Below are 72,089 nucleotides of genomic sequence, written 5' to 3' on the forward strand. Positions count from 1 at the left end.
TCACTCCGGAACAAATTCATGATGCACCAAACCACAAATCAGATATAAAGAGATGTCCAACTCCTCTCTCACTGGAAGTGAGAGAACAATTGCTAAACGTCAAAACCACCTAAACTTTGACAGTTGACTGGATTGGGGAGGTTTTGACGTTTAGCAATTGGAAACAAGCGATGGCCAGATTAAAATCTTACCAAAAAAATATGTAAACGGAGGGATTTGTTGCATCGTTCAAAACCTCTTATAAAAAATGTAAAACAATGAAAATTAAATAAATTTGTAAAATTTAAAGGTATCTGATGAAACGTTTTATAATTTGAAGCATCATAGTATTGTTTTCAATGGAAAATGATTAAAAACATTTAATGATTGAGAGCTAACGAGCTTAAATCCTTTTATTTGGTATTGAGAGGTCAAAAGTCAGTTATTCTAATATACTTTAATAAGATTTAAATAGTTTCTCTATATAATAAATAATCACTATATAGTAATTTTTATTCATACTAAATGTTGGGTGTTGGGTTGATAAATGCCCAAAAATTGTAATTTTGTTCAATCTGGCCATAATGGAAAATGTTATAAAAAACGCTTATTTTTAGGCGCTCTCACACTGGAATAAGTTGGGCATCCCATTATCCCTGCCACAAATATCAAAAAAATAATGAGCATCACCTTGATTTTTGAGCGGCTTTGGCGTGGTTTTTTGGTTTTATGCTCATTTTCTTCCCTCCATTCTGATCATTTTGACTTGTTTGCATGTCAAACTCATAAACCCACGTCTCATCATTAATGTGGGATGAGAATCCGCTTGATCAAGCATGCCCGAAGAGATCTGCTTACGGCACTCTTTTTGCAAAAAAAATCAGCTTTATCGAGAAGACTCGAGCCAGAATGCGTTTCATTCCCAAAATATTCACCAAAATCATTCGAACGGACGCGCGAGAGATGTCGAGCGCGCTTGCCATCTCCCTGACACTTGCCTGACGATTCTCAAGCACCATATCATTTACATTTTTGATATTTTCTTCAGTTTTAGAAGTCGAAGATCGTCCAGAACGAGGCATGTCTTTAACGATCTCTCGAAAGTCTTTGAAGACTATATACCAACCGTAGACTTGTGTTTTTGATAAAACTGAATCACCATAAGCCCTTTTCTACACTCGCAATGATTCCGCAAACGAAATTTGGTTAGAAATACAAAATTTGAGACAAATTCTTTTTTCGATGTTTTTATCCATTCTAAAAATTGCAACGCTTTACTGAGGTGTACCGACTTAAACAGCTGCTGTAAGCAAACTGGTTGACAGATCGCGCTCATATTTGGCATACTAATTAATGATAGTCCTGCCAACTTAGCAAAATAAAGTTTTTGGAAATATCATTTACTCGGTGAATTTAATCTGCAATTTCCGGGTGCTTTTTTGTCACAATATATTTTAGCCAGCAGTTTTACTATTAGTCTTTTAGTCAGAAATTGAGCTCAATAGTGTGAAAAGTCATATAGAAAACTGGATTATGAGTGATCTCGTCCTATTATGCGAACAACATTTTTCCAAGACAACTTAATTGACAAATAATTGTATACTAAAGGGTTCTTCAGAAAATTTCACTCTTTCAGTAAAGCAATAATATATTCAATTTCGAGGAACTTGATTTGATTCACTACACTACGTCAAGCAAAAAGTAGATTAACGTATAATTACTTAACATATGTAGGCACATATCGTCTGATCAAAATTGACTCGGACTGGTTCATTTAACTGGATCGTGCAAATCGAATCGATAAAGACCTTTTTTTCCTATATTAGTAGAACCTTGTTTTATGTTCGAGTGACGTTTGACCTCCATATTTCATTTAGTGTGTGTTTAACAGGTATTTATTTACGCCTCGAAAGTTTTATCTGGCGATTTTTACCATGGAACAAAATTGAACAACGAGCTTTTTTGAAATTCTGTGAATAAGAAGTGTGTCAATGGTAAACTTGTACCAAAAGGCTTGAATCTTTTACAGAAACGATGTCGAGTAGTGGTCGCAAACGAGACGCTTGGGAACTGTCCAACAATGTAGCAAACGGAGCTTCGAAAATGAGCGAAAACCGAAAATCAGTAGCCAATTTTGAAGACGATGATAAGAATTTTTATTATAATACGTGACAAGTTTTTTATTGTCAGCCCGTGCCAATACTGATCAGATGATATACATGCATATCACTGAATGTTATGGTTAATAGATTTTGGCAGATACTTTGTATTCAGCTCGATCTAGCCAACTGAATTTATCAGCTGAATATTTTATTCCAAGTTATGACTATGTTAACTAAATAAAAAGTAAATCTCATGGTAATATGGTTCAAGAAATATTTCGAAGCTTGTTATTTTGGTCTCGTATATTTTATTTTGGGAGATGAAGATCTGAGTCTAAAACCATCGATTGTTTGTTGTTTAATTATTTATAGGAAGCAATTTTGATTATTCAAATTGTATCTCAACGTACAGCAAATATATTGCTTTAGTGAACTCTTTGAAGATGAATGTCCTGTGATTTCGATGAAACTTCGTTCTAAATCGTATATTTTCCTTTTAGGTAGAATTTTCGTTAATTTTTCTTTCAGTCGAATTTCAAAAACAGAACTATTTTATATACATACATACATAAGTCGCGATGTGTTCTTCGATCAAAATGCCCAAGCAATGGCGTTCTTCCAAGTTCCAAGTTTTCGAAATTCAAATAGATCAAACAGATTTAATCGTAACGAACTTAAGAACTCATTCACGAGCAGCTAAAAAATATTAAACCAAGAAAACTTCAACCTAAATATATGTTTAGAGTATAGAGCACACATAATGATGATTGCATTTCCTCCTAGTCTTCGTGCGGCGACATGTCAGTGACCTTAAACTGTAAAACAATGCAGTAATTGGAAGATACACCTTTGCATATTAAGCTGGGCTTTGGTTTTCAAAGCAACTTCAAATACTTTTAAATATGTGGACGAGTAAACCAATACACAGACACAAACCAGTACATATTGCTCGCACAATTTTGAATGGATCACATTAAGTACACTCTGAGCAAAAAGCTTTCGTATGTACATGCATATGTATGTAATTCCTAAAGTCGTTAATAAAGTTTCAGCAAGCTAAAAAAACATAATATTTTTGAGCTTAGTTTGGGTTCATATCCAAAATTACTGGCTGATAGTTATTAATATATTAATGTTGGAGATGACATTCTTATTCTTTCTTCATTAAACTTAGTCTACTGTACTTTTTGTACCCACTTTAAGATACCAAGCTGTTAGCTGCAGATATGCTTATTATTTTCAGATTCAAAAATCTCAAATTTCAAGCATTTAACTTTGGTTTAACTGGAAAAAATGTGCAAGTGCATATGTACATATATTCAATAAGTATTCAAATGATTTTCATTGCCTTCATCTCTTTCAAAATAAAGCAGTAGTTGCCGTTCAATACAATTGTTACCATCAGTGACCGCAGGGAAGCTTCGTTGTTCTTAAAGACTTATTGTTCTAAGATAGAAAATATATTCAAATACTTAGTATTAAGACCCCGTAGTTTGATCAAATCAGAAACCGATCTAGGCTTTCAGTTTCTTTAAATAACAATCTTAAGACGTATAAGCATGCCTTTGTGACCGAAAAATTAATACTTGCTGAAAGAGATGAGGAGGAGCCACTCTTCTAAACTGTGTAGCAAAGGGGTATTCACCCTGTCAAGAAAGTATCGGGAATTTATAAATAAAACGAAAAAGATACAAACTTTTCTTAAGGGGGTTTTCGGTGGAAACGCCCGTCTGGGTGTACGTTTACAGCCTTTAAAGTCCATATAACGGGTGCTCCAAGTATAGGTACTTTTTTCAATAGGCTATTTTTGACAGATTACCCGTAAGTCGTGTCAAGTTGTTATGTTATTTTTCAGTTCAGTACTGTTTGACATTTCATCATGGAAAGACTTACGCCTAAACAACGTTTACATTTCGTTCAACTTTATTTCGAAAATTCACGTTCTGTAAAGAAAGTGTTTCGAGCGCTTCGCTCAACTTATGGTTAACATAATCGGCATACTGGACGTACTATTTATTCTCAACACCATCACCCATCTTCATTATTGGATAATATTCGGTCGAATAGACCACGCCCGACATGCAGTGAAGAAAATATAGCAGCCATAGCTGAGAGTGTGCACGAAGACCGTGGAGTGTCGATTCGACACCGTTCGCAGCAATACGGACTGACGTACGACTTGGCGCATTTACGTCATGATCTTAAATTGTAAACGTACAAAATACAGCTTGTGCAAGAACTGAAGCCACTCGAGCTTCCCCAGCGACGTCGCTTCGCTCCATGGGCTTCTGAAAAGTTCCAAGAAGATCCGATGTTTTCGAGCCAAATTGTGTTCAATGATGAGGCCAATTTCTGGCTCAATGGGTATGTAAACAAGAAAGATTGCCGCATTTGGGACGAAGAGCAACGTGAATTGATTCAAAAGCTGCCATTTCATTCAGAAAAAACATTGTTTTGGTACGGTTTGTGGTCCGGTGGAATCATCGGTCCATATTTCTTAAAAAATTATACCGGTGAGAACGTAACCGTCAATGGCGACATTTTATGCTTGAAATTGAAGCTCATGATCATTGTATTGGAACAAAACATCACGCATGTCATTCACCAGTTACCAGTCGAAATGCTCGAACGAGTCATCGAAAATTGGACTAAACGGATGGATTATTTGTGACGTAGCTGCGACCAACATTTGAAAGAGATAATTTTCAAAAAATAAATGTAAAAGAATGTTCATTTGAATAATAATAAAAATGTATCATTAAATTTGAAGTTTATGTGCTTTTTCTCTAAATAAGTAAGAAACCTCGATATGGATCACCCGATAGTTCGAGCTTACTCGCAATTTAAATCGAGTCCATACGAAAAATGCGTGACGAAAGACTGGGATAAGAATAAAAAAATCAGTAGATCTTCGTGTATGATCGAAAATATATATTTATTTCTATTCATAACTATTTTATATACATACATACATAAGTCGCAATGTGTTCTTCGATCAAAATGCCCAAGAGCAATGGCGTTCTTCCAAGTTCCAAGTTTTCGAAATTCAAATAACCAAGAATATAGTGAAATTTCGAAGCAGTTTTAATCGTAACAAACTTAAGAACTCATTCACGAGCAGCTAAAAAATATTAAACCAAGAAAACTTCAACCTAAATATCTGTTTAGAATATAGAGCACACATAATGATGATTGCATTTCCTCCTAGTCTTCGTGCGGCGACATGTCAGTGACCTTAAACTGTAAAACAATGCAGTAATTGGAAGATACACCTTTGCATATTAAGCTGGGCTTTTGTTTTCAAAGCAACTTCAAATGCTTTTAAATATGTGGACGAGTAAACCAATACACAGACACAAACCAGTACATATTGCTCGCACAATTTTGAATGGATCACATTAAGTACACTCTGAGCAAAAAGCTTTCGTATGTACATGCATATGTATGTAATTCCTAAAGTCGTTAATAAAGTTTCAGATCAAGAGCTAAAAAACACAATATATTTTTGAGCTTAGTTTTAGTTCATTATCCAAAATTACTGGCTGATATGTTATTAATATATTAATGCTGGAGATGACATTCTTATTCTTTCTTCATTAAACTTGGTCTACTTTACTTTTTGTACCCACTTTAAGATACCAAGCTGTTAGCTGCAGATATACTTATTATTTCCAGATTCAAAAATCTCAAATTTCAAGCATTTAACTTTGGTTTAACTGGAAAAAATGTGCACGTACATATGTATATTCAATAAGTATTCAAATGATTTTCATTGCCTTCATCTCTTTCAAAATAAAGCAGTAATTGTCGTTCAATACAATTGTTACCATCAGTGACCGCAGGGAAGCTTCGTTGTTCTGAAAGACTTATTGTTCTAAGATAGAAAATATATTCAAATACTATTAAGACCCTTGTCGGATCAAATCAGAAACCGATCTAGGCTTTCAGTTTCTTTAAATAACACCCTTAAGACGTATACATGCCTTTGGCCGAAAAATTAATACTTGCTGAAAGAGAGAGGAGGAGCTACTCTTTTAAACTGTGTAGCAAAGGGGTATTCACCCTGTGAAGAAAGTATCGGGAATTTATAAATAAAACGAAAAAGATACAAACTTTTCTTAAGGGGGTTTTCGGTGGAAACGCCCGTCTGGGTGTACGATTATAGTCTTTAAAGTCCATATAACGGGTGATCCAAGTAGAGGTACATTTTTCAATAGGCTTTTTTGACAGATTACGCATGAATCGTGTCAAAATGTTATGTTATTTTTCAGTTCAGTACTGTGTGATATTTCATCATGGAAAGACTTACGCCTAAACAACGTTTACATTTCGTTCAACTTTATTTCGAAAATTTACGTTCTGTAAAGAAAGTGTGTCGAGTAACATACTGGGCGTACTATTTATTCGCAAAACCCTCACCCATCTTCATTATTGGATAATAATCAGTCGAATATACCACGTCCAGCACTTACTTAATTGGCGTAGAAACCGCTTAAGCGATTATAGCCGAGTTAACAACAGCGCGCCAGTCGTTTCTTCTTCTCGCTACGTGGCGCCAATTGGATATTCCAAGCGAAGCCAGGTCCTTCTCCACTTGGTCCTTCCAACGGAGTGGAGGTCTTCTTCTCTTCCTCTGCTTCCCCGGCGGTACCGCGTCGAATATTTTCAGAGCTGGAGTGTTTTCGTCCATCCGGACAACATGACCTAGCCAGCGTAGCCGCTGTCTTTAATTCGCTGAACTATGTCGATGTCGTCGCATATCTCGTACAGCTCATCGTTCCATCGAATGCGGTATTCATGCCGTGGCTAACGCGCAAGCGACCATAAATCTTTCGCAGAACTTTTCTCTCGAAACTCGCAACGTCGACTCATCCGTTGTTGACATCGTCCAAGACTCTGCACCATACAGCAGGACGGGAATTATGAGTGACTTATAGAGTTTGGTTTTTGTTTGTCGAGAGAGGACTTTGCTTCTCAATTGCTCATACTCAGTCCGAAGTAGCACCTGTTGGCAAGAGAGTTATCCTGCTGGATTTCTAGCTTGACATTGTTGGTGGTGTTTATGCTGGTTCCAAGATAGACGAAATTATCTACGACTTCAAAGTTATGACTGTCAACAGTGACGTGAGTGCCAAGTCGCGAATGCGACGACTGTTTGTTTGATGACAGGAGATACTTCGTCTTGCCCTCGTTCACTGCCAGACCCATTTTCTGTGCTTCCTTGTCCAGCCTGGAGAAAGCAGAACTAACGGCGCGGGTGTTGAGGCCGATGATATCAATATCATCGGCATACGCCAACAGCTGTACACTCTTATAGAAGATGGTACCTTCTCTATTTAGTTCTGCGGCTCGAACTATTTTCTCCAAGAAAGAAAATATAGCAGCCGTAGCTGAGAGTGTACACGAATACCGTGGAGAGTCGATTCGGCGCCGTTCGCAACAACTCGGACTGACATGTGGAACGACTTAACGCATTTTACGTCAAGATCTTAAATTGAAAGCGTACAAAATACAGCTTGTGCAAGAACTAAAGCCCTTCCGATGCGACATCGCTTCCCTCTATGCGCTCCTGAAAAGTTCCAAGAAGATCCAACGTTTTCGGACAAATTTTGTTCAGCGATGAGGCTCATTTCTATCTCAATAGATATGTAAACAAGCAAAACTGTCGCATTTCGGACAAAGAGCAACCTAAAGAGATTCAAGAGCTGCCATTTCATCTAGGAAAAACCAGGGTCTGATGTGGTTTGTGGGCCAGTGGAATCATCGACTCATATTTCTTCAAAAATGATACCAGTGAGAACGTAACCATCAATGACGACCGCTATCGCCCCATGATAACCGACTATTTGACGCCTGAAATTGAAGCACGTGATCTCGGAGACATTTAGTTTCAACAAGACGGCGCCACTTTCCACATATCACATCAATCAATGGATTTATTGAGAGAACACTTCGGTGACCAGCTAATTTCACATTTTGGGCCGCTCGATTGGCCATCAAGATCGTGTGATATCGCACTGTTAGACTTTTTCCTGTGGGGATAAGTAAAGTCTAAAGTCTATGCGGATAATCCCGCTTCAATTCAGGCATTGGAGCAGAACATCACGCGTGTCCCTCGCCAGTTACCAGTCGAAATGTTCGACCGAGTCATCAAAAATTGGACTCAACAGATGAACCAACTGAGACGTCGCCGAGACCAAAATAAATACGATAATCTTCAAAAAGTAATTACCAAAGAATGTTCTTTCGGATGATAATAAAAATTTTCCATTAGATTTGAAGTTTCTGTGTTATTTCTTTAAAAAAGTAGGACCTCGAAATGGATCACCCCATAGTTTGAGCTTCAGTTTAAATCGAGAATCTTTCGTAGTTTAAATAGAGTCCATGCGAAAAATGGGCGACGAAGAACTGAGATAAGAATAAAAAAAAGCAGTAGATCTTCGTATATGATCGAAAATATATAAGTAAATAATCAGCGTGACGAACTCACAAACTAATCTCTCAGTTTTTTATAGTAATCTATAGTTTTACGCATGACCTATTCCCCATACGAAGCTGTTGATTTGCTATAATCTCTGATCAAATTGTTCAGATCGGACCACCAGCTTCAGGTCCAGCTATCATTCAAACCGATTGAACGAAATCAAGATAAAGATATTCATCAAATATAGCACATACTTGTATGTTTGCCATAGGAAGCAAGCCTTTGATAGGTTACGTTTTCTGATTTAGATATATATGCATATAGTTGCTATAAGAAATGCGCTTGTGAAATGTTGTTGTTGTTAGCGTTGTTGTAGCGGTAGAAAACATAACTAAATTAATTTCGAGGCATGATGCCAAGTTGATAGTCCTTAGCCAGATAAAAACCTGGATGCGTTCCGGTCAGACCCGACTGTCGTGGGAACGACATGTGAAAGGTATTATAGCTGCGGTCCAACCGTACTTAACGCTTTTTCAACATATAGGAATATTAAACACCCTGGTGTACAAATAAATATCGAGGTGTAAACATATATTTTCCACTTCACAAAACAACTAAAGTACCACCCTAATGTAAGTAGTGATGGCCAGTCAGCCTTGGCAACACTTTACAAGTGTATGAGTGAATAATGCAAGAATAGTGCTGTGACTGATGTGTGTGTTGTTGTTGTTGTAGTACCCACCCCATGAAATCGTGCAGCGACACACTCTGAACACGATCTTACGGCGAGTATATGAGTGGATGTACATATGTATGTATCTGCTAAATAGGTAGTGCGCTCAAATACGCCGCTTTTTTGAGCTATACGACAGACAGATATGTATGTATGTAAATAGCTGTGGCTGTGCATATATTTATGTGTGTGTCTGTATGTGCCGCCCAAGTACACGTACTGCTTAGCATGCAAAGGTAGCTTCGTAGCTTTGGAGCTTCACAGCTTTGTCGCTGTCACTTAAATTCTCAATGAGCTAGTCTGCTTACACTTCATGTTGCACTGATCGCGTCTCGGCGCTGCCAATGTTCTTTACGATAAAGCGGTAACTCGACATGCCATATGCCACTGCGTATGTGTGTACGTATGCATGAGTGAGTGTGTGTGCGCGTGTGTGTGCCTAAAAAGTATCTATGTGTGAAGCGAGTAATTGCTTCTAGCAAACGAGCGGCGGGAACTCGTCGAATAGTTACAGTATTTTATGGTCTCGGAGCCGTTGTCTTTTCCAGTCTTCGAGTGGCTCTTAATGAGTGTAGTCTTCTGGTGCGGAAAAATTCGAAAATTCGAAAATTCAAACATTTCATTTTGAGCGTAGTAAACAAACACAAAAACAACATAGAAATTTGTGGAAATTTATAAGACGAAAATGAAGAAGTCAAACTGTTAAAGTTTAAAGAAAAAAGTTAATAAATAAAAAATATTTTCGAGCGCCAAAAAATGTAAATATTGGATAATATAAAAATAATTGTTATGCAAAATAAAAAATATATATTTATATACATGATTGTGCAGCTGTTCTCTCGCCAAGCTTCAGTTACAAACCAAAGTTACACAAGAGATATTATATTATTCTTGCTTTTTTGCTTTTTTCTAATGCGAAAGCCAACTAAATAATATAAACAAATATTCACGCGATCCGACAGTGTTTTATGGGCTTGATATCACGTTTTATTGTCGTAATCGCTTGCAAAAGTTTTTTGTTGTTGTGGTTTTGCTTGTGTTGTGTGTGCGCGTGTCCTGGCTGGCATCCGCTTTTGCTGGCGTGTGCGTGAGTTAATATGCGGATATGAGTGCATGGTGGTGCCTATGTGTGTGTGTTTAAAATGTCACTCTTTACTACAGTGGAAAGTTTTGATATTTCTGTGGGCAAAGATTGCTTATCCTTCTGCGCCGTTTAAATTGATAAAGTGTTTGTGAAAGAAGGATTGATAAGTATGTATACGTTTTATGTGTAATACTGATTAATATGCTTAGGAAATTATTAAAAAAATAATAATAATTAAAAAAAAATTGTAAATATACATATATGTATATTAAAAATATATCTATGAATGAGTGCAAATAGAAAATAATTTCTGCAGGATATGCCGTCTAACAGTGCATAATGCAGCAAGTTTCATGAATGAAAAAATAATGAAATTTTTTTTATATCAAAATGTGTATATATTTTTTTATAGTGAAGTACAGTTAATTTAATTTAAATATATAAAATATTCCAATTATTTTGTTAAAAAAATATGTACATACATACATACATATACAAAAATTAAAATATTTTATTTAATTCACAAATTGTAAACAAATTTCGGAACAAAAATTAAAGTGAATTTGTAGAGATTAATTGTGTGATTATAATTTAAATTGATATTATAACTATGTTATTAAAAAATATAAAAAAATAAAATTATTTAAATAAATAAAAAATATAAAAAAATTTTAATTGCTTTTTTTTAATATTTTAAATTAAAATATTTTAATTCTAAATATATAAAAATATTGAAATAAATTAAAAGTAATGAATATTTTTTTGTTCTGAAATTTATTTACAATTTTGTAATTTAAATAAAATATTTTATATAATATATAATATATAATATAAGAAAATATTTAGATTTTTTTTACTTTTTAAAATAATTAAAATTTTAAAAGTGAAACACAATTAATCTCTACAAAAAACTTTAATTAATTATTTCCATGGTTTTATAACAAACTCTTGCAAAACTTTACTATTATATTTTATAATAAAAAATTAAACAAAGAATAAACACTAGCAATTGTAATAATTATTAACAATAACAACAACAACAAAAAATAAATACAAAGTTTTAATTCAAAATATTTATAATTTACAGTTTTGAGAAAATTTGTTTCCATAACTAAAAAAAAACAAGCAAAAAATAGTCTCTAACAAAAATTAAATTGCAAAGTACAAATTTTTTAAATATATTACTGTGAAAATAAATCAAAATAAAATTTATAAAAATAGTTTATATAAAAATTTAATAAAGTTAAATAAAATGAAAATAAATCAAATTCAAACATCTGAAAACTTAAAAAAATTAAAAAAAAATTGATTTTTTTATTTATGAAAACAGGAAGAATCAAAATTTTTATAAAATAAAGTGAAACAATTAAGAAATTTGAATTAAATTTGATTTAAAATTTAATAATTATAAATAAATATAATTTTAATCAGAAATTTTGCATTTAAGACTAAAAGAAAAAATATTTAAAAAATAGAGTTTCTGTAAAAAGAAAACGAGAAAAATCGTTAATAATAAAATCCTATATACGACCTTGCTTTTAACGTTTAGTTTGAATGGCAGCTATATCCAGTATGGGTCCGATCTGAACAAGTTTTTCGGAGATTAGACAAATTTCGTGAAGACATCTCGTCAATTAAAAACAAGAAAAAACGTTAACTTTGGTTGCACCGAGGCTAAATATCCTTCACAGGTGCATTTCTGTTAGTAACTATGTGTTCAGTTTGTATGGAAGCTATATGCTATAGTCAACCGATCTTATCAATTTCTTCTGAGATTACATTGTTGCTTTAGGAAATAATATGTATATACCAAATTTCGTGAATATATCTTGTCAAATGTGAAAGTTGTCCATACAAGATCTTGATTCCGATCGTTCAGTTTGTATGGCAGCTATATGCTATAGTCAACCGATCTGAACATTTTCTTCGGAGATTACATAGTTGCTTTAGGAAATAATATGTATATACCAAATTTCGTGAATATATCTTGTCAAATGTGAAAGTTTTCCATACAAGCATTTGATTCCGATCGTTCAGTTTGTATGGCAGCTATAGGTTATAGTTGTCCGATATCGGCCGTTCCGACAAATGAGCAGTTTCTTGAAGAGAAAATGACGTTTACAAAATTTCAAAACGATATCTTAAAAACTGAGGGACTAGGTCGCATATATACAGACAGACAGATAGACGGACAGACAGACGGATATGGCTAAATCGACTCAGCTCGACATACTGATCATTTATATATATATACTTTATAGGGTCTCCGACGATTCCTTCTGAGTCTTACAAACTTCGTGACAAACTTAATATACCCTGTCCAGGGTATAAAAATCCATCAAGAATTTGACTCCGATCGTTCAGTTTGTATGGCAGCTGGTCCGATATCGGCAAATGTGCTGCTACTTGGGAAAAAAGGATCGTGTGCAAAATTTCAGATCGATATCTCAAAAACCGAGGGACTAGTTTGCATATACATTTGTAGATATGTAGGTATACAGACAGTTAGGCGGACATGGTTACTTAGCCCGTCACGCTGATCATTTACATACTAAATATGAACATACATATGTATGTATGTATGTATTTTCTTATTATTCTTTTGTGTGTTACAAACTTCGTGGCAACTTAATGTATACTATTCAAGATATAAGAATACTTTTAAAGCGAAAATTAAAAAAAAATACATAAATAGAAAACTTTAAAACTTTTTTTTTTTAATTATGTATAAAAATTAATTATGACGATTGACAGCGGTTTTTAATATCACATTCATTAAAAATATATGTATATACACATAATTTTAGAATTAGAATATAATATTACTTTTATCGCCGAAAGTACAAAGTTAATTACCTCAAAATAATACATTGTTTAAATTAAAAACAATTTTATTTAAAAATTAAATTTCAAAAATTCTGAATAGTAAATGAAATTAAAAAACATATACATATATATATTTCTTTAATTTATTAAGTTAGGTGATTCAAAGAAACTAAATTCACACATGATAATATGAAAAATTAAAAAAAAAATTCTTCAAAAATTAAATTTAAATTGTTCTAAATATTAAATTAAATTAAATGTAAAAAAATATTAAATGAAATTAGATAAAAAATATACTTAATTTTTTAAATCTATTAATTGTGGCTACAAAGAAACTATTTTAATCTCATATGATATTTAAAATATTAAAACCACACCGCCTATTTATACCTATAGAGCTTGTTATAGTGCCGAAATTTTTTGCAAAGATCTTTTATTTATTTGTTTGTTGGTATTTATTTTCTTTTTTCGCTATTTTTAATTTGCGCACGTTTTGAACTAAAAAAGAATAAATTTTTTAGCAAATAGCTACGTGGGAATTTAAAGTTTCGTTACAAATACATGTGTAAAGAATGTATTTGTATTAGGTTTGGTAAATTCACAAGTTGTCGTAAATTTAGAGATTTACAAACATGAACAGAATGTGGCTGTTTGTGGATTTTTTTATAATTGAATGAACTGTGACGCCTTATCGTAATATATTCAAATAAATCAAAAGAAAAAAAGTTAAAAATAAATATCAGCGCCTAGTTCAACCCCAAAAGGCAATGTCGGTGACTTTATAAAATATGATCGGCATGATGAACTGAATCGATTTAGCTTTGTTCGTTTATCTGTCTGTATATACACGAACTAGTCTCTCAGTGTCTGAGATATCGTTTCGAAATTTTGCATACGTCTGTTTTAAGGGCTTGTATGGAAAACGCTTTTATTTGACAAGATATCTTCACGAAGTTTTATGACAGATTATGGTCTAAGGTACTGCTACAATCTTCAAACAAATTGTTCAGGTCAGACCACTATAATATATAGCTGCCATACAAACCAATCGTTCAAAATCAAGATAAAAATATTTTTATACCCTTTTATGCTATCAGAAATGTACGAAATTAACGGTTTTTTTTAAATTAAGCCGCAAATGAATTTATAAATGTTAGTACATGTTAGCATAGATCGTGAATCCCGCCATTATGCACGCACAGTAAAAGCATTTTGTTTCTTATGCATAGTATTCTCCGTGTTTTTTAACATACTCTTTTTGTATTCTTTATTTTTTTAATCGTTTTGGTAACAAAAAACAGGCATTTTCTCAGCACTAACAATCTATTTGTGTACATACACAACCTGTCATAGAAATGTATACAGTAAAGTGGTAAAATTTGTTTGCTGTTTTAAAAATGATAACTTTTGATATAAAAAATGATACTGCAACGACCGTGAGGTTTTTGGCAGTATTCCAAATCAAACTTCTTAAGCTCTTATTGGAATGTGTCAGCTCTTACTTTGTATTTTGACATTTTCTCTTTACAAGGAGACTTTAATTAACAAAATATACATATGTATATCGTCACCTAATATGCAAAATAACATAACATCACTTTTCATAAGTTTACAAGTGAAGGAAAACGATATAATAGAAATCACTCTTATGGAAACAAAATATGTGTTTTGGTTATAAATTGGTTATAATTGGATATATTGGTCAGCGGAAGGTTAAAAGTTTATAATACATACATATGTGCAATATGATGTAGGAATCATAAGCAATAAAAAACTCGAATTTCGAATTTTTTGGTGATACGTGGTTTTGCTATTTAAGCGACGATATGTGTATAAGATACAATATCTAGACTATTCCCCTTGATATACATTATTAATAAATATGTTTAAGCCATTAACTAGAATCTAAAAGGTCAATAAAAGGTCAAATAAAGGTAATTTAAAGGTCACTTATACAAAGGTAAACTCAAAACTATACTCTAATATTTCTTGATTTTTTTGGAAGTTTATTTTTTGTGATCTTGAAAATTGATTAAACAAACAATAGAATAATGTATAGTAAAATTATTAGCTGCTACTTATCAATTGCCAGAAAACGCTCGATATTCCGGTCTCTAGATTAGAGTACCCCTCTTAGTATACATTAGTTAAGGTAACAATACAGAAAGGGTTGTAATAATAATTAGAATTGCTTTTGGAAGAATTTAAGTCAAAGACTAATCTCTCTACTTAATCCATTCTTGGGGGTATGAAAATGGTTACGGGTTTCATATCATTTGTTCAATTCAAAACGAAATTTAATGAAATTTGATTGAGTTCGTACACAATTTCTTTATGTATTGCACGATTTCGATGTTCTCTTGTGTAAGTATGCTTTAAGAGCATGTGCCGGCATAAGTTGATGAGTACAAGTGTGTTTACTATGTATATATTTACATATGAACGTGTTTTCCACGAAAATGCTTCCAAAAAATCGAATTTCAAAGTCATTCACGTGCCACGCCACAAACAACTTTCTTCTGTGAAATTTTTTCTATTTAATATTATTATGCGCCCTATGGACTATCTTATAATAACAACGTGCGGTTATTGGATATATTTCTGTGTATACACGTTTTTTATTAATAAAAAGATATTGTCATATCTTATATTAACCTAATTAAGTAGGTGAGGCGATGGTTCGAAAATCTGCAAAAATGTGAGGTATACTAATTTCTTCATGAGAAAATTATATGTATTAGGTGAAAGAAGTATTTAGTAACGATGAATGGTCTCAACTTGGTACATATTTATATGTTATATATGTATGTATGTATCGCTCTGATAAAAAGGTGAAACTATTTGCCGAATAGATGGGGATAAGTATTGATTTTACGGCTACAGGATTTTATAAGAAGCATTCTCATGGTAGAAATTCTCTCAGAATGAACACTTTAATGTTAATCGTAACTCATTGACTGACTACACAGAATCGTGGAGCTGCACAGCTCTAACCAAGTCCTTCAGTAGCGACTGCATCAGGTACAAAAGTAGGGTGAGTGATGAATGGTTAATATGTAGTTTTTTGTCAATAAATCAGTGACAAGCGTCGACCGATGACACGGCGTATTATCGGGCACCAGGACCCTGCCTCACGGTATTGTGGTCGAGCACGACGAATGCGTGACAAAAGACGCTTCATAAAACCAAGGTAAAACACAGCATTAATCGTTTGGCCAGGTGGGACGAACTATCGGTGTACAATACCCTCGGAATCGTAAAAACAAATCAGCATTGTCTTTATTTTTGACTTCTGAAGACGATCGACTTCTGATCGTCACAGAGGTGCTCACGAATTTCTTGGAATCGGCTAAACCACTCATGCACATTACTACGGGATAGGCACTGATCACCATAAACTTTTTTCATCATTTGAAATGTTTCAGCAAACGTTTTCCCAAGTTTAAAACAAAATTTAATATTTGCTCTTTGTTCAAAATGCATTTTACGAATAATGACCAAAAGCTGCTGTCACTTTTTAATCATAACATCAATTGTAGGTATCCAATTGTCTTAAAATTTTTACGAAATGTCAAGAAGAGATCAAACTTTTTATTTCATATACCCACCAATAGGTAGCGCCACCAGAAACAGTTATATTTAAAAAGTTCTGTTTCTTTTGCGATAACCTTGTATAATAAATGACCTTCCGGTTAAGCATTTTGTTAGAAGCCTTTTCATGGTAGAAATTCACTCAGAATGAATCCTTTATTCATTGAGTGAGTGAGTATTAATCGTAACTCATTGACTTACAGCACAGAATAGTGGAGCTTCACAGCTTTAACCAACTCCCTCACTATCGTCATCAAATCGATTGCATCAGATGCAAAATACGAGTATTAACAGAATGACTTGGTTATCTTTACATCTTTGAAATAAAGCCGACGTATTACTGCAGAAAGTAGATCTGTTCGATGTTTAGGAAACCATAAAGTAGACATTTAGGGTAGGGGTTATAGATAATATGTTTGATCTGCTAGAACCTTTGTAGAGGTTTAATAACCTTATACCTCTTACTTCGCTCTTTTCTAGAGTTCGAAACGATGATGTCCATTTATGTGATCCAAAAAAAGTTTCTTTCAGACCTAGATAAATCATTTCTTTGCTAATTCATCTGTGGACTCATTTCATTTGTTTCTGATGTTCCCTGGGCGTCAGAACAGTTTCTTAGTTGTGCGAAGATAAATTCTACAAATTTTAAGCTGAAAGTCCGGTTTAAGGGGTTACATGGGTTTCCTCGGGTAAACAGCCATTTTTCACCAATATTTTTCTCATATAAAAAATTAAACGTTTTATTAGAATTTTTGATTGTTACAAGCATACACTATTAATAAAGAAATGCGATGCCATTTCCGGTGACCACTCGGAAAAGAGTTGGATCATCTAAAGTGAAAAATACATTCGTGTTTTAGTTTAAACCTTAACTCAGAACTTGGACGAAGGAAAAAGAAATGAAAATTGGATTTTGGTCAGACCTTTTTTAAAAAAATAGTTGTAGAATTTAATGAAACAATAAAAAATTTTTTTTTTTTGATACCCGTAAATCCATGTAACTCCTTATTGAAGTTCTAATGTTATCCTAACTATATCCGAAATATCTGTATCATTTGCTTTTTATGGCAATAATAGGCATAACTAAATCTAAAAACGTAACCGGCCAAAGATTTGAATCCGTCTTGTCGAGTTAAGGCTATAGAATAAGTAATTTATGCCAAATTTCGTGAAGGTATATTTTCAAATAATATGTAAAGTGCTCCATAAAGGACAATCGGCCAGTTTATATGGCAGCTATATACTATAATGGTCCGATTTCAGCGGATTTGGTAAATGACCAGCTTCTTGGAGTAAATAACGTCTGGAAATAAGGAACTAATTTTCATTTATATAGATAGACAGACGGATATGACTAAACCGGTACAGATTCTCACGATAATCATTTACCATATTTGTATACTTTATAAGGTCTCCTTCTGGGTGCTATACACTTCAGTGTATAGTTCAGAGTATACGAAAACGATTAAATTGTAATGAAATATGACTCCTCTCTAGTGCTTTGTTAGGTGATAATGTATTTTTAGTCAATTCTAATATTTAAATAAGCTGTTACAATATTGACTATGATCAATATTAATCTAAGACTTCCTCGGCACATATGCACATTAGAGTGGGTCGGTTTTTTTTCTATGAAATCGAGGTTGCGGAAATATTCTAGGGATCATTCTAAATAACTTTGCCTAAGAGAATATGAGTCTAAAACTGGTTTCGAGTCAGCGGTTTTTAGGGCGAGTTTTATCTTTTATGGATTATAAAAAAATTGTCGGCAGTTTTTGAATTTTTTGAAGTTCCGCACTCCGGCTTTTGAAGCTTCCGCTTCCCCCCACTTTCAAAAAAAATCCATTTTGGCATTCCATTGATCATTTGTCGGAATCGGCCATATGGAACAACTACATCTATCACATATGACCGATACAACGGATTATTTAGAAAAAACAAATACAGGAGTTTATAGAAAAAAAACGAGCCCCTCTAATGTATGTACACGTAAATATGAGTACATAAAAATATACATAAATCAAAATAAACAAAGCCGGGCGCGTTTCCTCCGAATATCAAAATGAAAATCACCTATGACATTGGCATTGGCTTAAGTGCAGACAACGCTACATGTATGTGTGTGTGCATGCACATACATATATGCATTTACGATTAATATTTACATATACGGACACTCAGTTGCTCACATATATACAGACATTTAACTTATATGCACCTATGTACATATGTATATGTTTCTCAAACGAAAACTTTGTCGGAAATGAAAGAAAAAATACGAAATCCGCCTACGCATATGCACAAGCAACAACTATTTAATAACGGTAGCACGAGTATTGCCGTCAAGCTTAAAATAAACTGCGCTCTCTCAGCGCTTGATCTTAGACTGCGCTCGTGCAAGGTGCAAAATGATAGTCTGCAGACTCTTGAATGAGTCTACTTATGAGTATATATACAAACACATGTATATGTATATGCATTTCTATCTATGTATAATATACTTGGGTGTAGAGTCTTCCTGTCGTGCTCATCAACGGAACACCAGCACATCCATACGCACTCATATTTTCTTAAGTACCAGCTAATCTTTATACACACACACATATGTACATAACATACTTAAGCACATACTTACGTACTTAAGTTTAGTTGCTCGAGCGCAATGGGTCACTAGAAGAGTTCGCCTTTTATTAGTGCTGTTGCTGTTTCTGTGTGTTGGCTTGTGTCGCAGTCAAAAAGTTTGATAATGTAAACCTTATGGGGGTCATACATACATACAGACACATGAGTATGGAAAAAATAATGCGCTAAGACCTATTGTGTATAATTATTAAACATCTTGTATAATATGAAACAAATTTTTGGATATTCGGCTGCTGATGTTTTCTAAGAAATTTTAAATCAGATAACTTTTGTGTGTCACAGATTGACTAATCACTACATTAATAATGAGATGATTCTCAGGAGAGGCTCAGTTAGAAGTGGTCTGGTCTACGATGAACAATAAAGAAGCGAAGCAAGAAGAGTCAGCTTAATTCATCACGAGTCTACTTTAAATACGAAACAAAACACAAAAGTTTCCAGGAAATACTTTTGCTAATTATAGAAAGTACCATTGCTAATGCAATACGAAGGGTATTTTTTAGAAAGGAATAAAGAAAAAACGTTAACTTCGGCTGCACCGAAGCTTTAATACTATACTCTTCCCATATACAAAAATTATTTACAGAAACCTTGATCGATCTGTTTATATGGGAGATGTATGCTAAAGTGATCCGATATTGGATGTTCCGCCAAATGAGCAGCTTGTTAGTGTGAAAAGGTTGGATGCGAAATTACAGTGCGATTTCTTCAATCTACTCTTGAAGAAAATAATTGGAGCTGCAGAACTAAATAGAGAAGGTACCATCTTCTGTAAGACTGTGCGTACGCCCATGATATTATCCTCAATAACCGCGCTGTTAGTTCTGCTTTTTGCAGAATGGTTACGGAAGCGAAGCAAAAGGGTCTGGCAGCGAACGAAGGCAAGACGAAATATCTCCCACGGAGTCGTAACTTCGAAGTCGAAGATAATTTCGTCTATCTTGGAACCAGTATTAACAGTAACCACTATGTCAGCCTCAAAATCCAACGCTGAATAACTCTTGCCAACAGGTGCTACTTCGGACTGAGTAGGCAATTGAGAAGTAAAGTCCTCCCTCGACGAACAAAGACCAAACTCTATAAGTCACTCATTATTCCCGTCCTGCTATTTGGTGCGTAGGCATGGACGCCTGCACCTACGGTGGCTTGCTCATGTACTCACTTGGAATCTCCAATTGGCGCCAAACAGCGAAAAGGAAGAACGACTGGCGTGCTGGTAAGGGATGTCTACGCCCATAAGAAGAAGAATATAGAATAAGAAGAAAATTGTTACGATATACCACAAATATTAAAATACTTAGACTATCGTCAAAGCAAGATTTGTAAAACCATCGATAGCATTTCTCACACAAATGTGCTGTTCATAAGATTCTATCAATTCGAAAGTAGTGTAAACCACAGCTAATATATAGGCGCCAAACTAATTATAATTATAAATTTAATATGCAGTAATAATAATAATAATTAGTGAAACTATGTGGGAGACATATGAGACGATCGTAAAATTCACATTGCGTCACAGAATGTTCATCATAAACCTATCACAATTTATCCGTTTAAATTTATTACACTATTATTTTTACAAAGTATTGAAGAAGTTTATAAAAACAGTTGAAGTACGATCGTATTGTGAAATATGGCAGGAGCGAAGCTTTAAAATGCACAAATGCATTTACTTAGATGTGATTCCACCTAGTGAAATATTATCAGTTTATCAAAATTATGTTACGGGAGTCGTTCGATGTCTCGATGATCTAAAAATAATTTGATTTCCACACACTATTTAATATAGCAACTCAGATCAGTAGAAACGTTATAGTCTCGAGATACCTTTTCAGTTCTTCGGAAAGGAATATAATTTTATTGGAGTAAAGCTGGATTCACCTAACTTTTTCTTTATTTCAAACACTCTTGAGTTGAAGCTCATAAATAGGCCTTTGTTGTTATGTGTGCCTATGTTTATGACATTTTGTTGAATGTTATTATAAGATCTTTATGCATAATTTCTAACCGAGTGATCTCATTAGGTTGACTAGAAGCTTATTAACCTATGTATGTCTTAACACTCAAATGACGATTCAGAGTTCCTATGCTAAACCTATGTTTAGTTTCAGTGTTACTGATTGACAGTTGCAGAGTTGCATTTCAGTTTATTTATGGTCACTAAAAACCTCACTTTAGTGACCAACTAGCCTTGTACCTTGGTCAAGTTCATAAGCATGGTAAGACTCCTCCATTAACAGCAAAATGCTTACGAAGTATCTTTGAAGATAAATATGTCTATATACAATATACATATACAAGATAAATATGTATATGTATGCATATGAAAATGTGAGTATGTAAGTTTCTAGATACCAAAGTGTTATTGCCTTTTCGGACGCTATCTCCAATGTCAAGTTAGATACTGGCAAACATAAACTCATATACAAACATACTTACATTCTTACATACATACTTATGTATATGTATTTATTCAATAAAGAAGACGCTACCTTTCAAATACCAATTTAGTACGCACAATTTTTAATTATTTCCTAACTGATAAATATTTATCAGCATATTTTTGAATGCCATCGAACTACCGATGGTTGTATGTACATATATATTATATATGTGGCAGTCTTCGTGGATAGTTACAGCCGACTTTTTACATCATTATGCATTAAGTACGTACATATGTACATACATACTAGGGTGTCCGTTATTTTCAAAGTTTATTTATTTATTTATTTTTTTTTTTTGTTTTTGCGCTAGAATATTAATGAATCTAGTGTAAACTCTTTATTTAGACCGTACCTAAATCATTCTACTTTCCCCTTATATTTAACTTAGGATATTTTGATTTTTACACTACATTTTTTGACTCCAAAGAAAAAACCTACAACTTGGAAAATATTATATTCTAATAAAAAAATTGTTCGCTCTACAAAAAAGGCGAGTTCCATTCCGATGATCATCGATTTGTTTGCATGTCAAACTCATAAACCTAGGTCTCATCGGCAGTTTTAATGCTATCCATGAATGTGGGATCCGAATTCGCACGATCAAGCATGTCCATAGAGACCTGTTTACGGTACTCTTTTTGAAAAAGTTCAGGACGAGTCGGGCAAGAACGCATTTTATACCCAAAATACCCACCAAAATTGTTCGAACGATTTCGCGAGAGATGAGGAACTCTCTTGCAATCTCTCTAACCTTGCCTAACGATCATCATATCTTTCACTTTTTTAATATTTTCATCAGTTGAAGAGATCGAAGGTCGCCCAGAAAGAGGCATGAAGGCTTAGTACTACTCGTAGGCTTGTGTAAGCCTTCTCCAATATTCGCAATGAATCCGCACTAGGAATTTGGTTAGAAATACACAATTTTAGAAAAATTTTTTGTTCGATATTTTTATCCATTGTAAAAATAACGGACACCCTTAAATATGCATACAAACATACAATACGTATTTGCTTTTTTTATATGCACGATCGTCAGTAATAATGAAAAGATCAGTATATTTATCGTATTAATTAAATTAATTATTTAATTTTCATTAGTATTATATGTGCATGCATACATACAACTATTATAATCAATGCGTAATTTTATGATCAAGACATTTGCGTCGTACCTTCGAGTTATCGACATATGTATGTACGTATGTATATGTAAATTCACACATCTTCTTCTTCTTGATTGGCGTAGACACCGCTTACGCGATTATAGCCGAGTTAACAACAGCGCGCCAGTCGTTTCTTTTTTTCGCTACGTGACGCCACTTGGATATTCCAAGCGAAGCCAGGTCCTTCTCCATTTGGTCCTTCCAACCGAGTGGAGGCCTTCCTCTCCCTCTGCTACCCCCGGCAGGTATTGCGTCGAATACTTTCAGAGCTGGAGTGTTTTCATCCATCCGGACAACATGACCTAGCCAGCGTAGCCGCTGTCTTTTAATTGGCTGAACTATGTCAATGTCGTCGTATATCTCACATAATTCACACATACTCACTATTAAATGGCGAAAATGAAGTTGACGAGAGGCAACATATCTTGTAATCAATAGATAGTTTAGAGAACATTAGTTCAACAAAGCTAAAAGCACCTCCTCATTCGTATGTTGCTCCAGAATTTTATTTGTATTGATAGCTAAGGAATGGGGACGTCCTTATCACCATCCTTAGACTAGGTAGAAAGTCCAAGATGTATATTGTTGAGCATCATATGCGGATGAAGTTTTTTTTATACATATCGTCTCGTGATTCACGTAAACACGGGATACCCTTTTCAAATTAATTGCTAATTTTATGTTCATCAGTTAGACAATCCTTATAACATACCCAACAGATTCATGATTGGGCTGTAAAATAAATTAACGCCCAATTAGTCTCAATACACCTTAATGTTTAACCGATTTCAATTAACTAATTGATCAAAGTGGATTTTAATAGGCATTCAAGTGATGTAAAAGTTCCCATGCAACCCGTGGATAGCAGATATTTATTAATCGTGTTAATTTAATTAATTAAGTGTGAAAATCAAATGCATTATTAGCTTAATTGCTTCAGACCTTTGATTTATTCAAATATTGTTTTAAGTAGTCCCCAGTTCATGCTTGGAGGATTTTACTGCTTTGTTATGGCATTTTATAAGTTTTTGGTTAATGGGGTTTCGTGGGCGTGGTATTGGTGCGATTACACCCATCTACGAACTCGTCCTTACTTTCTTGCCAAGGAACACACTCAGATGCCTATGTTATAAGCTACTACTGGAGATCTGAACTATCAGACTTGGTACAGGTGATAATAAAATTCGTTTAAAAGACTCAAAAAAGATAGACGATATAAAACGTAAACCTCTTACATCGGGGCAACCTATAGTACTCCGTGTCTGCTACTAAAGAATAAAAAATTATATTATATTGTCTGCTGTAGTTGACTTCTAGTAGTGTTAATTAGGAGGCTACGGTTGATCCAATGTGCTAAAAAGCGTTAAATCCAATTATAAGTACTTCTTTATTATGTATGGTGAGTTAGAGACCGAATAGTCGAGAGGATGCAGTCATGTGTAGAAGCTCACGCAAGTGAGCAAAGTTCTCTGAGCGCCATTCACTTGGTAGTGGCCAGAAACGATTCTTTTACATATGGCTCAAACAGTTCACGACTTTCGGTCTTAGACCAAGAATCTTCTGCATAGCCAAAAAGCATCCGTTTGAAGGTGAGCTAAAGTGAGAAGGCAAAACATCGCTTCCCAGGGTTGTGCACTGCGTTTAGGACAGGCCACGTAAAAAACACCCACAATGAAAAGAAGAAAACAGTCTCGGTTGAAATGTCTACAACAATAGAGAATAAGAAGAAGATATACATATGTAGATCGAATAAGGTGGTATACTCTTCTTGAAAATATTTGTTTTTCTCGAATCCTTTACTTTTTTGCCAGCAGTTAAAGTAAATTTAAATAGTCGTTTGTGACTTTTGCACTCAACAATTGAAATACTAGATAATTTTCCAGTAAAAACTGACGTTTTCTGACTGCTACGAGAACGTAGTAATTATGCATAACTGTCTCTATGTATTACTGTATATAAGTATATTGTTAAGGTAAAGGCGCCGAGTTTCTAAACTTGAGTAATCTATTCTAAAATTATCACACTCAATTTGTCTTAGCTGCCTTATGTTCAAATTTTCCATATGTCTAGTAAATAATATATATGTAGATATATAAGCTTAGTATATCCCTAATGGCGTATTGCACGTGAGTAGTCATATTTGCACTGAATGCATGCTCTTGGCACATTTCCCATAGGATGCGTACACACAGTTGTAGATATATACATATAGATATGTATATATATATCATATTTGATATCCGCGCGACAATTGATCGTGGATATTACAGTTATCTACTATAAAATGGGTTAATGCCTTCACTATGGTCGCTAAGCAGTTAAAAGCTTAAGTTGCTAGCAAAAATTATTGGTATGATGAATGATGACGGAATGTCTCAAATGCCGGCAAAGTCCGCGTGACAAGCGTGTAGCTTTCTTCATAGCGTCGGCTGACGCATGCCACATGTCAGCGCGTAAATTAAAACGAAGGGTTTCACACATATACCATACTTTCATATATGAGTGTGTGTGTGTGTAATATAATAGGTAAATAATACTCGTAAATATATAGCCATAATAAACGGTTTAATGGACAGAGTGAAAAAGTTAAGAGCGCAAGCAACATGATATTTCCTTATGGCTTGTAAAATTACTTGCAATTAGTTTATTCAAATGTCATATTAGTGGACTTGAGTACACAGTGAGTTGAAGTGGTGTTGTGCTAAGTTAAGGTGGCTGCAGTTCTTTGGAGACACGACATTTTTCCATTAGTTAATTAGCTGTTTAAAGTCTACAGGTAATCAAAAATATAACTTATTTCTTATGACTATTTACTCAAACCATTGCTCGTGAGAGAGAATCTATCTCTTTCTTTGAATTTGAAAATAACTCCGAAGTTTCAAGCCTTCTATATTCCTACTGGGTAACTTTTACGCGCCAAATCACACACGAGTGGCCATATTGGGTTTAATGGGTTACCAATTTTAGGCAAAGCTATCGGAAACGATTTTTAAATTTACATTGTTGATTTGTAAAAGCTTTACTCACAGATAGCTTTGTGATGGATAAAAAAATAAAATAGTATATATGTATGTACATATGTATATACTATAGCAAGCTATACCAAGCTAACACTATGGACGAATATGGTAATTACCGGACAACGAACTTCTGAATCTTGTAATAGTCTGACAAAATTTTCGATAATTTCTAATACTACCTGCGATTATCGTGGGCTCCATCAGAGTATATCTAAATGAATTTCAGATGAAGCTTCGAAAAGTTTTGAAGTTTTGTGTGGTTTTTGCGAACTGCGGAGAGTTCTTGAATGAAGATTTAACTTGAACACTGGAAAAAAGTTAAAAATTCACATCTGTCCAGTTTACTATCGGCTCTGATAAGTTCCTATACTTCATTATATTGCGTTTATAAAAACCGCTTCTAATTTGTATCAAATATTCATTATGACCAACTTTTAGAGCGACCTCTTTAGCTAACCATACTGAAAAAGCGCTGAGTGTCAAAGCGCCTGGAAATCCTGATACAGGGTTGTAAACTAAGCAACCCATTATTGAATTATATTCCGTCTTCTTCTTTACTGTTGTGGAAACCGCTTACGTGATTATAGCCGAGTTAACAGCCCGCCAGTCGTTTCTTCTTTTCGCTACTTGGCGCCAATGGGATATTCCAAGCGAAGCTAAGTCCCTCTCCATTTGGTCCTTCCAACGGAGTGAAGGTCTTCCTCTGTTTCCCACGGTGGGTACTGCGTCGAATACTTTCAGAGCTTGAGTTTTTTCATCCATTCGGACAACATAACCTAGCCAGCGTAGCCGCTGTTTTTTTAATTCGCTAAACTATGTCAATGGCGTCGTATATCTCATACAGCTCATCGTTCCATTGAATGCGATATTCGCCGTGACCAACGCGCAAAGGACCATAAATCTTTCGCAGAACCTTTCTCTCAAAAACTCGCAACGTCGACTCATCGGTTGTTGACATCCTCCAAGCCTCTGCACCATATAGCAGGACGGGAATAATGCGTGACTTATAGAGTTTGGTTTTTGTTCGCCGAGAGAGGACTTTACTTCTCAATTGCCTACTCAGTCCGAAGTAGCACCTGTTGGCAAGAGTTATTCTGCGTTGGATTTCCAGGCTGACATTGTTGGTGGTGTTTATACTGGTTCCTAAATAGACGAAACTGTCTACAACATCAAAGTTATGACCGTCAGCAGTGACGTGAGAGCCAAGTCGCGACGACTGTTTGCTTGATGAAAAGGAGATATTTCGTCTTGCCGTCGTTCACCACCAGACCCATTTGCTTTGCTTCCTTATCCAGTCTGAAGAGAGCAGAATTAACGGAGCTGGTGTTGAGGCCGACAATATCATTATATTCCTTACCTGACCAAAAAATTTACAGTCAAAAATAAGAAATTGTCGAAATAAAGTATTAAGTACACAATTTGATCAAAAATAATCACTATTTAGCGACCCGGGACACCCCTTGTACCAACGAGTGTGGAAAAACGGAAAAAACCAAACGGTAGCATCACCAGATACAGATGCTGATAACAATAACTATATTAAACATACATACGCTTTCATATATGTATATGACTACGAGGGTGGTACATTAAATACCCGACAGTCGGACGTGCCTTCCGTCTATCACAACATGATCGATCTGGTTGTTGGCTTTTCGATCCGGAGACAGCCAGGTAGTTTGATGAATTTTCCTATGCTGGAATCCTGTACTACAGATAACCGTATTTCGAGCCCCAGGACTCGGCAACGGAGTATCCCTTCCACCACGAATCCTACACCTATTTTGTGTGTAGTAAATACCACAAGGACCTACTCGACTCAGTCCTTGTCCCATCTACTGAACTTCTTAGACGGTGGTGATGTCAGCCTATACTCTTGCGAGGACATCAATCAGCTGGCCAGCGTTCCAATTAAGGGGTCCCAATTAAGGGACTGGACATTCCAGGTGCATGCCTTTAAATCGTAATCACTTGCAAAGGTCGTCATCAAAAGGGGGGTCTCTCAATCGATGCTGTTTTCTTCTTTTCGCCTTCAAATGGATGTTTTTTGGCTACCCAGAAGATACTTGGTCTAAGACCAGAAGTCGTCAGCTGTTTGAGCCATATATAAAAGAATCGTTTCTGGCCACTCACCAGTGAATGACGCTAAGAAATCTTTCCTCACTGGCTTGAACTTCTACGCATGACTCCATCCTCCAACAAATACTGCTTGCTTTATTTTTCAGAAGGGTTAAAAAATTCGGAGCATCACTGGGGCATGTTAATCAAATAAAAAGCAGACTACATTGTGAAATTAATCTCAATTTTTCTCCAAAAATTTCGTTTTCCTTTTGTTAGCTAAGTAGTTATCGAACCGTCCTCTTATATACAATGTATAGTACATAGCTTTGTGTACATTGCATTTCTATTACCACATTTAACCGTCTATTGTTTACTTTCCGGTCTGGAAAATTTATAGAATCGTTTAATTTATCTAATTTCCATTTTATTTTATTTTTTTTTTTGAGTTTACAGAATCGTGTTCGAAAATGTAAATACTTACTTGGCTATATGGCTTTTATTCCCGCCAAATTCTGCTGTGTGCCTCTTTCCATTCGAGATTAATTGTTTTCTTTGGATAATATTGTTGCAAACATGTTGGACAATGAAAGTGCACTTCCACTTCTACATATTCGTTAATTGTACTCGTATGTAAATATCAATATACCTATGTCAATACGGATAAAGCAAGCGTTCGTATTTGTAAACGAAAAACAACAAAAAGCTTGTCAACACGAACTTATAGCTAAAATACTTTATTGCACAATGCATATTTCAAGTTGAATTGTGACTCGAGAAAAAACGGGCAACAAAACAAAAAACTTGGTGTTCCGGTTTTTCGTATATTTTTCCGCATTTATACCCGCTGTCATACTAACTGGTATGAATTGGTTATATTATAGTTATGAATTTTTAATTTACTTATGCAACTAACAGTAAAATAGAAGTTAGATTTTTGCTTTTAACTTCCACTGCGCCTCTAAAAGTATGAAATTGTTGTTAACAAACCCCATTTTGGGTACATAAATTTCGTTTTTATGAAGTAATATAGTCACACCCACAAACCCTTATTGTTCGAAAAAGTAAAAAGTGTGATAATTTAGTAATCAGTAAATCAATTATAAGCGAACGTAAACTCATTTACTATGAGAGCCACAACTGTCCATTAAATTACGATAGAAACTAATTTTACTCTGAGAAACTTGACCCAGACTGGTCCATTTAAACGGCGACCGCAAAACGAACCAATTAAAGATTTTTCCTTAAATTAGTACATTTTACACAAAGGACGACGGCTCGAAAACAACGAAAGGCATTTGAGCTGGTATTGCGGGACCGCATACCAAACTATCTACACCAATTGGACGTTTTCCGAGAATGAAATGTTCAACCTTCCCCGAGACAAATTTAGCTTCCTTGTCGCGGTCTATACAAGGCACTGCAGGTTCAGGAAGCACTTGTCCAACATGGACTTACATGGGCATAGCCTCTTGCCGGCTTTGCGACACGGAACAGGAAGCTCCAGAACACCTGATTCTAGATTGCCTAGCAATTTGTAGATGCAGGCTCAACGCCCTAGGTTCCAACTACTTGGACAAGACTGACGTCGCCTCAGTCACGCCCAACTAGATCCTGCAATTCTTCAGAATACTGGACCTTTGTGACCATATGTGATATAGGAGCGGGCGCAATAGACCATAGGACGCAGTGCAAAGCTTCAATTCTACACAAGCACTGAACGCTCTTCCAGTCGAGGTTTAAAACAAGCGAATGGAATTGGTGTATGTATTGGATTAAGCGTGGCATTCTTGTATTGACTCAGAAGCCTACGTGTCTTTTGAATGCTATAATTAAGATTTTTACTAATAATATACGTTAAAATGTAGTTTTTTGTTAGTCCAGGTCAAATTTGATCAGAACATAGTAGGCTTGACTACATAACTAGATTTTAGCGTGCTCGGAAAACAATTTCTACGACAAGGAATGTTACAAAGAGCAACAGAAAGACATTAAACAACAAAACAAAATTATGAAACGAGCATTTTGGAAAGCAGAAAAGGAAAGAAGTGTACATATATTGGACGAACGAGCCTCGAGGAAGCTGTCAAAAGTAAACTGACGACTTCATTAGCCCAGCCCTGGCTGTCGCTTCTCTTCTCACATACGCTTGAGTGATATAGTCATGGTATAGAAAGACTCGCTGGAGTAGAGGGGCGGTGAGCTTTATGGTTGGAGGAGTACACTGTCGGGAACTCTCAACCAACCGCAGTTTTAGACTTCCTGACTACTGCAGTTTTTTTCAAACAGTGATGCTCCGGATAGCATTCTGCTTCAAAGTGGTGACTATCCTCTCCGAGAGAAGCATAGCGATATTAGGCTTGAGTTCTGTGACTGTGTACTCAAGACTAGTGATAGAATGTCTAGACACCTTATTTCTGGTACCGAGTTTTTTTTATGGTTAAACTGATTTGGTTGTCTGGCCACAGCAGTATTGGAGGAAACTGTAAGGTTGATGAGCTTGCTAGGACAGTTACTTTAGCCTCAATAACTGCAAATTGGAAACGTCTAGCCTCTTATGGTTCACTACTGGACTGTTTGGCCTCAAACCAAATCAGCAAACGCTGGTCGGCTACCAGCAGCTGTGCAATCGCAAGATTCTTCTGGCTCAGGGTAAATCGAAAGAGATCTAGGGAAATCTTTGCTAACAGCACAGTCCACTTTTCAGTGGAAGTTCTAACTGGACACTGTCTGATCGAAATTCATGCAATAAGTTTGAATACCTTACTGGTAGAGTCGATTCGGCGCCGTTCGCAGCAACTCGGACTGACGTATGGAACGACTTGGTGCATTTTACCTCGAGATCTTAAATTTAAAACGTACAAAATAGAGCTTATGCAAGAACTGAAGCCGCTCGACCTTCCCAAGCAAAATCGCTTCGCTCTATGGGCTCTTGAAAAGTTCCAAGAAGATTCGACGTTTTCAAGACAAATTTTGTTCAGCAATGAGACCCATTTCTGGCACAATGGGTATGTAAACATAAAAAATTTGGGACGAAGAAGAACATGAAGGGATTCAAGAGCTGACATTTCATCCAGAAAAAAACGGCTTGGTGAGGTTTGTAGTCCGGTGGTATCATCAATCCATATTTCTTCAAAAATAATGCCTGTGAGAACGTAACCGTAAATGGCAACCGTTATCGCGCCGTGATAACCGACTATTTGATGCCTGAAATTGAAGCTCGTGATCTCGGCGGCAATTGGCTACAATAAAACGGCTTAACTTCCCACACATCGCATCAATCAAAGGATTTATTGAGAGAGCACTTCGATGAGCAGATAATTTTCGGTCGATTCGTCACCAAGATCGTGTGATTTCACACCATTAAACTTTTTCCTGTAGGGATATGTAAAGTCTTTGCGAACAATCGACAAAGACATCACGCATGTCATTCGCTAGTTACCAGTTGAAAAGCTCGAAAGATTTATCGAAAATTAGACTCAACGAATGGACCATCTGAAACGTAGCCGCGGCCAACATTTAAAAGAGATAATCTTCGAAAAATAAATGGAAAAGAATGAAAGGCTCTTGTGTTTTGCTCTAAAAAGTAATGAACCTCGATATGGATCGCCATTTAGTTCGTTAATTTTTTGGGCAAACCGCATATTTGTCCAACTTTGGACTCAACGTCCAGAGTGATCAGATCATTTTCTTCTGAATTGTCGTCTAAGTAATCAATCGTTTTGCAGCTTAGAGTATTTTCAGATCCAATTTTATAAGAATTTGCTCTCCACCAGTACTATTAGTATATCTCCAAGTTATCAAACTTAATCAGCGCGCTAGTGGGTCAAGTGCATGGCGTTGGTTGTAAACCCGGTTGTTAATTTGTCTCGCTCATTAAAAAACGTCTCATAAAAACCCATCAGCAGCTCATTGAGTTTATTAGCGGAAAATTGTGGAAGTATTCATAATATGGGTGGAAGCTCTACTGAAACTTCAATGTGTTATTGTTGTTATTACGAACTCATTGTACATACATACATATGTATATGTATAGGAATAGCCGAAGTGTAAGCACGGCTTAGTGAAGTTAAATAATTTTTAAGTTGTTTTTTTGTTTTCTTTTTTATTGTTTTTGTTTCTAAGTGCCACAAGTGAAACGTGATAATGCAAAATTTAAGACAAAGCGCAACTATTCAGGTATTCATGTTAAACGGCAAATAGTTGTAAGTTAAAAACGTGAGTGCAATGGCGCTTGAATGCAGTTTTTAATGATGATGAGGGGTTTAAGTACTTTTCACTACAACTACCATATATGTACATACTTACAAACGTAACAAAATGTTTATATAATTCAATATTTCAATATTTCTCCTTTGCCATTGTACAACATACATACATTTTATATGATATACTATGCATGTACATATGTATGTTCCATATCTGTATTTTATTTAATCTTTTTCATTTCCCTTTTTTTGCAGACAAATTATAATACCGTTAACATTTAAGCCATTAAGTAGCAAAAATTTACTTTTAAGGAAAATATGTCTGATCAGTCATCCATCGAAATGAGTTCAGTCGATCGTCCGGTAAACCGTTTCCAGGTGAATCCTGTGAATCATAAAGTGAACAGTGAGACAGTGAAATTGGAAGTGCCACAAGAGGTCTATCGTCGTTTACTCAATAGTGATGGTGAGCCATTGGAGGATGATACTTTCAATGAGGACGCTACAGAAATTTTAAATAAACAGAATTTACAACGAACGCAAAGGTACGTGCTTTGTTAGACATTTAAGGTAGTAGTCTGGTAACTTATGCCTATTTTCATGACTTCTTTAGAGGGTGGTTTCTTATAGGAAAATAAAAATGAATTATCTTGAATATTTAGAGTGTTTTTATTTACATATTGAAAATATGAAAAAAAATTTAGTACTTTATTACTATTATTATTGTCTCTCGAAGTCGGAACCTCAAAAACAATGCATGTGGGTGGCCCGGGTGATTTTGGCTCTTGATGTTATCTGAAACCAAATATTCTTAATTATTCTTAATTTATAGACATGCCATTCTGTTCGGAAGTACTGAAGTTAAATTTGAAGGATAAATAACAAAATGACGGACTTTGAAAAAAAAGTCCTTTTATTTTAGCAAAGAAAGGTTTGTAAAATAAAAAGTTAGGGGGAAAAAAAATTCTCGTTAGTACAGACGAGAACTATAAGTGTGTAGAACAGCCTGATTTGAAAGAAATCGGTTCAGTAGAAAAAAAGTTAGGACCCGGGCCGACCAGAAAAACAATGTTTTGAGAAAAATGCGTTTAAAGTTCAACAACTCCGAGAGAGAGAACTCCGAGGCGCTCTAGGAAACTCGTTATAACTCCCGAAATATTTCGAATTTCACAGTATATTCTTAAGTCTACATAACCGCAATGGACCCAGTTCTAGAGCCGATCTCCATTCCTTAGCATTTCTTAACAATATTTAGAGAGTATTCTAAGTAGCCACAGTAACAACAATCACAACAACATGAAAAGCGTATGATCCTTGTCTCTTAGAGACCTTATCTTCCAGTTTGCATTGCTTCTATAACAACGAATTCACGTAGAGAATCAAGTAAGTTCAAGAAATTTCCCTCGATGACGCAGGTGTTTGGCACTCAGCTTAACGCAAGTCAGGAGGTTAAGTTTATACCAAAAGTTTTTGGGGAACTTGGAACTAAACATCTCATTATAGATTACGTGGATTACATTGATGGTTATTGAATTGTTTGCTTGTTTCAAAGTATATTGGGGCGTATTATCTACATCTATGTTCTATACTACCCTAGAACCAGCTTTTTAATCGTGAATACATCTTTTGTTATGAAAACATTTTACGAGTAAATCATTCCCATTTTTACGTTTACTATCCAACGGGATTTATTTTTGTATTGGAACTTAGAGGTCAGAGTGTACTAACCCAAAAACCTTTTTAAAAAAATCTTGACAAAAAACTGAACTGTCATCCTATTTAAAGGGATCGACAAAATTGTGATTAGTCAACCTTTCAAGTTTTTTAATTTAAGGTTTCGAAAGTCCGTTTGAAAGCACTTATATGGGGCATCATGCCTTAGGTATATAACAGAAAATCGGAAAAACAATTTAAAGTGGCTACAAAAGACCCACGGATCCGAGTTATTTTTCTACAATTTTTGGTCAAGTACCAGAACGAAGGGTACTACCTAATTATTTGACGTCATAGGAGTATTTGAATATCATTCTCCTAAGGGCTAAGCTGAAACTAGTACAAATCATCACTGGATAATCCTTATTTGCTTAAAGAATATATTATATAATATATTATGTTATATATCAATAATAAATAAATTTCTTGATTTTCAACCAAAGTCTAATTATTTTCCTCCAAAATAGGCAGTCTATCAAAAGCAGTTTTCGTGATAAAGACAAACCCTCGAGATTCAAGGATTCACAATCGCAAACAACGCGATTTCAAGTCGCGCCACCAAATGAGGACGACTCTGACGACTCCAGTGGCAGCAAGGAGGATCGTGAGTTATTGGACAACGAATATGACACGAAATATGGCAAAAGTTTTCGGTGAGTTCTTATACATATATATAATTGCATTCATATTTGATATAAATATATATAATATTTGCATTTTCTTGCAGACACTTCACACGCGAAGCTTTGCCACGTTTGGATAACTATCGAAACATTATGTCCATACAAGCCGCCTATCGGCCCACACTTGATGAATTGCACAACGCAACGCTTACCGGAAAGGTAAATTTTCGAATTCGAAATAATTCGTACTAAAATATCCGCATTTTAGTGATGTGCTGACACACTTTATAACTTACATAAGCAACTAATTGAATTCATCTATAATTGTGTGCATCTTTTGAAGTGCTCGATAGTCTTGTTATATTCTTATTGTTGTTGCTGTTCCTTTACTATTTCTAATTGGTTTAGTGGGTTCAGAATTGTTGCATTTCTCACTGTAACCCCTGTAATTCAATTATATGACAAATAAGATTCCCTAGACATATCTTCGCATATACAGTTATGCATATGTATAGGGCAGAAATATACTATGTACATTTACATACATTCCGTTGCCATGCGATTGAATATGAACTGGGGCAATTACGCCCAGCACAAAAGCCACTCATAATTTAATTAAGGCCAATTTTTAATTGATGCGTCATTTAGTGAATTTCAATGCGCCATTTTGGCCTTTGGGCGAATGCTTTTTAAATGCTAAGACAAATCAAAAGCTCTAATGTGATCAGTAGCCGTTTGCATATGTAAAGGGTGTTCTTTTTTTGGAGGTATAGAGCTTTTTTGTACCCTGAACAGGGTTGCTGCGAAGTTTGTAAAATCCAAAAGGCAACGTTGGCATCCTAGGTTAGGTTAAATTAGATGGTTTATCAAAGGTCGCACGAGGACTGCTATACTTATGTACTCCGTGGGACAGTCAGGAAGAAAGTGTTGAGTTCTTTCCACCTCATCTTCCTTCATACAGCTTCTGCAAATGGCATCTGCTAAAATTTCGAACCTTACAGCATAGACGCCAATAGGACAATGACCTGTTAAAAGCCCCTTTGCTACCTCATCAGCTTTGCAATTTCCTGCGATCCCGCTTTGGCCCGGCATCCATACTAGTCTTATCACAAAGACTCTCGACGCTTCTGATAGCGAGTTTAAGCACTCCTCGACCAACTCTGATCGTTCTGTAAATGAGTTCAAGGCTAATATCGCAGCTCTGCTATCTGAGTGAATGGTCATTTCTCTGAAGAAGGCTGCACTCCGGAGCAGCAGACCTACTGCTACCTTAACCCTATGAAATATAAAAATATAAATGATCGAGTTGAGACGATTTAGAAATTTCCGTCTATCTGTATATACGCGCACTAGTCCCCCAGTTTTTAAGATATCGTTCTGAAATTTGGACACATTCCTATTCTCCTCAAGAAGCTGCGCATTTGCTGAGACCGCTGATTGCGTGGTCAAAATCAACTTCTTGTAGGGAAACTTCTTTATTTGTGAAGGGTATTTTAGCTTCCGTGCAGTCGAAATTAACGTTTTTTTCTTATTTTTAATAAATTCCGCAAAATTATTGAAATGACAAGATTTTGGCTTATTAGTTCGGACTTAAAGCCACCCGACTGCCTTTGAAGATCTCCTTAGAGGAGTTCAAAGAAATTGCGCTTTCTGTGGCTAAAGACAGGTTTTAAATTGGATTTTAACTGATTCTTCTTAGCCGGTTTTTGTGTAAACTAGTCTAACGGAGTATATTCCAGGATCTGTAGATGTATATGATTAGGTGCCCTGTTGATTTATGTATATGCCTCGATCGCCAAACATTTTCTTCAACCAATTGATAGTTTCGGACGCTCCATAACTTGATCCACCGTGCTTATGGAATATTTTATCACTTAGATGACTGTAAAATGTCGTGTGGATCTGAAATGTAACGAGGAGTTTACCTGTCGAGATCACCACTAACAGTCAAAAAAGTATATCCATCAATGACGATTTTTGGAATTTATTTTTCATAATTTTTAGAGCTTGTAACGCTGAAAACCTTTGCAAAATAACTTATCAAAGCCTACTGAATATAATGTCAAATATATGGAATTACTTTGACAGCTCTATGCACTCTATGATATTCCACACGTCTAAACACACCCTATGTTTACTCTCCTCTTTATAAAGCATGATAAAACATTTAAGTAAACCTAGTTTAATTATTAATTAATAAATTAAATTATATATAACATTTAGTTAATGAATTCATATTTCCATCCCACAGAGTGCCAGCTTAAATCGCAATCAGGATCCGGAAGCGGGCAATATGAATGGTGCGCTTAAATTCGGTTGGATTAAGGGCGTTTTAGTCCGTTGTCTACTAAACATTTGGGGTGTTATGCTCTTTCTGCGTCTCAGCTGGGTCGTGGGCCAAGCTGGTGTAATTGAGGGCTTCATTTTAATTTTGACGACCACAGTGGTTACCTGTGTAACGTCATTATCAATGTCGGCGATTAGTACAAATGGTGTTATCAAAGGGGGTAAGTGAGAGTTTATGGAGATACTTGAAATATGTGTTAGGTTGCCTGAAAGCTAAAATATTGATCTGATTTAAACTTTTTTTGTATTGGATGTATGATTTATAAAAAAACGTTAGAGGGTTGCCACATTTGGAAATATTTAAATTTAAATAAAATATAGCGGAAAAAATTGCTACTAATTGACTTATCATAGACGGTTTAAAATTAATAATATTTTGGCAGTGTTGCCACCTGTTAAAAAATTTCAATCGGCAAAATTGAAAAAATAAACGAATGATTACAATATTACTATAAAAACAACGAGATTTGAAGAACAAATATTTTCGCGTTGCCACCTGTTTGCTAATATTTATTTTATTATTTGATAAAATAAATTCAATAGTAAATTATTGGTATCAAGCTAAATATATTTAAGAAAGATTTCTAATTTTTCTAAAAAGTATTTTTTATAACAGATGCCAAATAAAAAAAAAAATTAGTAAACAAAATTAAATTATAATAAAACTCGGCACCTAAGAGGTGTAATACAGCTACCAGTTGTAAGTAAAAAAAAAAACCTGATTTAAATTTTTATTTTTTTTGTGTTGAATGTATGATTTATAAAAAAACGTTAGAGGGTTGCCACATTTGGAAAATTTTAAATGAAAGAAATATATAGCGCAAAAAATTACTACTAATTAACGATGTTAAGATGATTTAAAATTAATAATATTTTGGCAGTGTTGCCACCTGTTAAAAAATTTCCATTCAGCAAAATTGAAAAGATAAACGAATTATTACAAAATGAGTATAAAAAAACGAGATTTGAAGAACAAATATTTTTGCGTTGCCACCTGTTTGCTATTATTAATTTTATTATTTAATAAATACGTATTAATTCCTCAAATTATTCTCAGGTGGGACATATTATATGATATCCCGTTCGTTGGGTCCGGAATTTGGCGGTTCCATTGGTCTTATTTTTTCACTGGCCAATGCCGTGGCCTGTGCCATGTACGTGGTGGGCTTCTGTGAATCTATGTTAGATCTGTTGCGCAGTTTTGGCCTCAGCATTGTTGATGGCGGTATTCAAGATGTGCGCATCATTGGTTGCATAACCATAACCATACTACTTGTTATTGTTGTCGTTGGTATGGAATGGGAGGCGAAGGTGACAATTGTTGACAAAATTATTCTAAGCATAAACCGTAATGATATTTTGTATTTTTCAATTACTTCAGGCACAAATCGGTTTACTTGTCATATTATTGGTAGCTATAGGCGATTTCCTGATCGGTTCGTTGATTGGCCCTAAGAGTGACGTTGAAAAGGCTGAGGGTTTTGTCGGCTATAACTGTGAGTGTAAAGTTTTGTTGTTTTTGTATAATTTATTCTTCATTGTTTGTGCTTCATTGCTGTTGTTGTCGTTTAGTTACAATCTTCAAAGAAAATCTTTTTCCCGACTATCGAAAGGAAGATGGCGTGCAACATGATTTCTTCTCTGTCATTGCTATTTTCTTCCCGGCAGCTACGGGCATTTTGGCTGGTGCTAATATATCTGGTGATTTAAAGGTTAGTTTATCTTTAAGTAATACTTTATGAGTAGTTACTGCGTTAATAATAGGATGGTTTTTAAATAAATAAGTGGGTTGCCACATTTTGAAAATTTTTAAACAAAAAGGTATGTACATATTGAGCTAAAAAATACAAATGGATAAGTTTACGTCGCTTTATAGTTGAAATTTTTTAAAGGGTTGCCACATGTTTCAAAAATTAAATTCAGAAAAAAATTTACAATATAAGCGAGTTATGATGATACGAATATATATAAAACTAAAGAGGTTTAAGTAGACATATAATGAATCGAGGTGAGCTGCCACCTGTTAACAATTTTGTATTATCTAATTGCTAAATTTAATGATATATGACATTACGGATATCAAAACATACATTTTTAATTAAGATTTTTGGCCAATATATATTTTTAGCGTTGCCATATCTTTAAAAAATTATAAGCAAACTTAATTTTTATTAAACCAGAAATTGTTAAGTCGGGCCATTGACGGTTAAGTTCTCACCGGCATCATTTTTGTAGAGCCGACAATTCCAAATTCTTGTTATTTTTATGGATGAAATGGCATTTCTTGAATCTCTTCAGGTTGCTCTTCGTTCCAAATGCGACAATTTTGCTTGTTTACATTCCCATTCAGCCAGAATGAGACCTCAATGCTCGAAAACATCGGATCTTCTTGGAACTTTCCAAGAGCCCATAGAGCGAAGCGATGTCGCTTGGGAATGCCGAGCGGCTTCAATTCTTAAACAAGCTGTATTTTGTACGCTTTCAATTTAAGATCTCGACGTAAAGTGGACCTAGTCGTTCCTAACGTGAGTGGGAATTGCTGCGAACGGCGCCGAGTGGACAATCCACGGTCTTCGTACTAAGGCTATCGAAAAAAAGTACCTCAACTTGGATCACCCGTTGGAATATTTTCATAATGAATTAGGTTGGAATCCAAAATTGGAGTTCGGAAACATTTTTTTAATATTGATCATTTATATTTATGTTGTTGTTGTTATTGTAATATTATTTTTATTTTATTTGACTTATTTTTTAATTTAATTTTGTATTCATTTTTTTATATTAATTTTTTTAATTTTATTTTTTTATTTAGGACCCACAAAAATCAATACCCAAGGGAACTCTCTTGGCCATTTTAATTTCAACCGCCACCTATCTCTTAATGGTACTCGTTTGTGCTGCCACAGTGGCTAGGGATGCCACCGGATATTTGGGTGACATGGCAAATGGCTCCTTTGCGTTTTTGAACTGCACGCCAGGTTAGTGCAAAATTAAATTAAGAAAATTTAAAATTTTTATATATGAATATTTTTAATGTTTTTTTTTAATATATTCAATTCAATATTTTTTTAATATTTTCAATATTTCTTTAATATATTCAATAGTTTTTAACAATATTACTGCTTAATTCCAGGTGAATGCAATTACGGTTTACAGAACTCATTTCAAGTTATTGAACTTGTTTCCGGCTTTGGACCACTGATCTATGCCGGCTGTTTTGCCGCAGCCATTTCATCCGCTTTGGCCAGTTTGGTCTCTGCCCCAAAAGTATTCCAGGTAGTTGGGGAGCATTTTATATAATTCATATGACAATAGTTTAATTTGAGTTATGTCATTCTATGTAGGCGCTGTGCAAAGATGAGCTCTATCCGAAAATCGCGTGGTTCGCCAAAGGATACGGCAAAAACAATGAACCCTTCCGTGGCTATGTGCTGACATTCATCATTGCTGTTGCGTGAGTCTTATTTTCGTTTTATTAATATTTATTATACTAATATTTATTAAAATATTTATATGGTTCTCTTGTTCGTTTCTCTCCTTTCAGTTTCATTTTAATCGGCGAACTCAACTTGATTGCGCCGCTCATTTCGAACTTCTTCCTTGGCGCCTATACGCTCATCAATTTTAGCACCTTTCACGCCAGCTTAGCTAAGCCGGTTGGCTGGCGTCCAACTTTTAAGGTACTCACATACATTTTTTCTCCAAATATTATAACTCCAAATTATTCCTATACTCTCTTTTTGACTCTCTCTTTCTCCCTTCAGTACTACAACATGTGGCTCAGTTTAATAGGTTCAATACTCTGTGTGGCCGTTATGTTCCTTATCTCATGGGTAACGGCACTCATCACTTTCGCCGCTGTATTGGCGCTATACTTAATCGTCGCGTATCGCAAACCCGATGTTAATTGGGGCTCCACAACACAAGCGCAGACCTATAAGAATGCGTTGATGTCAGTGCAGCAGCTCAATAATGTTGAGGAGCATGTGAAAAACTATAGACCACAGGTAAAATAAAATTACTGTTATGTAGTTGGATGATTAATTCTTTCTTTCTAACTTTTTATAAACCAATAGATCTTAGTGCTGTCGGGTTTGCCGAATACACGACCCGTACTTGTGGACTTCGCTTATATGTTGACGAAGAATCTTTCGCTACTCGTTTGTGGACATGTGCTGCGTGGTACGAGCTCTCAACGTTATAGAAATTACTTACAAGACCGCGCCACAACATGGTTCCGTAAACATCATATCAAGGGCTTCTATTCACTCGTGGATGGCGAAGATTTGGAGGCAGGTGCGCGTGCTTTAATGCAGGTGAGTGGCAAAAATGCTTGAAAGTTCTCAGTTTTGGGAGTTGTGTCAGTCAAGAGCCCTCAAAAGAGTGCTAACTTTGGCAATTTAGTCTGGGAGTATGGGAAATGGGAGAGTAAAGGAGACGAATTTCTCTCTTCCCAGCTGAGCCAATTTTGGGCGAAGGTGTTTGTAGGAGCTCGTGCTATCTGAAATCAAATAAGAGACTGCGTCTTAATCTACGTAAGACTTGGAAGTACAGTTTTATGTTTTTGGTGGAATTTTGCGTTAGTCTCCGAGTAATGTCATCGGAAATGCAAGTTTCGACACAAACGAGTTAAAAATTTGTGTGCTAGTGTTAAATGTGCCTAAGGAATGTCTAATCAATCGAGTCACTTTGTGATAAAACTAGTATGGCTGCCAGCCCACAGCGGGGTCGCAGGTACCTCCAATTCTGAAGAGCTGGCAATGAAAGGCAGTTGATAGTCCTTGACCAGATAATAAATCCAGATTCGTTCCGGTTAAGTAGACCCGACTGTCGTGGAAACGGGTAACGGGTCTTCTCCCACCAGCGCTCACGTTGTAAGATTGAGACTCTTACCGGATGAAAGCTGTGGAAGCAAAACAAAACAAGATGGAAACACCTCAACGTTTTCTCCTTAATTGTCCCGCCTTTACGAAATCAAGGCCTCAACTATTGGGAGTTCACACTTTCCGATGTGCCACTGAGCTGGTGACAATATCAACCCACTTTTTCAACTTTTAAGTTCGAACAAAAGATTGAAGGTCAGCTATCGAACCTAACCTAATCTAACCTAACCTAACTGAGCCAAAAGCTTCGACACTACAATGGATTGTACAAGAAAAAAACTAGCTTTTCAGTTTTATACCAATTGAATAATGGTATTAGGACCCCAAAAAATTTATTTTTTGTTAACCTTAGACCGACCTAATCCCCTAATATTTCTTCGAAATAAATTTTAATCCCATTATTTTGTATATCCAAAGGCCTCCGGTATCGGTAAACTAAAGCCGAATATTCTGCTTATGGGCTACAAAAATGATTGGCAGACATGCGATAAGAAGGACTTGGATCAGTATTTCAATATAATGCACAAGGTGAGTAAAAATTCTAAACATTAATATTCGCAAATCAAACTTATTTCTTTATAAAAATTTTTAATTTTCCCCGTTATATATTTTTCAGGCTTTGGACATGTATTTATCCGTTGCGATTTTACGTTTACCGAATGGCCTTGACTGTTCGCAGATTTTGGGTGACGAAAGTAGCGCCGCCAAAAATGTCCACGATATACCACGCACGCTGCAGCCGAATGAGAGCTCGGCCGATCTGATGTCCGCCGATAGAAGTGTGCAGAATGGTCTAAGCGGCAGCATGGACTCGCTAAGTCGCAATGTTTCACAAGGTAGCCAATGGCTCTATAGCCCCAAGGCACTGACTCATTAGTAAATGCTCATTATTATCACGTGTATAGTTATCTGCGCCGCACATACTATTTGTTATATAAATATGTAATTGCGAATGTAAATTTGCATGCGCGACTATTTATTGTGATAAGAATCCCACTACGACAATATTTAAGCTTGCTAGTTTATAGTTTAACGACTGATGAGGGCGCAAAGACAAATATTAGTTACTGTCTGCTGAAAATACATTAAGTGGGTTCGCTTTTATGAGATGGATTTTATTAGAAAAAAATTAAAATTTTTTTCAGTAAAAATAGCATAGCGACATGCAAACGAACACTAGCTAAAATCTAGTATAGTGTGTAAAGTAAAAATAGTTATATTAGGGAGGGCTTATTTTTATGTTTCGATCTTGTAGACATTTTTTTAGTATTATTAACCTGAAACAGCTTCTAAGCGAGGAGCAAATGAATTCTCACTAAAAAAACAAAATGAATTTAATGCGATAATGCAAACTCGGCTATATTTTTTTGAATTCAGAACTAAAATTAATATTCGGAGTGAAGTAATTTTATATAGAAAAAAGAGATATTGTGCTGAAATTTTGCACACGTTATTTTCTACTCAAGTGACTACTTTTTTGATGAAATCGCCGATATCGGACTACTATAGCATATAACTGCCATACAAACTGACGGCTCCAAATCATGTCCTTATATGGAAACCTTTTTATTTGGCGGGATATCTGCACGAAATTTGACACAGATTAGTGTTTAAGGCAAGGCTACAATATCCGAAGAAATTTTTTAGATCGGACCATTATAGCATACAACTGCCATACAAACCGATCGATCCAAACCAAGACCTTATATGGAAAACTTTTTTATTTTACAAGGTATCTTTACGAAATTTGGCATAGGTAGTTTTCTAAGGCAATGCTACAATCTCCTAAGAAAGTTTTTAGATCGAACTACTATAGCGTACTGCAATCATGCAAAGTACACGATCAAAATTAAGTCTTTATATGGAAAACTTTTTTATTTGACAAGGTATCTTTATGAAATTTGACACAGTTTATTTTCTAAGGCAACACTACAAACTCCGAAAAATTTTTTTTAGACCGGACCCCTATAGCGTGTAGCTGTCGTACAAATGAATAATCAAAATTTAGTCCTTATATGGAAAAATTTTTTATGTGTCAGGATATCTTTACGAAATTCGACACAGATTATTGTCTAAGGCAACGCCACATTTTCAGAATATTTTGCCCAGATCAGACTACTATAGCGTATAACTGCCTACAAACTGACTGGAAAAATAAAGATAAAGGTCTTTTTATACCTTTTTATGATATAAAACAAAAATAAAAATGCAGCGTGAAGGGTATTATAGCATCGATGCAGCCGAAGTTAACGTTGTTTCTAGTTTTTAATTTCTTCAAGTAAACGTTTTTTAATTTCTTCAAGTAAACGTTTTTTCTTTTTCTTAATTCCTTCGGATAAATTTTATATGACTTGAGCATTCGCTTGACACTCGCTTACAAAAATTGAGAACTGCTATTAATGTCGGAGGAGTTTTTAACTGAAAACACTAGAAATCAAGACAAAAATGATTTTTAATTTTCTGTTTAGACTAATTTTTTCATTATTATTATTTTCAAATTATTATTAAATTTTTATTAATTAAATTATATTTAAATTTATGAAATATCCAAGTGTTTTCAAATCTGTTTAGAAGGCCCACAGGGCGTCCATCTAATAAAATTTATTTTTTTTTTTAATATTTTGACATAATTATTATTATTATTTTTTTATTTTATTATTATTTATTTATTTATTTTTATTTTATTTGATTATTTTTTATTTATTTATTTTTATTGTATTTTGTTATTTTTATTTATTTGTTTTTTAATAAAAATTGCTAAATCTTTTATTTTTAGCATATTTTATCAAATCAGTCTTTAGCAAAATTAAATATATTCACAGATAATTTAGAAAATATTTATACTAGCATGTTATTATTATTGTTATTTTTTAATAAATTTCTAAGCCATTTTTAAATTGTAATTAATCATTTATTTCATCTTATATTCCTATATTTTTTGCATGATTGCACTTTTGTTATTAATCTCTTTGAACCTCACCCTTATTGTCCCGATGTATATACACACCAATATACTCTTAAAATCCGTTATAACCTGCTGCACATGTACCACATACCTCTGTACATACCTCTACTTGAATGCACTGCATTTGGCGGCTCAATTGTAGATGCTGGAGACTCGCCTAGAACAGAGAATGGCTTGAAACAATTAAAAAGTAAGTGGCATGTCAAATTTTATGACTTATAACTGTACATATTGCTTATTTTAGACACTACTATATAATATATTTGTGACTGTATGTTTAAGTAGCTTAAGTCGGCATTCGTTAATAGTGATAATTCGAAGAACTTAATAGGGACTTTTTACCTTAAACAATAACCTTGAATATGAAGTATGAAATTACGATTAAATACCGCGAAAGTAAGCATCCATATTTAAGCATAACCTGAACAGGTTATATAAAGTTTGTACGAAATCTGCAACATGTAGAAGGAAACGTCGGAGGCCCTATAAAGCACAATATGTAGTACTCGTGTACGAGTAAACGATCATCGTAGCGAGCAGAGATCTGCATGCGGTGGCCGCTACTAGCGAGCTGAGTCGGTTTAGGCATGTCGGGTTGAATACACACGAACTAGTCCCTCTGGAAAACTTTTCTATTTGAAAACATATCTTCTGGAAACTTGGCATAAATTATTATTCGAGGGAAGGTTAAAATTACTGAATATATTGTTCAGATCGGATCACTATAACTTATAGCTGCCATACAAACTGAAGACAAAGATTTTGCATGAATTTTTTTTTTATTTATGAAGATTATCGTAGCTTTGTGGCAACGATTGATTGATAAACGACATTAAGTCTATTGTGCCCTCTCCTAAAGTGAGTCACCTAGCCCCAGCATATCGATAAAGTCCAATATTCTGCTGGGTGATAGCGAAGCGATATGATCCCTATTTGGAAACATAGATCCAAGTCAATTAAACCTACTGAGCAACTTAGCATGCCGCATGCCATGAAGTTGTTGCCAATAACTCCCTCAACCTACTCCTTCTTCCTTGCGGAGAAGCTCCTTTATGGTATGGGAACCGACCCCAGTGAGGGGTTCAGGGTTCATGTTAGTGGATGCTGCGAAGCAGGCGAGCTCATCAGGGCACGCAGATGGTGCACTTGGTTACATTTCGCTAGGCTATTAACCGGATAACGATTTGATCTCATAGGAGGATATTGCTTTAAGTGCCACTTAACTATCGCTAAGTATGGTTATACGTTCGTGCAATAGTTGCGTTTAAGGTTTATCCCTAAGCACCGACTTGTGGTGAAAACTTTTGCCTGTAAAATGCTCGAAAAACTTCCCATCCTGTACCGATTCCCTCCGACGTTTTCAAGCCGTCAGTGTACCACTTGATTGTATTATACCTAAGCAGTAACTCGAGACTGGAATCATTCCATCCCTGCCATCCTTTCAACCTTGCTGCTAAAGGTAACGTTGAACTTCTTGGTGAAATTAACCGTTTTGGTAATCTTAACCCTTGGGAGGAGAGCCAACGATATTGTACTACTCAACTCTTTCATCCTCTGGGACAAGATTACCTTACCTCTGCCACAAAACCGCCCCATACGTGTTTAGCGGTTGCACGATCATGGTGTACAACCACCAAACGATGCTTGGCTTGCAGCCCCAAGATATTCTAGCCAGCCGATTGGACACCATTAGTGCTTTGGTCGCCTTGACCAATATCAGATTAACATGCTGCTTCCATCACAGAGTGGAATTCAGCGGGAGACCACCGTGCAACCGATGTCCATGTCTGCTTTAGTTTAAGTTCGCCTTAGGGTACTTCAGATATTTCTAATTTAAAAAAAAATTGTTATTTTAAAATATTAATTTATAATCCATATTTATTTGTCTCATGTAATGATTTTACTAACTTTGTTTCTAAAATTAGCCTCCAGCACCAGCGATTTATCCTTCATGGCAGGCACACAAGTTAAGGAAGTCTCCGGCTTGCCCGACCCAGTGGATCCAAAGGCACCACAACTCTTGGTGAGTGTAACCATGAAAACTAATGTCCAAAACAAAAACAAACATTTCTTAATATTATGATATATAACGCCAATTTCGATCAAGTATTTTTAAGCAAAACTTACAATTTTTAGACCAATTCCCTACGCAAGTCTAAGCTGAAGCACAATGATCCCGCATCGCTATATAAGGGTCCTGGTGGCGCCGAATTACCTAAGGAAGTATTAATGGAGCTGTCTCAGTTCACACGTAAGCGCAGTCATGCCGTCATCGATGTTTGGTGGCTCTACGACGACGGTGGTCTAACCCTACTTTTGCCGTACATAATCAGCACACGACGCACCTGGCAATCGTGCAAATTGAGGTGAATAATATAATTGTGGGATTATTTTTAAATATTTTTGTTCAACTTTATTGTCTATATTTGCCAGAGTATATGCTTTGGCAAACAAAAAGGCAGAATTGGAATTTGAACAGCGTTCGATGGCTAGTCTATTATCGAAATTCCGTATCGATTACTCAGACCTGACGCTGATACCCGACATAACGAAGAAACCACAAGAAACAACAACAGCTTTCTTTAATGAGCTTATCAAGGACTTTGTTGTGGGTGGTGACAAGGATAATGGGCCTTCAAACGTGGCGGCCGATGAGGAATGTAAGTAAAGTTACAGGTTGTATATCGAAATTTCATTTATTTGTGTAAATAGCTGGGTTTAATTTGTCAATTCGCTTCATTAGAAAGTTTATATTGTTTATTATTAAGTGGAAGACATTAATTAAATTTTCTAATAAATAATTATTTCTATCAAAATTTTTGCAGCAATTATCACCGAAGATGATTTGATGGCCGTACAAGACAAAACCAATCGTTACCTGCGTCTGCGTGAATATCTACACGAACAATCAATGAAATCCGATCTGGTCGTGATGACGTTACCGATGCCCCGTAAGAATATTGTCTCGGCACCGTTATATATGGCGTGGCTGGAGAGTTTGAGTCGTGACATGCCGCCATTCCTATTCGTGCGCGGCAACCAAACCAGCGTTTTAACCTTTTACTCGTAGAAAATCGCACCTGAACCAACTCATGCATACATACATACATAGTACATATGCAAATTGTATGTGTGTGTGTTGATTTATGTATACATACATATAGTTAAATGTATAAGTACAATGTCACTTTGTAAGTGCTGTGTGCACAAGCACAAAAAAATCAACTTTCATCAATTGTTTTCACTGTTCTTTTGTTTAATATATCTTATTTATTTCATTTTATTTTATTTTAAAATGACCTTTTTAAGCCACTCGCTAATGTAAAAATGAAATTAATTATATTAATTATTATGATCGTTGTAAAATTGTAAAATTTTTTTGAAAACAGATTAAAACGATATATTAAAGCACGAAACATACAATTATGTTTATATGTATATGTAAATATGTATATCTGAACTTAAGTAGCAGTAGGAAATCATAGAAGGTATAAATAAAAGTTATTAAGGCAGTACCAAAACAGTAAGTTCCAGGAATCTCAATTACGCAGATGTTCGTGCAAATGTTATTGTTGTTATAGTAGTGCACCACATCCATATATTCCTCAAATTAGGTGATCTTTTCATGACCTGTCGTACTTCTGCTAACTTTGTGTCCCACGCATGCAAATCTGAAATACTGAAAAGGGTATGTTGACAATTAATACGACAAGTCAAACAGTTACTGATGTTGTTGTTGTAGTGACTGTAGAATTCAGCCTAATTGACAGTCCTTGACCGAATAAAAAATCCGGATCCCTCCCAGTTACGTAGACCCGACTGTCGTGGGAACGGAAACGAGTTTCGAGTAGAAACTTGTGCCCCCTTTAAGCAATCTCAACAACATAAAGCTTTCTTTTTCATCGATAAGTAAATTATCGATGAGTTTACATACTTGGAGAAACACACTCCAAACCTGGTGATTACTACAAATGTGGCGAGCAAGGTGTTTATTGCCAGAAGTAGTACACCCTGGAGACCAAAGATTTGTATTTCTAATGCAGAGCTTGTTGTACGAGCTTTAGCAAGCGCGTGAATGTAAAGAGAGTGTTATTGTTTTTATAGCGGCAAAGATTTCGTTCAGAACTCTGATGAGTTGACCGTTTTTCAATGGATTGAAATGCGGATCCATTATGTTTACGGAGAAGTTGTCGAGAATTACCGAATTTCACAATGTGAGGTAACAACAAGATATAGACACATTTTATTTACAATGAATTGTTTTGTCAATAATTCTTCAGATATTGTTAAACAAATTACCTTAAATATAATCTGACGATTTTATATTTACAATGAAAACATTTGCCTAACAACTTTTCACACAAAACCGTGAATTCGCAATTTTCAAATTGCGTACAGTACGCATGAAAATTTCTAGAACATTTCCGAGGCACCCTGTGTCACTCGTCAAGCAGATAACCAATCCAATCATGAGCAAATCAATGACTCAGCATATGCACAAACCATTCCATGTGTAATATTGTATTGCTATTTCATTCGCAGATACATTCCACTTGAAATACCACTCGTGGTTCCGTTCATTGCCTATAGAGTCGTCACGCAGCACAGTGTTGTATTACGTGGTTACCGCTTAAATTAATTAATTACTAAAGTTTGAAGAAGTCTAATTTTTGAAGCGTGTTAGTAATTTAAAAACCACATGCTCGATTGTTATATTTAATATTACTTGTTAATTTGGTTGGACGAACTCAAAGGACATATTATATTAAACAAGCAAATAGTAGACCCCTGGTTTATGCAATAGGCAACTCTATTGGATAAGTGGACCCTGTAGTGTGCAGAATAGTGGCAAAATATTTAATTCTGCAATTTTAGTAATAATAATCCGGTTCATATGTAAACTTCAATTTTTTCTATTGTTGGTTGAATATTGCGCGTATGTTTGCGCTAAAGTATTGATAAAAGTGTAATCTATAAAATCGCACATCTGAGTCGAAATTGACAAATCGCAATCGACATTAATGAGTTGGAAACGCAACCAAAACGATAAAAGGAGTCCACGGCGAATTTTGTGCAGGAAAGCGGACGCCAAATCAGATTAGACTAAAGTAATAAGCGCAAAGTGAATACTACGTGTAACAAGTTTTTCTTCCAAGTTTATTTGTCAAGCAGCATTAATTGTTAAAAAACCAACGGGCAGGTGTTCCTGCGTTTTCACTGTCAAGTATTCGACAAGGATCCTTGTACCTGTAAAAAATCTGAACCAGCTCCGATTTGGGAATAGTTACAACTGATGCGTGGTATTACTGACTAGTGATCAAAGGTAATGCATATTTCTGCTCCCTAAAATGTAATGTAACTTTTGTTGAAAATATTATAAAGTCAAGTCAAGTCTAATATATGTATTTCTCGCCAATTAGTGTAACTTTCCACATGGAAATGAAAAAATGTGTACCACCATAAATAAATGCCGGTTTAAGGCAGTTTCATAATACCAGATTAAAAAAGCTTACTTAATCCTCAATTCTCTTTACCTCTCAAGTGAAAGTGCTATTTTATTTGTAAAAAAAATTATATTATTCTTATACAAACAACAGCAATTTTATGATTACATATACCATATACGTGCAAATGCATATTTTGACATTTTGGACGATTGGTTCCCATACCATAAACATAGCGTATTTTTTCTTTTATAAATTGTGTACTTAACAAAATTAAAAAGTAAACAAACTATATAAATATTTGAACATTGGACAACACGAAAATAACTGATCAAACAATGGATATTTATAGCGTGCAATAATTGATATATGTACATATATTAAGAAGTTTGAATGTGGGACAATATTCATCATTGGCAAATATGTATATATTTTTCTAATTGATTCCAATTTTATAAATACAAGTATTTCTCATTGCCTCTCATTAAAGCTGACAATTTAGCGCATTTTTGTGATTAATAAAACCATGTGGACATTACAATGTTCATACATATGAATGTACTATTTTTAAAGATTGATTTGGCCGACATCCGGGGAGTGCGGGCAAACGTGCCAGTGGCTATTGCATGTTGTCGAAAATGTTTCATAAAACTATAAATAAATCTCGCCAAAGTTTGGAGGACGGATGTTACGCATGCAACAGGAATACATACCTATAGTTACTTACATATAGCCGATTGAAAGGCAAATTGTAAAATCATAAATGCTCAAAGCCACACGTACATATATAAAAATAATATGTTGGTTGGCACATATCAAGTAAATTGTTGCCAAATTAATTTAAGTATGCAGTGATAAGAAACGTTGGGCCATTTGAATTTTAGCCTAATAAGCTAATGTTATCGGTAGTAAGTGATAAAGAATTTTATTACGTGGATTAATGCTCTGAAATATGATTTACATTTAGCATACACCTACAGATAATGAGCTATACGTATGCACATATTTATGTACTTGTATCAAACGTATTTTGATTGAAGGCAAAATCAGCAATATAAATATTAGGTGTGACCTACAAATCAATGATTTTTTTAGATTTGTTTGTTGAGATGGAAAATGTAAATTTATATACATAAATATATTTAATACCAGATAAGTCAATCAAATTCAATTTAATTTTCAAATAATTAAGTTTATTAGCACGTCCAGTTATTACCTCCATACATATAGGCATCTAAATAACATCGTATTTGCTTTTCTATTAATAAAGTAGCAGTAAATTTATTCATGTACGTATGATGTACGTGTGTTCAAAATAATAATTTCCGAATAAAATATTCCCTCATTTCATAATTTTTCAATGAGATTACGTTTCTCGTCGGTGCAATACTTTCCCTTACCTACTAAATATTTTGAATTGGAAAAAATCGTCTATTTTTCTAATAACTATTATGTATATTTACTATGCTTACTGTTTCGTTTGCAAATATCTCAACTATATGGAAATACATATGTACTCTTTTTATTCTTTACTATTATTATTTTGAACACAATTGTATTTTCTAACGTTTTACATTTTTCATCATGTGATTTGACTAGACAACAGATTTGTAAATAGCCACGTGTCTATGACACAGCTTATAACTTTCAAAGTTATCAACCTGAAAATGTGTGCTATCTTGTAGTAAAAAGCTTACTTTGTGCATATAATGAGTGTGATGAAATAGCTCATTCGTAGCGAGTTATCAGCATTTGTTTGCTGAATTTTGTTTCAATGTAGCATTTCAGATAAAAACCTCAAAATGTGCTATATCTCATAAATTAGAATTTTTACCCGTAAATACGTACAAATGTATATAATTATGCATTAAAACCTACAATTTTTTATAATTTTTATCTTTATTATTATTATTTTTTTGTCAAATAAATTTAACAAATAGATAATGTAGAGGTTGTCTACGTTGGCATATAAATTAATACATAGTTGTCATGCTTAGAATGCCCCAAACAAACTTGTAGTGTTTTGTCGTAAGATCTCCATGTGGGAAATACCGATAGGAGCTTAGAATTTAGACTGTCAAGTGGTTTTGGCTGTCAGTACTTTACCAAAATGTTTGAGCTTTTTCTAGACCTCATTTCAACAATGATAGTCACGCGCTCAATTCGACAACTACGGCAGTTATTTACGAATAAAATTACATTTTAATGACATTCGAGTTCAAATTAGCGGAACGGTTTGCGTCATTAACGCTAAAAGCTAAATAATAAAACTGGAATGAACAAAATTTAACAGCTTTTTATTTCTAAAAACCTGAAAAATAAAAGAAAACTAATTCTAAAAAGTTTTATAACCGAAAAGCGCTGTTTTTAGCTTGTAATATCTGGCTCATTGGGAAAGTCGATATATAATTTTTTTTTTTTTTTTTCAGAAAAAGTTGTTTGCAGTTAGTTACAGTGATTATATGAAGTGAAAGTGATTTACGTTCTTAAAACAACACATTTATTATTTGTATATAATAAAAATTATAATATTGTTGTAAATTCGTAATGTGAATATAAATTTTCTCATTTAAAATTGATGACCAACACAAAAATCGGCGACTCCACGAAATGTGAACCGCAATGAGAGGTTTTTTGTTTTTGTTTAAATTAAATTCCGCCTTCTAAATTTATAAAAATGTAATTTTTCACAAGGTTCAAATTGCGTGTGTAATCACACACTGTGCAAAATAACAAACCACAACAAAAACATTGAGTCGCAAACTGAGCATTAAATACCAATACCGGCTCTGATTTCGACGAAAATTTTGAGCCCTGCAAAAAGTTTTAGTATACAAATATACATACATCATACATATGCGTATGTATTTATATTTGTTAGCTTCTGTATTGTTTTTGCTGATGCTAGCATAGGCATATCTACAGTTGTGTTCGAAAAATTACCAGTGACTTCATTTCCGTTGAATTAAAACACTGTTATCGGTGTGAAATTCTTTTGGTGTGTGTTTATTTCTGCCAAATTTTCATAACCTTTAATTGATAAGCTTATCAGTTGTATTTCCGGGAAATATTTATTGTAACTTTATGTTACGTCATATTTCCAGAGAATTTCGTTTTTGTGTGTTTTAGAGGTTATATCCATTTGCAAGTCAAATAACTGTACTTTTTCGTACATTTTTTTTTTAACTATATTTTATTTAATTAATAATAATTAAAAATAATAATAAACAGCTTTTTTTTTGTGAAAAAAATTTACATTTCAGAGTGGCTAAAAAAATATTCCTTCGATCAACAGGCGACAAATATGTGTAAAAAGGTCGGTTAAAAATTTCAAGCCGCTTCTAAGATATTTTTCTCAAACATCGTTTCATCATTGGATGTAAGTTTTAGAAGTTTCCCTAGTTAATGGTCAGGAGTGGAATTATTACGTTGCCACAATAGTAGGGTCTACGCAAAGGCAACAGAACTGCATATTTACTCGGCAGGACTTTCACCTCGACAGCATTCTCCAAAACTATTTGCATATTAAAATCTCAAAACTTTCTTTGTTCTATTATATTGTTGGAGTGGCAGTTTTTGACCGAACAAACCTACATAATCCTTCCTTTCTGAGCGTAGACCGACCGAGTTTGGTCAAGTTCAGTGAAAATGTTCAGTGATTTCTTTAAAATTCTTATTTTTGCGAACGAAACTGTATACTCATACTTTTGTAAAACAATATGCTAACGTTTGGGTCAATAGCATTTTGCATTTTTGAGCGATTTTGATTACAAAGAAAAAAAAACAAATAACTTGTTACTTGAGGTAGATTAAAATGATATGAAAGCGGCTTTCTATAATTACAGAATTCGGTGTATTACATAAACACACATGTTTTTGTATGAATATATGTGTGTATATATGCAAATAAGCTTCAACATGCTGAGGTTTGCTCAAATGCAAGTTAAATTTGTGTGAAATGTGGTTTATTGCACTTAAAGACAGCTGACGACTGCTGTTCAGCTTTCAATGATATATGAGGCGTATATACATATGTACATTGTGCGGAAATTGTAAATAAAACGTGAAATATTTAATTATTCATCAATATTTATTTTGTCGCCTTCAGATTTTTGCCAACGATTTTTTGCAGTTTTCGAAACCCTTTTCATGAGCACTTTTTGGCATGCCCTTCTGCTCCTTCAGCGACTTTTGTTTTATCTCTTCTATCGACGGTAATTTCAGTTTGGGGAACAAGAAAAAATCGCACGGAGAAAAATCTGGTATATACAGTGGCTGATCGATGGTATTTATTGCGTTTTTGGCTTTAAATTCGGTCACAATCGTGACTCGATGCGATGGTGCATTATCATCGTCCAAAATCCATAAATTGTTCTTCCACAATTCCGGCCGTTGTTGACGGATGTTCTCACGCAAACGCCTCAATATCAAATAGAACTCGTTATTTACCGTTTGTCCCTTCAAAACAAATTCATGATACACTAACCCACGTTAATCGAAAAAACAACGAACACCACCTTGATTTTTGAGCGGCTTTCGTGTAATTTTTTGGTTTCAACTCGTTTTTCCCTCCTTTGGAACTCATAAACCCATGTGTGATCTGTAGTTACAATGCTCTCCATGAATGTGGGATCGCAAATCGCACGATCAAGCATGTCCAAACCTGTTTACGGTCCTCTTTTGAAAAAAATTCAGCTTTATTGGAACGAGTCGAGAAAGAACGCGTTTCATGCTCAAAAAATCTACCAAAATCATTCATAAAAGGGTATAAAAAGATATTTTTCTTGATTTTGAACTGTCAGTTTGAATAGTCACATACATGTATGCCAAAGAGGAAGCAAGAGAGAAAAAAACGTGCTCAAAATTTCAGTTCGATATCTCTAAAATTAAGGCATTAATTCGGATGTATACAGACAAACGGAACTATATACATATGTACTTCTAAACTAAATATATGCCTACATAGATGTGCATATGTATTGTATGATTAATAATAAGTTTTTATAGTATATGTATGTATGTAATCAGTATGCTGTTTGCATTTAAATGTGCCCGTTAGTGTATTGCTGTTATATTTTAATTTTGATTTCATTCGATCGTGTGTCTAGAATTTTAAATGAATTTGATTACATCAAAAGGGGACAGTCAATTGCACTTGACCAACTAAGCAATCAATTCGAATGAGGAATTCGACCGTATTGACTTACTGATTGATAACTTACTTGTTGTTTCAGTGTAATTTTTATAGTGTATATATTATAAATATAGTTAAGAGCAAAATATTGGCACTATGAATGGTTTACAACAGACTTAAATGGCAAAAAGCTGAAAAACCAATAAAAAAAAAAACATTAATTTCGATCGAAGTTTCACTTAATTTTGGTCGATAATCCCGATGTAGGCGTTTCCGACAAATGAGTAACTCCTCGGGGTGAAAAGGATTTTTGCAAAATTTCAGTTCGATATCTCAAAACCTACCAAACATGGCTAAATCGTCTTTGCTCTTCGCGCTGCTCATTTACTTATTCACTTTATAGTGCCTCCGACGTTTCTTTCTGGCTGTTCAGCGTATAAATATATAATTTTACTTGTTCCAACACTAGAAAGGCTCAACTGAGACCATAAATATGACGAACACTGTATTTAACTTCCTATTTGTTCATCGTTAACAGATGTATGTAGCTTATTTTACTGCTGCATTATGTTGTGGCAATGACATTCATATCTATATTTCAATCATACACAATTTTTTTTTTAAGATTTTGAGGTTAGACAACTCAGTTCGTCATTCTAATACCTCAAGTTTCATATTTGTGATAACTGTTAAGGTCAATTTACACACAGCAGTCGGTGTCAATCAATCAATATGGATCAGTAAGGCTCTTCCTCACATTAAAATATTGTCGCTTCATGACTGAAATACAAAAATATTGTGTCGTCAACTTTAAAAATAACTGCGACGGCTTCATGGGTGTCAATAAACGTCACTGCGCGCGACTTGCCGTTAACCCAAGAGTTTTGACATTTACATTGATACAGTTACTGCATCGGCTATTACTGAACCGTCACCGCACAATCGTATAATTAAACTATATAAATTAAGCTTTTCCTGTTATTTTGGATTAGAGCTTTGCCCGATATCAATATGTTTGTGCGTCGACAAATCACTTCCGCAATATTATTACTAGTAATTAGTACTTGTGGAAAAGCTCTAGTTCGCTGGTGAGCCACATAAAAGCATTTTGCCGACATGATTAAAACTCGCGACGCTGCTGTTGAGGCTGTAACAAGTTTATATTTACTTATAGTATATTGATACTGAACTATCTTGACTGTGAACTATCTTGAGAGTGATGTTGATCTGTCACTGCACCGAAGCTGATATGGGCAAATGAAGCTTTATGAGTAAAATAAGTAATTATACTGATGAGTTCCTTCTTCTTCTTCTTTATTGGTGTAGTCACCGCTTACGCGGTTATAGCCGAGTTTATAAGAGCGCGACAGTCGTTCTTCCTTTTCGCTTTTTGGCGCCAATTTGAGATTTCTAGTGTAGTCAAGTCCTTCTCCACCTTGTCTTTCCAAAGGCGTGAAAATCTTCTTATTCCTCTGTTTTCCACGGTGGGGACTGTGTCGAATACTTTTAGAGCTTAAGTGTTTTCGTCCATACGCACAGCATGACCTAGCCAGCGCAGCCGCTGTCTCTTGATTCGCTGAACTATGTCAATGTCGTCGTATATCTCGTACAGCTCATCGTTCCATCGTTGCGATATTCGCCGTGGCCAAAGCGCAAAGTACCATAAATTTTTCTCTCGAAAACTCGTAAAGTCAACTCTTCAAATGTTGTCATCGTCCATGCCTCTACACCATATAGCAGGACGGGAATAATGAGTGACTTGTAGAGTTTGAACTTTGTTCGTCGAGAAAAGACTTTAATTGCCTACTCGGTCCGAAGTAGCGCCTGTTGGCAAGAGTTAATACTAATTCCATGATAGACGAAATTATCAACGACTTCGAAGTTGTCAATAGTGACGTGGGAGCCAAGTCCCGAGCGCCCGCGTTCACTACCAATTCCATTTGCTTCGCTTTCTCGCTTGTTAAGACCAATGATATCAATATCATCGGCATACGCCAGCAGCTGTACACTCTTATAGTAGGTTGTACCTTCTCGGTTTAGTTCTGCAACTCGAATTATTTTCTCCAGAAATAGGTTGAAGAAGTCGCACGAAAGGGAGTCGTCTTGTCTGAAACCTGGTTTGGTATCAAACAGCTCTGAGCAGTCTTTCCCGATCCTGACGGAGCTTTTGGTATTGCTCAACGTCAGCTTACACAGGCGTTTTAGTTTTGCGGTGATACCAAATTCAGACATCGCGGCATTGAGGTAGCTCCTTTTCGTGCTGTCGAAAGCATCTTTGAAATCGACGAAGAGGTGGATCCTCTTTTCCCGGGTCTTTTCCAAGATTTGGGGCATGGTGAATATCTGGTCAGTTGTTGATTTTCCTAAAGCCACACTGATATCCAATCAGTTTGTTGACGGTGGGCTTTCTGATTTCTGGTTGACATTCCTTAGCTGGATAAACATCCACTTCGGGTCCATTTCGCTTACGATTTTTATGCTAGAACCGCCTTTCGTGAAAACGATTCAACCCAACCTCGAAGTAAAATTCTGTATGAATGACTATTTGAGCAGTAATAATACAAGTTTTGGGTGTGACATCATCTGTAGCATATACTTTTTTCGAACCGATATTGATGGATCTAACTGTAAATTACTCCTATCTGAAATTTTTTGGCATTAATCGATACCAACATGATATGATGATTTGAGGCTATAGATAGCTCAAGCAGGAGTGAGATAAATTTGACCCAAAACTCTTCAAAGGTGCATTTCTTATAGCATAAAAAGATCTGTTTTTTGATTTTGATCGTTCAGTTTGTACGACAGCTATATGTTATAGTCGGCCGATCTGAATCACTTCTTCGGAGATAGTATGAGATATTTTATAAATATATTAGGTGCTATAATTTTTCTCGCCACTGTATATGTACATACCACGCTTTGGTCATGTAGGCAACAATTTCCAGCCAGTGTCAATAAACCAGTATGAAATTGTCGCATAAACTCAATGAAACACTGCTTTAGCTAGAGACATATGTATGTGTGTAAATACATATATATGTTTGTATGTACAATATGCTTTAATAAATTCATTTTAATTGTTGCCACAGACAGTTATTCGATTTTCATTTCCGTTCGCCAAAAAATAATTATTGGTCATCAAGTGAACCTTATTTGGCGCTTTTCAGTAGTCAATATTTTGGTGTTAAGAAAACTTTGTAAACTTTGTTCCGATGACTTTTCGACCGTGGGATTTCCCATTAAGCCTTGACCTTGCCTCACAAAAACCTGCTTGTATGTATATGTATGTGTGTGTGTGCATGTGGGTGGGTAAAACGACCTTGCACAAATCAGAAGTTCGTGTAAATACTAGTTAGACACCAGCTAATGTCTTCGGCAATGAACCGTTAGGTATGAATTGCTTTTACTTTTTCGTACAAATAACCGTTCTTTGCATAACATTCGTAGTATATGTTTGTGTTTGTTGTTTTTGTATATTAAACTGTCTATTAATTGCCACCTTACACAAGCGGCCGCTTGGTACGACGCGCCTGTTCTTGGTTATTATGTCGATAATTTCTAACGAAGTTTTGCCGGTTTCGTTCATGAAAATGCTGCAACACATTCATGGTCGTGGTTTCATCGTTGTTGTTGTTGTTTTGTAAATATTTAAGCATTGTTTATGAAAGTTTTGCGTTGGCGGTTGACTTTGGCAGGCATCCTTGAGTTCGTGCGCCTTATGGTATGCTTCGGTATATATGTATGTATAGATATATGTATATGTACTATACATATGTATGTATATGTATATATGATTTAACCGCAATCACGCATTTCCATACGCACGCCCACGCCGACACCGACGAATTGCGAATTTCAGCGAGTGTTTTGCAAGTTTTATCAATAGATTTTGTGCTTATATAGTTAGATATGGCTATGTACATATGTACGTATACATACACCGTTAGACATGCAAATGCATTAGTCAATAAACTGGAAATCTAACTAAAAATAAATATGTACATATGTCTGTGTGTATGCTTGTAAATACCATCGCGTTCAACCAAAAAAGTGGTTATACTAAACTAACTGTTGCGGTAATACAAATCTACCTGCATACATACATACACACATAGAAATGCAGCTAGTTTTTGGCCGCAACGCAAATTTTATGGCCTAAACACTTTTGGGTGTTTTTTATTCATTTTTTATGTCTCTGAATTTTTTCTTTCTTATTTATTTATTTTTTTTTTTGGGTTCGTCGCATTTTGGCTTGGACTCTACTCTCCAGTTGTGCTGTGTTCGGTGTCGCGCAAATAAGCGCACGCATGTTTCGTTTCGTGTCGGCGTCTGTCTGCATTCACTTTGTTTTGATTCCCCCCCCTGCGTTTTTCGTACGTTTCGCGTCGCAATTTGGGATTTGCATTTGCGAAAGGTGTGTCGCAAAGAAATAAAAAATATTGTGTGAAATATTTTCTCGTCTCGTGATGCATTTAAAAGTATTAAAATACTTGCCCGACACCGCCTACCGCGTCAGACATTGATTTATGGCGTGTCGTATTAAATTGTGGAATCATAACTAATCTAAAAATTCCTTAAAAGATATATTTTTTACTGTGTGCCACATTGTTGCATTCTCTGCACGAGCGTTGAAAAAATTTTTTAAATAATTTAAAAAACTTTTCTTTTTTTAACTTATTATTCGTGAACATATTTGTAAATTAAAAAATTATTTTGAATTAAAATAATAATAGTAAAAAATATAGAAAACAAGAAAAACTATTATTTAACTAATAAACTAATAACTTCTTGCATAAAGCCATTAAAAAGATCTTTTTCTTGTAGTTGATCGGTCAGTTTGTATGACAGCTATGTATATGCAATAGTAGTCCGATCTGAATAATTTGTTCAGAGATCAAAGTGCTGTCTTGGATAATAATCTATACCAAATTTAGTGGAGATATCTTGCCAAATAAAAAACTTTTTCATACAAGGACTTAATTTTGATTGGTCAGATTGTATGGCAGCTATATGCAATAGTAGTCCGATCTGAACAATTTGTTCAGAGATCAAAGCGCTGTCTTGGATAATAATCTATACCAAATTTAATGAAGATATCTTGCCAAATGAAAAAGTTTTCCATACAAGCACTTCATTTTGATCGGTCAGTTTGTACGGCAGCTATATGCTATAGTGGTCCGATCTTAACAATTTGTTCAGAGATCAAAGCGCTGTGTTGGATAATAATCTATACCAAATTTAGGGAAGATATCTTTCCAAATAAAAAAGTTTTCCATACACGCACTTGATTTTGATCGGTCAGTTCGTATGGCTATATAGTAGGGGAATTTGATAAGGAAATATATCACCTCAGTGAGACTTACATGAGTTAGTTTACTATTTAGTTCTTTATCTAGTTAACTATTTCCAATTTTCGGGCCTAATAGGAAGTCCAATGGAAGATCCGCGTTTTTTATGACGACAAGATAACCTTAAATTTCGTTGCCACTGACGTTGTGGAATAAGTAAAACCAAAAAAAGCTAAAATATCATTATTCTCTTTAGTCAGAATACGGTCGATAGTCTTCTTAGCGGAATTCCAGAATTAAAAAAATTTTGTATCTCCAAAATTTTAAGTATTTCAATTCCTAGCGATCTGAATTCCAGCAGTTTTTGTCGACCGAAAATAATCGTAGCAATAACAACCAAAAAATATATACTTGAACATTTTACTATCCCATTTAATTTTTTTTTATTTTCTAGACTAGAATACCCAAGTACTTTTCATGGGTACTCTTGGGAGGAATGTTTCGCCTTCAAATAGATATTTGTTGGCTATCCAGAAGATACTTGCTCTAAGACCGAATGACGTGAACTGCTTGAGCCATATTAAAAAAGAAATTGTTTCTAGTTACTCCCAAGCCCACTGAGTAAGAGTTGTTTTCTCAATTTCTGGTTAGCAACCAACTGCCAGTTAAGTTCTATTTATAAAAAAAGGTTCTTTACCGACCGAAAGAAGGTGTCTTGGTTAAGTAAACCAGAACTTAACTGAAAGATGGCTGCTAACCAGACGTTGAGAAAACGTCGCTAAATGTTAGCCATTTGTTTATTTTAATTTTGTAATATAATATGTAGTGCTTGTAATTCATATTTTACCGTTAGTTTGTCTGATAAGATATTAGCTACTACTTTACCATATTTGTTTGTTGTTTTTTTTTATATGTGTTTTGTATTTTTTTGTTTTTATGTTTTTTTTTTTAATTTTATCGACACAAATATATTATGCAAATGAAGCGCATGTGATTATAATCATTTGTTTGAGTGCCTCAATTAATCCAATCATCATTTGAATTGTGAAAATTACCTGACGTCAACAAAATAAACTCTGCTTTTGAATTGATAGACGGCAGTTGGCTTATTTTTCGTAACAAAAGTGGATTGTCAATAGAAGATCACTTCCGCACATCAATTAGTAATACTTTGATTCGAAACGGCTTATAATTGTTGCATTACATAAACTGTGTACAGTATGTGGGCTTAATTATGAGGACGGTTGGCCAGCTCGTATATTTTTTATTTATTTATTTTTTTTTACTCAATGATATAAACTAATCTGGATAATTCTTTATATTTCAATTTTTTTTACTACAAAAAACAAAAATAAATCGAAACTTCAAATGAATAAATGGAGTCAGCCTAATGACGCGATTCGATTTTGCTTTTGAGTTAGTGAATGAAACAGTACAAAGTCATGCATTATGGGCTTGATTCTATTTTGAGTTGCCACGATTCATTGTCGCGTCTGAAGCCAATGAATCTGATAATATTTTAATTATGTTATTATTATACCGTTACCCATGCTAAATTTGTCAGCTGATAACGTTCTGGTGTCTTTTGTCTGACGTAGACGATAGATACATATATCGATAACTCGAAAAGTGGAGAGAAAATGTGGAAAAATGTTTTATTTTTAGTTTTTCTCTGTGAGGCCACATTTCCTGAAACTACTGTTGTTTATGCTATTTTTAAGTTCGGAAAACGTTTGATGGAGGACAGTATAATATATATATGGATTAGTTGTGACCGATCAGTTTCTATTTGGCAGTTCGGACAAATGAGCATTTTCTTGAAAAGAGAAAGAGAAAAAGACGTAAGCAAAACTTCAAATCGATATCTCAAAAACTGAGAGACTAGTTGACGTATACGAGTACACACATACACATGACGCAATCGGCTCGGCTGCACATCGGTAGTTATAATGCTATCCATGAATGAAAATATCTACCAAAATCATTCGAACGCACGCGCGAGAGATGTCGAGCTCTTCTGCCATCTCTCTAACCCTTTTTAAATATTTCCATCAGTTGAAGAGATCGAAGATCGTCTAGAACGAGGCTTGTCTTCAGCGATCTCTCTTAATTACAATTTCCGGGTGCTTTTTTGTCACAATGTATACATTTTATAAAGTCTCCGAAGTTTCTTTCTCAGCCTTACAAACTTCGTGGCAAACTCAACTTGACTCAACTTGTTTAAGGTATAACAAATTGAAAAAAATTCAATTAACTAGGAAGTCAATTAGCCGACTCTCTGGTACCTCCATAATTCGTTCAATTAAGGCCGTGCAAATATGTAGAGAATTTACTTTTATTTTCAATATATGCATATATTTTTAGTTTTGCAATAACCTTAGAAACATTTGATTGGGGGTCAATTAAACATAATTTATGTATCGACTGTGTTTTCACCAATTTTTAACATAAACGATAATTAATGTACAGAAGTACAGTGAACTCACTGCCAATTGACCAAATTAAATATTTTGATTCAAAAACTGTTACTAATATAATTATTAATATTCCAGATAGGTAGATTGATTTATTGAAATTTTCCTCACGTGCTTTTCTTGGCAAGAAGCTGCTCATTTATCGGAACCGTCGATATCGGACCACTATAAGATGTATGTAGGTGCCATACAAACTGAACGTTCAAATAAAGTCTTTGTATGGAAAGCTTTTTTATTTGACAAGATATCTTCACGTTATTTAATACGGATTATTGCTAAAGGAAATGCTATAATCTCCGAACATATTATATATACATATGTTCAGATCGGACCACTATAAGATGTAGTTGCCATACTAACTGAACGAACACACTCAAAATGAAGATGTTTTTATATAAATATTCTTTGGCTGTAAGAGATGCAACTGTGGAGGGTATTATAGCTTCAGTGCAGCCGAAGTTAACGCTCTTCCTTACTTTAATACTCCCCAATAAGTAATTTATGCTTTTCTGCTCGTAAGAGGTTGTTAGTTTACAGACCTATTGAAAGCTTGAGTACCTAACACGCCTAATTAGTCTTACATATAAAAAATTACACTCTCTTTCGTTATGTACCTGTTGTAACTGTTAGGTTTTTTGATAACGTTTCATTTTTACGATGAAGGCGAGAGACTTGCTTATTATTTTGATAAGTTTGCGTTTGAGTGAGTGAGGTTTTGCAATTCAATACATGACAGTCTCAATAATATCACAATTGAAAAGGAACAGATCTAATCAGCTGTTACAATTCGTTATTTAGAGATTGAAATAAACACGTCGATAACAAATATTAAATTTTCTATAACACAGTCAAAAAGCATAATTATCACCTTTTATTTTGGATAAAGAATACAATGACCGCATTTGAGTACAGAGACATGTTGAAGTAAACATGCCGCTGAGATGGTGATATCAACCAGATAAAGACCCTAAACATACATACATCGAGGTTGGTATCTGAGTAGTTCAGAGCTGCAAATGTGACCTGTCAATACTCTGTTCTCAACCCTATTTGGAACTTGTGGATAACATTATGAAGAGATTAGCAACCCATTCATTTCCAAATAAGGAGCAATTGCGGCGGAAGGCAAAGCAACATTAGGATGCTATCCCATTGGAAATCTGCCAAAAATTAATTCAATCGATGCCGAATTGACCTGGAAAACTTATGAAAAATCACGGAGAATATACAGGTTATTAAAAACCCACGGACCGAATAAAGGATAACTTTTTTTTTTTTTTTTTATTGAGAAAAAAATATTTTACACTTAATATTTTGACAATGATATATCTTATTTTGAAAAAAAAATTCTGAATGAAAGATTTTTAAAACTTTAGTTATGTTGCAAATACTACAAAGTTATTAAATACAAAATAAACCTATTATTTTGTGCATAAGTGTGTTTAAAATAAAGTAGGGTTAGTTATGGAATTTATAACTCAAGAACGGCTGAACCGAGTTGGCTGAAAAACACTAGCCCTAGTAAGAAATAAAAATTATAACAACCACGCTGCCTCAATCGGAGTCATCAAAAATATATTTCGCATTGCGCAGCAGTTCAGCTGCACTCCAACAACTGCAAATAAATTGATTTTTTTATCATCAAAGCTTCTTGGCAAAAGAGTCTGTTTAAGGCAATAACTCAAAAGCAATCAGCGCACATATGTTCTAAGGTATACATAATGTACTTATAAGTACATATACATATACCTATATATATAACTACAAGTATTCAAGTGTAATTGCACATACAGACACACGCACCGAAAACTATCGCCGGTTTGCTGTGTAGGTTTCGTATTAATTGTTTTGAATAAGGAAATCAGTGCTGAGTGAGTGACCAAAGTTGTCGGTTCATTTATGGTAGTGTTGAGAGCATGCTCCTCAAGTGGGATGCGATTATACGCGGCGAAAGATTTGAGAAGCTGACACGCGCATAAGCAAAAGCGCTACAGCACAAAAGAACTTTTTGTTATTTTAATTTTTTTTTAATTTTCTTTTTATTTGATTTTTTTTAGTTTTTTTTACTTAGCTACTTAAATAAATACACTTTTGCACTACCAAATTTGTTTATATTAATACCGTGACTTTTTTTTCCGATTGCAGATAACAACAAGTGGTCATGCGGGTCGAAATGCGGCAAACTCGGCTTTAAAAAATTTAAATTTAAGTTAAATTTGAATTATAAAAGCATACCTACTACATACATATACATATACTTTCCCACACACAAACAAACACACACCAATTTATGAAAAGTGAAGGCCGTGAGTGTGTGTGCCGGCGTGTGTGTGTGTTTTGTGGTGCAACAATACAAAAAGTGTAGTCACATCTGTGCTGTGCGCAGACGTGTTTCTCACAACGCTTTGAAACGTATTCCCTGAAACACTTAATTTTGCAATAATAAATTATCAAACACATTAGCAGCGGCGAAGCGAAGCAACACGATGGCACGCCACATAATGGCCGTTTGCGTTGTGTGCCTACTGTGCGCCGATCGCATACCCTGCCAGGAGCATGTTATAAATGATTATGTGGCGAATGCTGCCGCATATCCGCCGCCACATTTCGAATATCAACAGTTAAATGCGCGCGTGCACGAGCGACGTGACGCTTTACGCTTCGGCGTGGACCCGCTGACTGCCAACACACACAAACGTGCAGTTGACGATGTTGCTGGTGATGCTGATGAACTTGACATTGAAACAACGAGCCACATACATAGTAATAAACCACATCGAAGAAAACACCATGCTGGACATGCGCACGGTGAGGAGTCGACGACGACCACCAGCACCTTGCATCAACCTGAGATCACAGCGGAATTCCTGCAGCGCATATTTGTCGAGTATGGACATAGGGCTGATGGCACATTGACGGTGGACGAGTTTCAGCACATACTGAAAAATCTCGGCTTGAATCAGCTGATAGATGGCGCAAGTGCAACACAACAACAAAAGCAGCAGCAAGAACAAACCGCGCAACGTTTACAGCATCCTGCGGCGGAGGCGTCCAGTAATGGCACTGTAAGTATTTAACCTTTCTTCTGCTCCCGGTACTCACCCACACCCTCCTCTCAACCACTTTGCAGTGTGTTAGCGACGCCGCACTAGTCTACCATGTCCAGCCACATAAAGTAATTGAACACACACACCCGCATGTCGAACGCGCCGTAAATTGCAATGAATCCGATGCAACGGATTGTGCCCAGGCGCACCAACATCAACCAAAGTTTAAAGTGTTACATGAACACACAGCAAATTATACGATTAGCAAAGAGGATATGCTGCATCTGTGTCCAGTGTTGTTGTACCAAATGGCTTCACCACTGGCTGGTGATCGCGCCGGCTGCATAGATCCCTCGATACTGGAGCATGTTGAGGCATACGAAGCGGGTGAATATGAAGCCAAGGAGGATATGGTTTATGGTGAGTAAAAGTTCGTTTTAAAGTGTGCTTGGTTTAATGAAAAAGTGAGGTTAGACAAGTGTTTTAAATATTCTTACATCCAGCTGTTATAACGGCAGAATTCTGCCGCGTTGACAGTCCTTGACCTAAAAGAATCCGGGGCCGTTCCGGTTACATAGACTTGACTGTCGTGGGAACGCGGTAGTTTGTAAAACTATAGAAATTAATTGATGGCAAAAAATTTTAAGTTCGGTTCCACAGAAGCCCCAACACCTTTTGAAAAAACCCCACCTGTTGTTGTTGTTGTAGCGACAGAATTCTGTCGAGTTGAATGCCCTTGACTGGATAAAAAATCTTGTCCGTTCCGGTTACGTGGATCCGACTGTCGTCGGAACGACCGAACCTCACCTCTTCGCCATATGTATACCTACAAGACTCAACAAAGATTTTCTTGCTCTATTAGAGATAAATTCACTAAATTTACCAAGATTTGTCCTCAATATCATTTTGAGTTACTAAAACTTAAGGAAAACTCGTTTAGAAGGTAATTTTATTTTTTTTTATTATAGTAATTTATATGATTTTCAGCTAATTTGTTTATCACAAATTTGAACGAAGGACAAGCTTAGAAAAACCACGTTATGCGATTGTAATTTATCAATTTTCTATTTATAAACTTTAATATACTCTTTGCTTCACTCAATTATCGTACAACCCAACTCTTTTATTGAAGACCCAAATGCTGAGTGAAAACTTGCACATATAACTTTATTAACTCTCACATACATAAATCATTTCAGTCTGGGTATACGCATTTATTTCCGTTTTCGCCTGTGGCATTTTGGGACTTGTCGGCGTAGCAATCATACCCTTTATGGATTCGCGCTATTACAAGTACATTATACAATATTTGGTGGCACTGGCTGTTGGCACCATGACTGGTGATGCTTTGTTGCATTTACTGCCACATGTAAGTACCCCGCAATAACTGTTAATATTGCTCACTTTATATGACAAAAAATATACGAACTCTTCTTTCAGTCTTTAGCTGGTCAGAGCGAGCAAAATATGATACTTAAAGGTCTCGGCTGCATGAGCGGCATTGTTTTCTTCTATATGACCGAGCATGGTCTCACAATGATCTCGGAGTGGCGCAAACGTATAGCCAAAAGTGATACAACACAGCAATCGCGCGCCAAAGTCGTACGTGATCCCGACTCTTCGGTTAACAACTCGGTTGCTGGCGATAAACTTTGCAAATCCAAGTACAGTTCATATCCTTATTGCTACGATGAGATCGCTATGGATACAAAGAACGATATGCATTTGCCAGGCTCAAAACTGAATAATATATCGGATTTGTCGGGTGAACTGATGGGTGTTAGTAATAATGTGGAGCGTAAGCGTAATGGCAAAGCAGACGCCGAAGACAACGATGCGGTGGCGCAATCCCTAATACCTGTCTGGCATCACAATCATCAAGATCATCAGCATGCCCAGCCACAGCACCAGCACATACACCTGCCCGACAGCAATACGATTTCAACCGATTTAGATGGCAATTCAATGAGTGGTGTTGGTGGTGGTGCTGGTGATGGCCATAGTCACGCTTTGGTCTACAATCCGACGGTGGCTACCAATGGCAATGCCAAAGAACATTCGTTAGTCAGCGATTCCGTTCCAACTGTGATATTACGTGAGCACGAGTCATCGCATCACGGGCATAGTCATAAGCACGGACACGTACACTCGCCACCGGAATCGTTAAGTGCTGTTGTCTGGATGATTATCATGGGTGATGGCTTGCATAACTTCACCGACGGCATGGCAATAGGTATGTACGAACGTTTTCACTATCATTATCACACACAACTCCCATATATTTTAAAGCGGTGTGCCTGGAATGCAGTACGTAAGGTTTAAATATGCAAGTACAAACGCCTTTTTTCAAAGTTAATTAGATTTTTTATGGGTACGTTATGTACCACCACCGACATATTTCTGTATATATTTATTTGCATATAAATTAATAATCTGACTGGAATGCACGGTTTTCACCGCACATATGGTTGCATTCATTGCATTATTATTAGATTCTTGCTCTAAACTTATGTCAGAGCAATTAAATTGTACTGAAATATATCAGCATCGTAGATACTCATTTACAAAATACTCAATATTCAAATTTTTGCAAACTTAAGCTGTAAAGTTTTCTAGTGATGACACAAACAGCTGTTTATAAATTCATAAGAAACAAAATAATAATTTAAAATTTTTAAATTTGGTCAAAAAAAATATTCGTTGTACTTTATAACCGTCACACAGTTGCATCTTGTTAGCAAAAATTGGGGTAAATTGCCATAAACTGGTGATATTTTTTAAGGAGGCGAAATGTAAAATAAAATCGTTTGCTTTGGCTAACTAAATAAATACTTATTCTATCTAATAATCCAGGGTCGATAATATTAAAACCGAAAAATTATATAGTATGAAACACATTGAAAATAAGAGTAACGAAAATGTGAGGAAAATAATTTAAATAACCTCAAATTTTAAGTGAAAAATTGAAATTTTATATCTCGTAAATTTTTTTCTGAATGTGAATTAACCCTTTCATACCTAAAAATAATTATTATTATTTGCTTAATATATATTTTTTTCACGCTATTTCAACTTAATATCGAAAAAGAAGCCTAATTTTTAATAAATAATTATCACGTCAAAATATTTGCTGCGATTCTTCGAAAATCAATATTGATATAATAATATTAAATTTTTTTATAAAAAAAACGAAAGTAATTTTTCGCCGATTTTCAATGCCATTGATAAAAAAAATTAAAGATTTGTACTACACTTCAAAAAGAACCAACCCTAAAATTCACCTCTACTACTTCTTGGAGCTTTGATAATTTTTCAAGCGCACAATTTTTTTTTAATATATGTATATACCAAAAAAAAACTTTTTTACTGCTTAGATACCAAATAATATGAAATAAATAAAATGTCAAGAAAATATAATTTCCCAATTTTTCTTTTGTTAAAGTTAAAAAAAAACCAAAAAAATATATATCTTCTTGATTCGGCTGTATACGAAACGAATTATTTCATTTAAAAAAATAATAAATAAATAATAAAAACCAAGAAAACAATTTCATACATTGAAGTTACCTATAATATATATCACCTTCCCCTTACAGGCGCCGCTTTCGCTGAAAACATTGCCGGCGGCTTCTCCACATCGCTAGCTGTATTTTGTCACGAACTGCCACACGAACTAGGCGATTTCGCAATACTCATCAAAGCGGGCATGTCCATCAAGACAGCAGTGTATTACAATTTATTGACGAGCGTGCTCAGCTTTTTGGGCATGATAATCGGTATTATTTTTGGACAATCGCCAAATGTAGCGCAATGGATGTTCGCTGTAGCCGCCGGGCTCTTCATCTACATAGCGCTTGTCGATATGGTAAATGTCATGAAAATATCACATGTTTTTTATAGTCTATGCTATAATTTGTGCTATAATTTCTCCACAGATGCCCGAATTGTCGTCGGCACACAAGACACTGGAGCAATTCTTATTGCAAATATTTGGCATGTGCACTGGTGTTGCCATAATGCTGCTAATTGCATTATACGAGGGTGATCTCTTAAGCGTCTTCTCTTCGACTACAACGACAGGCACACACAAACATTAGTGGCGTCTACTTATAATTGGCTGAAAGCAGACATCTAATAGTAAATAAAGAATTAACCCACCAGCCACACTAAAAATGCCTACACCATTTGCTACTCCGCACATTGAATGCGAAGAGCGAAATGAGAAAAGCTCTGCAACTGCGTTCGTTGACACATATTTAAGCTCGGCTCGCACGTAAAATGTTGCGTGCACATTATATTTCTTTAAATGCCGCGTATTCCTGCTGTACTGGGCGATTGCTTAGTGCATTTTTCGCATAAAGCGAAGAAGAGTTTGAATTGGATTGAAATGAATTGTGTAGATTTCTCGCACGAAAGTGATTATTATGCTACGAGACTTTGTCGTACATAATATAAATGAATCATATTTTATTATTATTACTTTTTATAGCTGATAATGTCATCAAAGCAAGTGAATAATTGTAGTCTTAAGCGCATGAGAAAGTCGTTGAGTAAAATCAATTGAAATGTAAACTGTGGAATTTAATATTTTTCTATTTTTCTTCACGCTATAACTAAGATATGCTAAAGCGAACAACAAAAAAAAAACAAACAAACAAACAAAATTATGGTGCTGCATTATTTATGTATGCATAATTATATATATAACTACACACATGCATCTATATATATATATGTGGGCATATACAATTGTAGATGTCAATAGATATATACTATATACTTATGTATTATATATACATACATATTTTTTTGGATATTGTTTTTTTCTAAGCGCAAAATTTTGTATTTGCATTTGCACACGAAATTATTGCAATAGTTGAAATCACTTTTACACACACACTTACATATACATACGTCTGTCCTAAGCGTTGTCATTAGCTATAATGCAGGCGCGCAATTGAATTTGAAAGTTTTTTCAACTATAAGCTGCAGCATGAAATTCACTATTTCTTACAATTTATATACTTTTTTATACAACTACAAAGTAATGCTTATGGAATGTTGTAATAAGCTGAGCAGAGAAGAAATATACAAACCAAAAAAAAATAAATTACTTGTAGCCACTGCATACAGTGCTATATTTAAGTGTATACATACATGCTATACACATACTTACTTATATATAGATATATTTAATGCAAACATTAATGTTAATTGTATTTTGTCATAAGTTGATATGTACGACAACAACACAATGTTATACAACACTCATAGTATATTATACCGTAGTACACGCTGCCTAAGTTTAACACATATATTATAGTAATATATAAAACAAACCTAAACAATTATTAACATAACCCCACTTTTGTAGTATGGGCGAGTGTAGTGTAAATTGCATTTTTTTTACAAAATTTCAAAACTGCTATCAGCGTTGTGAATGTTTTATACAAAAGTTTTGTATTTATTTTCTTTATTTTGTTTAGTGAGAATAGCACGCACGCATTTCTTATAAAACTTCATACACCACTTCATAATTACTTTATTGTAGTATAAAAAATTTTTGTCATATTAATTTTGTACTTAATTCATTTCTCAGTTCATTGCTGATTAAGTATTTGTAATAACGTTAGTTAAGTTGGAATTATAATTAGCCTAGATGCGTATATATTGCGACGTTAATATATTTAAAGAGAACACACAAAAACATTTTGGTATACAATCAAGCAATATGGCAGCTCACTTAGGCGTAAAATATTTAATAAAAATTAATTATAATTTCCTAATTTAGAGATTTCACGTGTTTTATTTTGTAATTTTATTATTATTATTTCAGCAAATATTATATTTGTTGTTTGTACTACTTTGTTTTTTCCGAACACATGTTTAAT

General features: G+C 35.0%; 2 protein-coding genes across 4 annotated transcripts in view; both read left to right on the forward strand.

Annotated features, from left to right (window-relative positions):
- The first annotated feature begins 9,789 nt into the window (after positions 1-9,789).
- LOC120778498 (bumetanide-sensitive sodium-(potassium)-chloride cotransporter) lies at positions 9,790-48,224 on the forward strand. 3 transcript variants are annotated; one of them, XM_040110323.1, is made up of 21 exons: positions 9,790-9,996; positions 32,534-32,823; positions 34,459-34,644; positions 34,719-34,833; positions 36,866-37,121; positions 38,018-38,271; positions 38,342-38,456; positions 38,533-38,672; positions 39,773-39,938; positions 40,094-40,236; positions 40,305-40,414; positions 40,505-40,640; positions 40,725-40,967; positions 41,037-41,276; positions 42,261-42,371; positions 42,460-42,679; positions 44,951-44,998; positions 46,734-46,831; positions 46,945-47,174; positions 47,242-47,468; positions 47,634-48,224. In XM_040110323.1, exons 2-21 carry the CDS (start codon positions 32,597-32,599, stop codon positions 47,876-47,878), a joined length of 3,510 nt encoding a protein of 1,169 aa, XP_039966257.1. In that variant the 5' UTR covers positions 9,790-9,996; positions 32,534-32,596; the 3' UTR covers positions 47,879-48,224. The 3 variants fall into 3 exon arrangements, with proteins under 3 accessions (XP_039966257.1, XP_039966259.1, XP_039966258.1); XM_040110324.1 differs by lacking the exon at positions 9,790-9,996 and adding an exon at positions 10,473-10,489; XM_040110325.1 differs by lacking the exon at positions 44,951-44,998 and having other exon boundaries at positions 9,791-9,996.
- Positions 48,225-65,637: 17,413 nt separating this feature from the next.
- LOC120776888 (zinc transporter foi) overlaps positions 65,638-72,089 on the forward strand; it is a 6,890-nt gene continuing 438 nt past the window's right edge. The window contains exons 1-6 of the mRNA XM_040107946.1: positions 65,638-66,216; positions 66,282-66,618; positions 67,398-67,567; positions 67,639-68,431; positions 69,795-70,063; positions 70,134-72,089. The exon at positions 70,134-72,089 is cut by the window's right edge and continues 438 nt beyond it. Of these exons, the coding sequence (XP_039963880.1) occupies positions 65,638-66,216; positions 66,282-66,618; positions 67,398-67,567; positions 67,639-68,431; positions 69,795-70,063; positions 70,134-70,295 (2,310 nt within the window). The 3' untranslated portion in view covers positions 70,296-72,089. The remainder of the gene's footprint in view (positions 66,217-66,281; positions 66,619-67,397; positions 67,568-67,638; positions 68,432-69,794; positions 70,064-70,133) is intronic.

The sequence above is a fragment of the Bactrocera tryoni genome, chromosome 5, assembly GCF_016617805.1.
Source record: "Bactrocera tryoni isolate S06 chromosome 5, CSIRO_BtryS06_freeze2, whole genome shotgun sequence".
NCBI classification, from domain to species: Eukaryota; Metazoa; Arthropoda; class Insecta; order Diptera; family Tephritidae; genus Bactrocera; species Bactrocera tryoni.

What these genes read in the sequence shown, in the direction of transcription:
- LOC120778498 (XM_040110323.1), top strand. Translation starts at nt 32,597, where the DNA reads ATGTCTGATCAGTCATCCATCGAAATGAGTTCAGTCGATCGTCCGGTA. An exon ending in ACGCAACGCTTACCGGAAAG is followed by an intron (nt 34,834 to 36,865) that starts GTAAATTTTCGA and finishes TCCATCCCACAG; the next exon opens with AGTGCCAGCTTAAATCGCAA. An exon ending in TGAAAAACTATAGACCACAG is followed by an intron (nt 40,968 to 41,036) that starts GTAAAATAAAAT and finishes ATAAACCAATAG; the next exon opens with ATCTTAGTGCTGTCGGGTTT.